The sequence below is a fragment of the Polypterus senegalus genome, chromosome 6 (genome assembly GCF_016835505.1).
Source record: "Polypterus senegalus isolate Bchr_013 chromosome 6, ASM1683550v1, whole genome shotgun sequence".
NCBI classification, from domain to species: Eukaryota; Metazoa; Chordata; class Cladistia; order Polypteriformes; family Polypteridae; genus Polypterus; species Polypterus senegalus.
The window spans coordinates 136,116,994-136,189,082 of NC_053159.1; the positions used below are offsets into that span (position 1 = coordinate 136,116,994).

The 72,089-nt window shown below is 41.4% G+C and overlaps 1 protein-coding gene across 1 annotated transcript; it reads right to left on the reverse strand.

The window, feature by feature from the left end:
* Positions 1 to 13,458: 13,458 nt before the first annotated feature.
* On the reverse strand, positions 13,459 to 14,637 carry LOC120531671 (class A basic helix-loop-helix protein 9-like). Its single transcript, XM_039757286.1, has one exon. The coding sequence runs from the start codon at positions 14,528 to 14,530 to the stop codon at positions 13,691 to 13,693; it is 840 nt and encodes a 279-aa protein (XP_039613220.1). The 5' UTR covers positions 14,531 to 14,637; the 3' UTR covers positions 13,459 to 13,690.
* Between the last annotated feature and the right edge of the window lie 57,452 nt (positions 14,638 to 72,089).

The following is a 72,089-nucleotide window of genomic DNA, read 5'->3' on the forward strand; positions in this document are numbered from 1 at the left end:
AAAACATCTTGTATCACCCCAGTCCCAAATGTATCATGTCCTAGTGAGCTGAATGACTTCCGGATTGTTGCTCTGACATCACATGTGATGAAGACCATGGAGCGGCTGCTGCTTCACAACCTGAGGCCACAGGTCCGCCACGCCCTCGACCCTCTGCAGTTCATATACCAGGAGAAGGTGGGAGCGGAGGATGCCATCATCTATATGCTACTCCGATCCCTCTCCCACTTGGACAGAGGCAGTGGTCAGCAACACAGGAGTGCCGCAGGGGACTGTACTTTCCAATTCGATTCGGAGTCCTGCCATGTGCAAAAGTTCGCTGATGACACTGCTATTGTGGGCTGCATCAGGAGTGGGCAGGATGAGGAGTATAGGAAGCTAATCAAAGACTTTGTTAAATGGTACGACTCAAACCACTTACACCTGAACACCAGTAAGACCAAGGAACTGGTGGTGGATTTTAGGAGGCCCAGGCCCCTCATGGACCCCGTGATCATTAGAGGAGACTGTGTGCAGAGGGTACAGACCTAAATACCTGGGAGTGCAGCTGGATGATACATTGGACTGGACTGCCAATACTGATGTTCGGTGTAAGAAAGGTCAGAGCTGAATATACTTCCTTAGAAGACTGGCGTCCTTCAACATCTGCAATAAGATGCTGCAGATGTTCTACCAGACGGTTGTGGCGAATGCCCTCTTCTACGCGGTGGTGTGCTGGGGAGACAGCATAAAGAAGAAGGACGCCTCACACCTGGACAAACTTGTGAGGAAGGCAGGCTCTATTGTAGGAATGAAGCTGGACAGTTTGACATCTGTGGCAGAGCGACGGGTGCTGAGCAGGGTCCTATCAATCAAGGAGAATCCACTGCATTCACTGAACAGGATCATCTCCAGACAGAGGAGCAGCTTCACTGACAGACTGAGGAGATCGTTCCTCCCCCACACTATGTGACCCTTCAATTCCACCCGGGGGGGGTAAACGTTAATATTATTCAAAGTTATTGTCTGCTTTTACATGCATTTTTATTACTCTTTAATTTAATACTGTTTTTTGTATCAGTATGCTGCTGCTGGATTATGTGAATTTCCCCTTGGGATTAATAAAGTATCTATCTATCTATCTATGTATCTATCTATCTATCTATCTATCTATCTATCTATCTATCTATCTATCTATCTATCTTTTCCTTCAAACTGAATCTCATAAGCATCTCAGCACTTCCAAATAACTTTGTTAGTTGACTGTCTATCCCTTGTCAAAAAATTAGTTATAGACTGTCTTCTTGTGATCAAAAATATATGCGATTTTTACCCACATAAGTGACATTGCATTGCCATTCTAGGAATTAAATTGTCAAACCTCACACATTGGGGAAAGACCAGAACAGGTGGGACTTGTGGCACGAATGTTAAAGTGATATCAGGCATCTTATAGGGAGGCTTTGAATTTGTGATTGTGCTTCACCTTTAGCCTTCTCCCTGTGTCTTCCTTTACCAAGACCTGTGAACCCCTTCCTATGCTTGTGTGTGACATGGAATAGTTAATAAAATGTTTATAGACTGTTAATCGATGCTGTATAAAAGATAACTAAACTAAAATGTGACCAAGATATACAGTATTTGTTAGGACAACCTGTTCAGTCTCATCCTGATATTTAGAGGGCTCTTCCTCTTCTCACTCAGTACTATTTTTAGGGTATTTATGAACATATGTTGGTGATTACTGTCTGTCTTGAGTTTGAAACTTATGTTTTTTTCTTCAACACTGTAAAGATATTTTTTCAGGTTATTTGGCAAATCTATATTCACAAGCAGTGATTATGTGCGGGTGGGTGTTTGTGCAAATGCAACTGTGCCCTGTTGTGATGAACCAGTGATTTGTGTAAAATTTAAATTCCCTCAGTAATATCATACGATTAAATTTAATTCTAAAAAGGTAGATGTATTCAGTGAAACCTTCATTGCGTTTAATGTATAATATGCCGCTTAAGCGTTGTCACAGGCGGCTGGGGTGGAGCCCAGCCGGGACGCCCGAGGGGACCGGAGGAGAGCTGGTGCCTCCTCCCGACCACGAGGGGGCGACCGCCTTGGTTTTGTTGGTGGCCTCGGTTAGGGGGCTTGGAAGCCCAACCCTGTGGGGGCCCGTGGCCAACGCCAGGCAGCGCCCCGGTGCCTGAAGAACCCTGGAGCCCAGCACTTCCACCACACCAGAAAGTGCTGGGGGGAAGACGACAGGAGACACCCGGAGGGCTTCCGGGTGCGCAGCCAGGACTTCCGCTACACAGGGGTGTGTCCAAGGAGGAGTGCCGGGAAACACCTGGAGCCCATCCGGGGTGGAATAAAAGGTGCCGCCTCCCTGCATTCGAGAGTGGAAGTCGGGTGGAAGAGGGCAGAGCTGGAGAGAGGACTGGAGGCGGCCAGAAGAAGGGCAAGAAAGACAGTGAGAGGCCCGGACTTTGGGGGAATTGGTGCTGGTGGCACTGGGACGTGCACTGAACTGTTTGTAAATATTGTATATAGTTGGGTGAATAAATGGGTGTGGTGGGTGATAAACCATTGTCCGTCTGTCTGTGTCCGGGTCCCGTTCCACAGCGTCTAAACTTGCAAAGGTTCTGTTACGTATGGATACAGACCAAACATTCTGTACAGTGAAATGCAGAAGTCTGTATACTTCACTATATAATTTCAGATTTAGACATAATATTTGTGTGTTGATCAAGTTACTGTACTCTAACTCTGAAGCCTCTGTTCAGATAAATTTTATAAATTCTAACTACTACACAACAGAGCATGGAACCAGACAGGGTCATCAACCATCACCAATGCTTTTTGCACTTGCTATTGAACTGTATCTTCAACAAAAGCAAGAAATAAAAGACATTATAATGTAAAGAACAATATAAAATGTGTCTCTTTATGTGGATGATGTGATTCTCAATATTATAGATCCAAATTCATCATTGTCAATTGTACTCAATCTACAGGGTGAATTTTGCAGGACCTCTGATTTCAAAATTAAATTGAAAAACAGCATGCTCTTTCCAGTCAACCCACTCACACACCATATTATATTAGAGTGCTTTCTGTTGATTATCTCAGAATGGTTTAGTTATTTGGGAGTCACACCGAAATGTACAAATCTTTACAAATTATGTTTCAGCAATAGGATGGACAGCATCAAAAAGGATGAAATAAGAGGTCAATCCTTCAGTTTTCCTCTAGATGGTAGAATTAATATTGTTAAAATGAATGTATTTCTGACACATATATTTCTCTTTTCGAGTATTATGATATACATTAATAAATCTTTCCTCAGAAAGCTTTGCTTAGTTGTCAATTCACTTATGTAGAGATCACTAAAGGCCACATATTTAAAAGACACTGAAAGAAGAGGGCTCTTTCGCATTACCTGACTAAAAACATTCCCATTTTGTGAATATTTCTACTTGTAAGAAGGAAGAAGAAGGTAAAGGAAATGCATCTGCCTGTTCAACCCTGGAAAGAAAGACTTGCTGGGATTCCTCTCTACATGCTTTGCTATGGGCTGCAGTCATTGATAATAGTCAATAATATATTACTAATCTAATGTTCCAGCACTTGCTTAGAATATAAAACCAACATATGAAACATTTTAAGGCAGCAATATTGTTCTCTTCAGTTCAACTACAGGATAAATTTAAATTTAAACTCTTACAAAGTATTTAACAGATGAAAGTCATTAGGTATTTGGACTTTCAGAGATATTAATATAGACAATATGTTCTCAATGTTTTGTCAATAATCTCTTAAATATGGAATTCCTTCAACACATGTCTCTGTAGGCAGGGAATGCAATACAGTTATTCATAATATACAGTATGTTCAACAGTATGTGCAAAACACACCTTACTTCATGTTTGACTTGTGCATCATACACATCTTTCCAGACAAAAATGAACAAAAATATCAGGGACTGTACCTCAGTTGTGAACGATGCATGAGTCTAGCACCAGTCTTGCAAGGTCCTATGGATTGGCACTGTCCAAAATTAGGACCTTTTGAGGGAAAATATTTGCTCAGCCATCACTAGTAGAAAACTTACGGCAAAACAGGAATAGATTATTGACATTAATAAAAGGAAATGTGTCTGAGTGTGTGTCTGTGGGTCCCCCTGCGGCTACGTTATATGCTATGACATAGCAGTGCTAATGTTTGTGAGGAGCGATCTGTTGGAATGAAAAATGCAATGCACTGTAATACTACAATAATTTGAGATGTTCCATCTGTTGAAATGAAAAATGTAGCACTGGTGCCTCTCAGTAAGAAGACCTGGGTTCACTTCCCGGGTCCACCCTGTGTGGAGTTTGCATGTTCTCCCTGTATCTGCGTGGGCTTCCTCTGGGTACTCTGGTTTCCTCCAACAGTCTAAAGACAAGCAAGTTAGATGCATTGGCAATCCTAAATTGTCTCTAGTGTGTGCTTGGTGTGTGTGTGCGTGCCCTGCGGTGGGCTGGTGCCCAGCCCAGGGTTTGTTTCCTGCCTTGCACCCTATGTTGGCTAGGACTGGCTCCAGCAGACCCCTGTGAGTCTGTAGTTAGGATATAGTGGGTTGGATGATGGATGGATGGATTTTATTGCAGCTATCTTTACAAAATTCATTCTAATAGATTGTGCACTGCAAACTTTAATGCTGAATATGCTGAGGTCTGCGTTTATTTCTTAGATTTTATCCATCTTAGACTTGTAGCACAGTTAGTATAGCAACACACTCACTATATTACTTTGTTAGTGGATTGACTGATTTTGCTTAATTGGAAGACTTTGAATGCACCCTACAGACCTCAGTGGGAAAGTTGTGTCTTGTAGTAGTGGTAGTAAGAGTAGTATTGTCAGATGTAAAGTGAAATTCGTACTTGCCATAATTGTTCAGAATGAGGCAAGAATCTATTATGTTCTTCTAAAATAAATGTACCTCCAGTACTTTAATCTGTGTGAGGAACTATATGAAAATAAGCTCACTGGGTAAGGAAGAGGTTTTTTTATATTGTGATGCTTTTACTTTTAAACTTAATTTAAAAAGAGACAAGTAAAGACCTCTTTTTGATTATACAGGGTGACACACAAAAACAGGTACTTTTAAAAAACCCAATAAAAATAGAAGAAATCCAACAAAAAAATTTTATTGACAGTAATTGAACCACTACAACTTGCCTTTTAAGAGACAGTAATCCAAATTATCAATGTCTGAAAATTACGTCCTGTAGATGGCGTCCTCTTGTACGTATGCATTCTTCCAATCTGCTGTTGAGGTTCCCCATTGATTGCTGCAACATCTCAGCTGGGATACCACGAATTTTGTCTTGAATTCTTTGTTTCAATTCATTCAGTGTCCTTGGCCGAGTCGTGTAGACCTGACTCTTAAGGTATCCCCACAAGAAAAAATCACGAATGGACAAATGCGGTGATCTTGAGTGCCAGGGAATATCACAGAATCTTGAGATGACACGGTTACCGAACAATTCTCGCACAGCTGCCATTGATTGCCTTGCAATTGATTACTAAATTACTAAATGGCGAGATTGTTTACAGCTCAAGGTCCCTGTTCCGCAGTGCTGCCAACTGTACATGGCTGTTACTACACATTTCAAAAGTTCCCGTTTTCCTGTGTCACCCTGTAGTGACATATGGCTATTTTATTGTGGATTTTATGAGTGACTAACATTTTCCTTTAATATGTTAGGCTCATGAGTAAGTATATAGTTTCCATTATTAGTGTAATGGATAAATATTAATGTTCACTGTTTTACAATCTAGACAGACCCAGATGTGTAGTTTTAGTATCTGGGACTTAGGACTGAACATCTACTTTTTGTAAATTAGAAATTCAGATTTATTTTCTTTTGTGTATAAAGGTAAGGACCAAATGTTAGTTTTCATAAAATTTGGGTTTGATGAATGCATGTATGTATGTATGTATAACCCATATTATCCAATGGGTTGAAAGTTCATTTCCTCATTTTCTATACATTGAGGCACAAAATTAAACAAGATTGTTTTTTTGTAAATTCAGGTTTTGAGCAGCTGTGAAATTAAGCCAAAATATCCACTAGCAATGCCTTGTTCAGTAAATTAAAGTAAATGGAATTTGCAGCATGTAAGGTCATTTGCACATATAGGAAACTCGCCGTCACTGTGTTAAAGTTTGGCCATTTTCACCACAGGTCTGAGCACATTGTTGATTCTGTTAGTGGAACAAGCCATTTCATAATTAAGTTCTAACAATAAGTGGGAATTTCTTTTCTGAAAAGAGCCTATATTCATGTTTATGTTAGCTATGACTATTTACTTTCAATTTTAAGGTTACATATTAATATCTATTCTCACTGTTGCTGTCCCAGGATTTCCAGAGGACTTTTTCCTGACCCAGGAAGTAGTTATGAGACTCACCCAAGACTTAGCCTTGACTTTGTCTTAAAAGCACTTTCCACTCTAAATTCCAGTCAGCTTGAACTCAGGAGGAGAGTTGAAGTAGGAGCTCAGCTGGCAGGAGATAAAAAGGGTAGTGGTTGGAGAGACAGGTGAAGGAAATGAAAGAGGGCGGCTTAGTGAAATATGGAGGTGGAAAGTAGACCAGAGCATTGACCGTGAGTACTAGAAAGTCCAGAGAGGCATTTAAATCTGTTGTTTTCACATTACTTCATTCGTGGTTTCACTTCCTTCAATGATTTATTCTTTTTTATATTCAACTTACCAAACTTTCAACTCAGTTAACGGAGGGGTTAGCATGGCACATGCTAGTGACTTTATTCATGCAATAGGAAGGCTAATAATAGAAGATTATGTTATGCAGTACAATGTGTAACGTACAAGTCAAAGAAGGTTATGCTTAAGCATCATAATTCATTAGTGAGGCCTTACCTGGAGTAACGTGTACAGTTTTGAACTCCATCTTACAAAAAAAAGACATAGTAGCGTCAGAGAAAGTCCAGAGAAAAGCAACAAGGCTGATTTCTTTTCAGTTTAAGCAAATAGAGATTAAATGTTGAGGAGATTGAAGTTTTTACATTTATAAAATGGATTAGTATTAGTTTAAAAAGAAAATGAGGATTTAGTTGGAAGTTTGTTAAGGGTAAAATTTTCCAAAAACATTGCATTCACTAAGGGAACTACAGACACCACATGGAATAAATTACCAAGCAGTGCAGTAGACAGTTGGAATTTAGGGATCTTCAAAACTAGACATGATGTTATTCTGGAGAAATTAAGTGGATAAAATTGGCAGGCTTTTTTGGACTGAACGGCCTGTTCTTGTCAAAATTTTTGTAATGTTCTAATTACAAAGATGGACCCTATTTATTTATACTTAAAATATAAAGATGTATTAAAAAAAATACTTTCTTTCATATGTATATGTGAATCACTCAATAGAGGGTAAGTAAGGAAATAACAAACTGGGGCAAATCATGCATTCATTTTCTCTTCTTTCCTCCTTTTAAACAATCACCCTCAGTCTGTCACTGTCTTACCCATTTCTGGTCCACTTCTTTCCTTTTAGTGAGAGGTCATCTTGCTCCACTCTTAGCCCTAATGTCATTTGAGGCTAGTGACTTGTGAATCTACATATAGAAATTATTAGGTCAACCCTACAATAGGCAAGGAACTTCAGTCTTTAACAGGCTGGTTGCCGGCAGCTGTCTCCATACATTTGAATTTCAACTGATTAATTGTATTCTCCGAGTTTATTACCTTTGTGGTTCTCTGAGTTAATTAATACTGGAGCAATGGCCAAAATCAGCATCAAGTGTTTCTCAAGTGATCAGAATTTTCACAGAAAGGCTCAACAGTAACACTGGAGGGGTCTTGAGGACCTTTTTGATTCACAGTCTAAATGCAGTAACAATGTAGATGCCCACATTTAGGGCACAGTTAAGTAGACCCCTTTAGTTTGTTTCAGACAGTAATACTTCACTGTGTTGAATGCCCTCTGCTACCCCCCCGTCCTTAGCCACATCTAATAGCTGATAACAAGTGTAGTGTGAAGCAGTCATAGTTAATTATTATTACATCACCTTAACAAATACTTCATTGTGGTATGCAGACATATGTGAATTTTTTCTATAATATTTACAGCAACTTTAGATTTGATTTGCGTTTATTCAGAAGTTCAGAAGTATTTCAGCTTGTACTGAGAATATTAGATGTTACTGTATGTGTTGTGAGACAAGGCCCTTTAGAAAGGTTAACATCCAGATACAGCAGACAGTCAAGCACAAAATATTTTATATAAGTAAGAATTTGCCAGGTTACTTAGAGATAAAGAAGAAAGGGCATCTGGGATAAGACTATCAACTGTTGGACTGTTATTTGTTAATAATTTTTGAGGAAGATGTAGAGGGAGTAGCTGACATGTCCTGCTGAATGCTTATTTGCTGACTATCTGTCACCATAGTTTGATTGATTTATACAGTAAGTGTTATTCTATTGGAATTCATTTTGCCATCCAGCTTTTAAACTTTTTCTCTGCACCAAGCCAACTGAACAACCTGACGCTCATTTCACTGTGATGATGTACTGATGACTGTGTCTTAATGCAGTTTGTTTCGAAAAGGTTCAATCAGCATTAAAAGTGAAGACAAGTCCTATTTTTCTGCAATCTCTGTGGGTTGTTTCTATTTTGAAGTGCATGTGTGTTTGTAGACCTACCTGCTTTTCAGACACATGTGCCCCTTCTGCAAAACAGAAACCAGCTTTTCACAGGCATTTTTGGATTTCTTCTGTTTTCTTGTTGTTTGCCGGGCTATTGCTTTGAAAAATATCCATCCTTCCATTTTCACATGACCTTAAGAAGTTGATTCCATATTTGGACAATGTTTCAAAAAAATTCCAAATAATGTCTGCCTATGAATGAAATTAGCCAAGACCTCTGCCAGTAGCATGGGGCAAAAGGCAGGTCTAATCTTGGATGTGACGCCAGTTTATCATAGGACATCATCATCATCATCATCTAATGTACAAATCTAGACTCACTCACAAGGGGCAAATTTAGAGAAGTCAATCAACTCAACACACGTGCCTCTGAGAAAGTCGCAAGAGACTGCAGTACTGTACTTTGAAGAAATCCAAATGGATACGGGAAGAGCATGGGAACTCTACACAGACACTGAATCGGTCAAAGTTCACATTTATTTTAAGAGACAAGCCTTAGGTCACAAAGTCCAGTCGTTATCTGTTTTTGGAAGTGACATACTTTTATATGAAAGTTACTTTCCTAGAGCTACTTAAGGGTTAGGACTTGCAAGGCAAGTGAAGTCTTTGCTGGCAATTAGCATTTCTATTGTGAGCTTATTCATAGTGTGTCATCTTGCTTTTTGTTAGGTACCTTGTGAAGGGGAGGGTTGTGGTAGAAGATGAAGAACCAAAGCATACTGCAATGTGAGACCCTTAAAGATGTCAGGTATCAGTGCAAGTTAAATAAAAGGAGAGTGGCACTGAGGTGTCAATATTTAACAGATTTTGAGTACCATTACTCACCACTCTTTATTTCAAACAGCAAAAACATAAATTGCTTCAGGAGCATCACTTTTGTGTCCATTGAGCATCTGAAAGATTTCAAGGTGTTGTTCCAAACAAGATTTAAAAGACCCCAAGCAAACAAACTCAGACTTCTTGAAAAGTTGGAGACTCCAACTATGTGCCTTTCTGATCATAAAGTAGAGAAAAGCCAAGCAAAATGACCCCTTTAATTGGCTAACTAAAAGGATTACAATATGCAAGCTTTCGAGGCAAACTCAGGTCCCTTCTTCAGGCAAGATGTAATCATAAAGTTAAAATTCTACAAGCCTGCACAGGGGGTCAGATTTCCTTTTAGGGTGTCTGCTTTATCAGTTTTAGTCAAAAGTACGCTTCTTCAGATATGAGACGCTACCATAAGATTTCATTCAGACTTCACTGTGTACCACAGCTTGGATGCAAAGTTTTAAGTGCAGAAACAGGAACAATCTCTAAGGTGTTCTGGGTAGTATTGTGGGGAAGAGTGAGTGAAAGGACTGGAATTTGAAATGGGCGCCATTTGGAATCAAATCTTTCATCTATTGAACTACACTTTTTTTATCTGAAGGGCATAAAGAGAGAAATAAGAAGTAAGTTAGAAAACGGCACTGAAAAGAACCTCAGTTAGTGTGATCAGAAAAAGGGCAGCAAGTGTACTGTGACAAGTATGGAGGCAGGCCTGAAAGTACTGTGTCAAGACTGCAAATCCAGCTATTGGTTCAACTTTGTATGAAAGTTGAATTGATTTTTTTTGCTGTTTACAAGTATGGTAGTTCAATGGTGGGCACCGCTCATAGCTCAAATCTCATGTGTTTTAATTCCAGTTCAGCTACAATATTTGTGTGCTCTCCCTGTTTGTTTGTTTGTTTGTGGGGGTTTTCCATTGTGTGCTGTCATGTTCCTCCCCATTATAAAAGATCTAAATTGGCTCTGTATGAGTAAGTGTAGGGGTGTGTGTGAAAGTGTGCTCAGCAATGGCTTCCTGGATAAGTGGATTATAGAAGCTTGATGGTCAATATTATTATTATATTCTAATTCAAGGAGTTGTCTACTTGTTTATTGTATTAGGGAGTATTGTTTTACTCCAAAGAAAATGTAGATCCTGAACAGGTAAAAAGTTATTTAAATACAGTAGTTCAATGTACAGTCATGGTGACCTTTCTGTCTGTTTTGAAAGGGTTCAATAAGTAAGAATTGACCACTCAAATTCATGAAGGACTCCCAGTTCATTACAACGCTGAGTAGGAAAGGGTGGAGTTAGGAAATGGACAAATAAATCAATCAATTTATTCAAAAAATAGTACAGTATTTTCCCCAATTTAGATGTAACCATTGAACTAGAAGTTGAAATGGAATCCTCTGGGATATATGATCTGTTATTGCCTACAGTAAGAGTCTGGGACATTGTGGCTAGAATGCATAAGACCAGCAGGCATCAGTGTATTGTTTCAGCTACAAACACCACTGTTGGCTCATAACAGATAAGATATAATGAATTAGTCATTTAGTAACGGCACTTTTATTGCTATGTCACCATTTTGGTTTATTCTTAATAGTTATTGCCATGTAAGATACACATATTTAATATATATATATATTTGTGAATAAGCTAATAATCTATAGCATAATGCTGCTGAATAAAACAAAAATGTAATTTATGTATCATTTAGGAAGGGCACTTTATTTGCTACTGTATTGTCACCATTTTGGTTTATTCTTAATTATTTTTGCAATATAAGGTGCACACATATATAATATATCTAATAATCTATATATCTCAATAATCTATTCTATAGAATATTCTTTAGTTTTCTGAAACCCATCTGTTCATCCATTTTTTCATCACTCTTAAAACAGTTCAGGATTTTAGGGGAGCAAAGATTCTCCGGGCAGACTCAGGCATATAGCATAAACTAACATGACCTACTGACACACATTCACACTCGGGCCAGGCGAGGGTCTCTAATCGAATTCATCTACATGTCTTTGGGATTTGGGAGGGAAGAGTGGTACAAGAAGAAAAATCCCATAGTGACAGAGGGAGAACATACAAATACTTTCACTGACTAGGGTAGGGATTTAAACTCTGCTTCATTGGTTTAGCCACTGCACCACTGTGCCACCTTTCAGAATAAAATAATGGACAAATAAATACAGTAGATAATGACAAGCCCGAGCACCAAAATTACACTAGCCAGCAAAAAGTGAGTTTAAGAAATGATCATAAAAATAATAATAATGTATTTTCTTGCATTCATGTTCACAGTATATTGTTTTGTTTATTTCGTGAAACCCTTTGTTCCAGAGGTTGGAGGAAACTGCAACATTACCCAAAATGCACACCATCGCATGGCACACTCACACTCATTCATACCGTTTCACAGTGGCCAGTTATCCTAAGCTGTATATATTGATGATGTGGGAGGAAAATCAGAGTACCCAGAAATATCTCCGCATGACACAGAGAAAATGTGCCAACTTCACAGACCCTGGCCTCTGGTCAGTAATCGGTAATAGCTTACAAAAACTGCAAGACGTTTTCAGTTTAATTTTAATGTAATGACTAATACAGACATGCAAGTGAGACTTTTCACTATATTCTGTACATTTGACAATACTACTGCAACCTCAACTACTGCTACAATTACTTGGACCACCATCATGCCACTACATTGGAGCCCAAGATAAAAAATCGTTTGGTCCACTCATGCTGATCAGTGCTCTCCCCAAAGAAATTGGTATCACAGGGAAGCAGCTCCCAGCAGCCCAGGACCTGAATAGATTTTATAGTATTTACTTACTGTATTGCATGCCCTTCCCTTCTGTCTAAATGAAGTGAACTGGCTTAATGAAGCAATGGGGATCAGTGGCCAGTTGGTGACAGTTGTTGATATCTGCTCATGTTGGCAGCATGGGGGCACAGAGGTTTTTGAACTCAGGTGGCATCATACCTCTTGCTTATTGTACCTTGTCAGAATAAGATGCAGAAGAAAGGACTGGGCTTAGAAATACATAAACATCTGTTACTGGGCTTAGAATCTCTGTGCCCTCCTTACCAATTACCTTAACATATTTTTTTATGAATTGGCCAAACCCAGCTCCTGTTTTCATCTTTTCAGTGATAATGACACACAGTGCTAGCAAATTGTAGAATGTGAATGCGATCATATAATATGCAATTACATGCCTTTTTGACCCCATTCTGTCACAAAGCCGATGGTCTGGTAATGAGTTATTTCTGTTCTGGATTTTGGACTGGAGACTGCATCGTTCATTCATCTTCATTCATTATCTTGAAGAGACATGTACAAGATTTCTTAACAGCACAGTGAAGGAATCTTGACAGCCAGGACATTCCTGACATACACTCTCTGGCACAAGTGAGTTTAATAAAAGGCACATTTTACCATTTAATCATGAATATATCACAGCCCTTAATCAGGTCTGCCTGCGGCACAGGAGCTGAGAGCAGGTGAGTGACAGCCATGGGAAAGTGAGGAAATGGAAAGTTCTGCTCACCGTTTGGAGTTTGCCCCCATACAAACAGACTAGACAAAGCTGGACCACTCTCACCAGTATTAAATAATGTTTGACATAAAGCAGTACACCACACATCTAAGCAGAGTCAATGCAAAACAGAACACAACATTAGTAATCAAGACTTTCTTTCTTGCCTGCAAAAGACCCCAGCCTTCATTGGACCAACTCAGTGCTCATCCTAAGCTGAATGTGTACTTTGTGCATGTCTAGTTTTCCCAGCATCTAATTATGTCAACCACTAATTAGCTGAGCCTTTTTGGTATCCCCTATGCTCTCCCTTAATACCAACCTAGTGCCCACCAGCTCCTTCAGGCTCACCCAGCTACTGACTATGTCAGATGAAGGGCTCCACTCCATTCAGTTCAGTATAAATCCGGACAAAAAATGAAAAGCTTTTAAAAATAAGTCTCACATTTATTCAGCAAAACATTTCTACTTACAATCATCGATTTAAAATTAATGCTTTTGTAAAACAAAAAAAAATGCTCTCATGGGGCAACGTCTTTTATTCTGGCAACTGTACTCACATTGGCCAGTCTCAACCATGTAGCGGATTGTTCTGATTCAGGTCAGCCTGAGTTGTGACAAGCCCAAGTTCACAGAATGCACCTGGCCACAGATCTCAGTGCATGGATAAGGACTGTTGGTAGCCAGTACCTTGTAAATAACCGAGCTGCCAGGAAAATGACACAGCTGTTGAAGAGTCCGCATAGTTATCCACATTGTTCTGGTGGCAAGATGTGCGCACTGCATACTGATAGGCAGCGTTACCCCCTCCGCCGTAATATGGGGAGCTTTGGGTGTCTTCTTTTGATGTGCCGTAATGTCCCTGGTGAAAGTAAAATTGAGTCTCTGGAATGTATTTGGAATAGACTGGCACAGGAGAGCAGGTGGGGGTGAAGTGGGCAGCTGTCTCGGCATACACTGGCTCAGTGGCAGTTTGTAGGCTGTGGGCAGGATGCCTGTGGCTCTCAGGCACTACCTGAAAAGACTGTGGACTTCCCGTTTTGGCGTTTTCCACTTGTGGCTCTTCAAACTGACCGTGGCATTCATTGTGGTTGCAGACGAGCCTCTGGACAGGATTGGTACGCAGAAAAAGTGAGAGCGAAGATATCCGGTTGATGGCCCGTCTGAGGGTGGCGATTTTTGACAGTCTTTTGCCATTGAGATCATGCTTCAGAGCCATTCGCAGAGCATTAAAAGCTTGGTTGTAATCCAAGATCCTCTTCCTTTCCCTCACATTGGCTGCCACCCTCCTGGCTTTGGACCGGACAGGCCTGGCTCTTTTCTTGAAGCGGATCTCATCCACGTCTCCAGAGCTGGCCGAGCTCTCGCTGCCCTGTGAGGAGCCCGCTCTTCTCTTGCTTTCTTCTGACATTGAGCTGGTTTCAGCTTCCTCCTCGGAGAACTCTGATTCAGTGAAGCTGGCTGCACTGCTCATCATCTGATCTGACTTGGACATGATGTCAGGATTGCTCAAGCTCCTCAGGACTAGAGCTGAGATGGCAGAGACTGACTGCAGACTGAATTCTTGTATGCAGCTACTGTTCCTTTTAAAAGCTTGAGAAGCTTCTGAGGCCAGCCTTTCCAAACCTGCATGCTCCCTCCCTTCCTGTTACCTGTGAAGGCAGCACAGTTTATTTATCGCTGCCTCCCAGGCAAATACGGGTTAACAGGTTAACTCTTTAGGCACACCCTGTACTGGAAAGAATGTGAGTGTTATGAGCAAAAAGCTTTTAGTCAAAACACAGAGTGGATGTGAGAGGGGGCTAATAAGAGCTGAAGAATGTCCTTAAAAATTAAGTTACCAAAAATTAAGCATGAAAAATGTCCAGTCATAAAATGCAGAGAGATGCGGTTATAAAACCCAGTCTGGTATTCGAAATGAGTTGAAATGGCCGTAAATGTGTAATGCAAGCAAAATATGAGCAATCATTTCTTTCAGATTCATAGAAAAGAAATAAGAATTTAACATTTGTTCTGCAACTCTTCATCCATCCAACCATCAATCCATGCATCGGCTCATTAACAGATCCCATCCATCCATTTCCAGAACCCATTCATCCATCTATTTTTTTAATTCAATTCAGGGCTTTGGAAATGCTGGCAACTGTCCTGGAAGTACAGGAATCAAGAATGGAACACGCATACTTGTGCCATCCATGTCCTGATTAGATCTTAAGAAATGTTTATTGGTTCGATATTTTAGGGTTATTTCTAACTGCTGTAACTTGTGCACATTCTTGGTCATAGATCCTTGGTAGCTGTATACAGATGTAGCATATTTAATCGCCAGCTTCACAACTTCTGTTCAGGAAACACAAGACCTGACCAGTCATGAGTCCTGCAATTTTGAATCTCACACATAGGTTACAAAGGATCGAATAATAATCTTTAGTCTGCTAAGGATCACTTCAAGAGAAAAATATTAGCCCTGAGACGGGAAACAAGCAGCCCAGCTGCACCAGCTGTAAAAAAGAAACATTTTCAATTCAGTCTTTGTAAATTCAGACTTGGTAACATTGCTTACTATTTTTGATATCAACTCTTAGGGTTTGTAGTTAGTGTTCTTTTCATTTTAGTATCGCCATTGATTGTTTACCACGCATAACACGTTGTCTAACATGCCCTAATAATGTAGCCATTACGCAGGGCCATTTCTAGCCTTTTTGGGTCCTAAAAAAGCACCAGTTTCCAGGCCTCCATTTCTGTTCACAATGTTCTTTCTGTGAATTGGGGCCTCACTGGTTGCAGGGTCCCAATTTACTACTTAGCTCACTTGTGTGAAGAATCGGTCCTACCTGTTTGATCACAGTGACTAAGCAGAGCATCCTTTCTTTTTTCCTTCACGTTTTGTAGAACTGTTGTATGTCAGAGCAGTGTAAACACAGGTGTAAAATATGGGTGTGCATTGTCATGCTGGAGTTTTGGAAAGTGAATCTGAATTTATTGCAAAAATGTATGAATCATTATAGGCCAGACAACACCCAAACCCGTTTCATAATGTTTCTCAGGCAATCTGGTCATCCTACTCATTCAGTGACACTTTATAGACACCAGTTAACCCAGCAGATGTTTTTGGGATATGTGATGAAAACTGAAATGTGTGAGGAAAAATCCAAAAAGACATTGGGGGAAATATGTACAACTTCACACAGTAGACTAGGAAGAAATCGGTTGTAAGTCCATCCATCTGTCCATTATACAACCTGCTATATCCTAACTACAGGGTCACGGGGGTCTGCTGGAGCCAATCCCAGACAACACAGGGCACAAGGCAGGAAACAAACCCGGGTGTCAGGGCGTCAGCCCACTGCAGGGTGCGCATACACACACACACACACACACCAAGCACACACTAGGGACAATTTTGAATCGGCAATGCACCTAACCTGCATGCCTTTGGACTGGGGGGGGAAACCAGAGCACTCGGAGGAAACCCACGCAGACATGGGGAGAACATGCAAATGCCACACAAGGAGGACCCAGGAAGCAAACCTGGGTCTCCTAACTGCGAGGCAGCAGAGCTACCCACTACGTCACCATGCCACCCCAGTTGTAAGACCTTTTTGTAAATGCACAAAATAATAAAAAGGCTTTGGAACAAAGTAAAATTAAACCATGTTGAGCAGCATTTCATAGTTCATTATATTTTAAAACATGCCAAAATGGTTTAGGAAAATAGACATTTTAAATGTAAATATTACCATTTTAAAATGAAAGCAAATATGTTTCAGGCAATATATATGACAAGCCTCTTTTTGATGTTCTTAGTTCTTATTATGTATGATTAATTTTATAAGGAAGTTATGCGATAATAGATGTGCATTGCGTTAATTAAAGCTGCCTAAGAAATTAACTGTATTCAAATTTTATGAACAGGAAACATGTATGTAAATTTATGAAAATGAACAAATCGTTTTCAACAGCAGGATGTGAAGAAGTGACTCGCCCAGAAGGTGAGGCTGAAAACTAACATACCTGGTGAAAGAAAAGAAAAAAAAGCACACAGCACCATGCACGTGAAAGAGAGAGACGGTAAATGAAACTATCCATGGGGCTGGCTAAAATAGGGCAGTGAACCAAGGTTGTGCACTCAGTGATGGTGTACTGGGGCTTTAGGGGCAGCTGTGACTGTTCTGGCATATTTTAAACCACAAGTGGTCTCATAATTTTATCAATTGGGCATTCAGGGTGGTGCACAGTAGGCAGTGGATTGGGGGCCTCTATGGAGGCCGAGAGAAGTGCCCCAAACAGATGAAAATAAGAATTCCTAGAAAAAATGTGCCACACTACTTGCTTATTAATAAAATATCAAGTACCAAAGGGTTGGGGGAGAGATCCTGCCCCAAGTGGAGGAGTTTAAGTATCTTGGGGTCTTGTTCACGAGTGAGGGAAGAATGGAGCGTGAGATCGACAGGCGGATCGGTGAGGCATCCGCAGTGATGCGGGCACTGCATCGGTCTGTCGTGGTGAAAAAGGAGCTGAGCCGTAAGGCAAAGCTCTCAATTTACCAGTCGGTTTACGTTCCTACCCTCACCTATGGTCATGAGCTATGGGTAGTGACCGAAAGAACGAGATCGCGAATACAAGCGGCTGAAATGAGTTTCCTCCGCAGGGTGTCTGGGCTTTCCCTTAAAGATAGGGTGAGAAGCTCAGTCATCCGGGAGGGGCTCAGAGTAGAGCCGCTGCTCCTCCGCATCGAGAGGAGTCAGATGAGGTGGCTTGGGCATCTGATCAGGATGCCTCCTGGACGCCTCCCTGGTGAGGTGTTCTGGGCACGTCCAACCGGGAGGAGGCCCCGGGGAAGACCCAGGACATGCTGCAGGGACTATGTCTCCCGGCTGGCCTGGGAACGCCTTGGGATTCTCCCGGAAGAGCTGGAAGAAGTGGCCGGGGAGAGGGAAGTCTGGGCTTCTCTGCTTAAGCTGCTGCCCCCGCGACCCGACCTCGGATAAGCGGAAGAGGATGGATGGATGGATGGAGGGAGTACCAAAGGTGGAGAAACATAATTGGCAGCTGGAAATTATTCCAGCTTACCTGCAGCATTGTTTCAAAGTGAATTCAAACAGAATCTCAGTAGTGAACTCCAGGTCAGGTTTATAATGGCCTCACACTGAAGGAGCTAACTGAACTCCATGCTGGGAGGAAAAAGACAAGAGTCCTTTGGCAAGATGTTGTGCTGAACAAGCATTGAATACAAAGAAGAGTGTGAAGATACAGGGATAAAGAGAAACACAGAAACAGAGCCAGAGTAGCAAGCAGACCAGTTGTCACCTCATTTAAACAGGGACTACACAACTATTACAGTATTCTCAGAGGGTCCTAAAGGGTGTTTCTCATTTTATCATGTATTAATGCAAAATAAACGGCAAGTACTGTGTGTCTTTGAGTGGATTTCAGGTTTGAGTATAAAGATCAGCACCAGTGGTCTTCCAAGTTCCCTTCCTTTTAGAAATCATCAGAATTGATCATTTTTCCTTGTCATCTTTCATGGCTTTATACTCTCCAACTTCATCATAGCACTATGCTTTTTATTGACAATGTTCTGTGTTGTACCTCAAACCACCACATCTCAATTAATATCCCAAAATGCTCTCGTGTCTTAGGCATTTAGAGATTCACAAGGATAAATCAAAATAAGAAGACTAATATATTTGACATACACTTGCATACAGTTGCATCATTTTCCTTAATAAATAAATGACCAAGTATAATATTTTTTCTCAATTGTTTAACTTGATTCTCTTTATCTACTTTTAGGACTTGAGTGAAAACCTCATGATGTTTTAGGTCATATTATGCAGAAATATAGAAAATTCTAAAGGGTTCACAAACTTTCAAGCACCACTGTACATACTGTATAAAAATGAAAGCATGAATAAACTGATACATTTTTATAGTCCTTCAGCTTTAAATTGTAGAAACATGGAAAATGAGGAGGCTTAATTCAAAGTAATACAAATATGGATATTTTGAAATGGAGCAAAAGAAAACGGTATTGTATAATTTGATCAGAGTAATCAGAATCACTTTATTGCTAGCGTGTGGAACATTCCAGAATTGACATTGGTTAGGTGCAAAACACGAGATGCAAGACATTACCAACTGAAGACAATACAATATCAACCTGTCATTAACCTGACACTGTGCAAACCACTATACAAATATAACAGTTACTTGAACAAAACATTTACAAACTTCAATAGTTAAGGCAAATAGGTAGAAAAACTACACAAAATAATATAGATATCAAAATCATTCAAGTTGAGCAAGTATAAAGTATTTACAAATAAACAAACAGCACAGTTACCAGTTATTCTGTATGTTATATGTAAGTTTATTTATGATCTGAATAGTTTGAGGAAAGAATCTGCAGAAATGGTGTGTAGTTCAGGTTGCAATAGACCTGTACCTCCTCTGCGATGGCAATTGAAAGAACAGATGGCTGCTGAGGAGGGCAAAGTCAGCTGCAATCTTTCCTGCTCTCTTTTTTGCTCTGGCGATAATAATAATAATAATAATGTGGTTGATGAAATCCTGTGAAATTGTTTACACTGACCATGGCCAAATGTCCATTCATCAGGGACCAACTGCTCCTTCACTATACAGTTAGGTCCATGAATATTTGGACAGAGAAACTTTTTTCTAATTTTGGTTCTGTACATTACCACAATGAATTTTAAATGAAACAACTCAGATGCAGTTGAAGTGCAGACTTTCACCTTTAATTCAGTGGGTTGAACAAAACAATTGCACAGAAATGTGAGGCAACTAAAGCATTTTTTTAACACAATCGCTTCATTTCAGGGACTCAAAAGTAACTGGACAGTTGACTCAAAGGCTATTTCATGGGCAGGTGTGGGCAAGTCCGTCGTTATGTCATTATCAATTAAACAGATAAAAGGCCTGGAGTTGATTTGAGGTGTGGTGCCTGCATGTGGAAGATTTTGCTGTGAACAGACAACATGCGGTCAAAGGAGCTCTCCATGCAGGTGAAAGAAGCCATCCTTAAGCTGCGAAAACAGAAAAAACCCATCTGAGAAATTGCTACAATATTACGAGTGGCAAAATCTACATTTTGGTACATCCTGAGAAAGAAAGCAAGCACTGGTGAACACAGCATCGCAAAAAGACCTAGACATCCACGGAAGACAACAGTGTTGAAAGATCGCAGAATCATTTCCATGGTGAAGAGAAACTCCGTCACAACAGCCAAACAAGTGAACAACACTCTCCAGGGGGTAGGCGTATCGATATCCAAGTCTAACATAAAGAGAAGACTGCATGAAAGTAAATACAGAGGGTGCACTGCAAGGTGCAATCCACTCATAAGCCTCAGGAATAGAAAGGCTAGATTGGACTTTGCTAAAGAACATCTAAAAAAGCCAGCACAGTTCTGGAAAAACATTCTTTGGACAGATGAAACCTAGATCAACCTCTACCAGAATGATGGCAAGAAAAATGTATGGAGAAGGCATGGAACAGCTCATTATCCAAAGCATACCACATCACCTGTAAAACACGGTAGAGGCAGTGTGATGGCTTGGGCGTGCATGGCTGCCAGTGGCACTGGGACACTAGTGTTTATTGATGATGTGACACAGGACAGAACCAGCCGAATGAATTCTGAGGTGTTCAGAGACATACTGTCTGCTCAAATCCAGCTAAACGCAGTCAAATTCATTGGGCAGAGTTTCATGATACAGATGGACAATGACCCAAAACATAACAGCCAAAGCAACCCATGAGTTTATTAAAGCAAAGAAGTGGAAAATTCTTGAATGGCCAAGTCAGTCACCTGATGTTAACCCAACTGAGCATGCATTTCACTTGTTGAAGACTAAACTTCAGACAGAAAGGCCCACAAACAAACAGCAACTGAAAGCCACTGCAGTAAAGGCCTGGCAGAGCATTAAAAAGGAGGAAACCCAGCATCTGGTGATGTCCATGAGTTCAAGACTTCAGGCTGTCATTGCCAGCAAAGTAGTATAGAAATTAACATTTTATTTCCAGTTATTTAATTTGTCCAATTACTTTTGAGCCCCTGAAATGAAGGGATTGTGTTAAAAAATGCTTTAGTTGCCTCACATTTTAATGCAATCTTTTTGTTCAACGCACTGAATTAAAACAGAAAGTCTGCACATCAACTGCATCTGAGTTGTTTCATTTAAAATTCTTTGTGATAATGTACAGAACCAAAATTAGAAAAAAGTTGTCTTTGTCCAAATATTTATGGACCTAACTGTACATGTACTCAGTGTACTCAGCTGTTTGTTTTTTATATGCACATAAAACTGTAAATTCTGCTATTTTGTCTGATATCTCTGTGTAATTACTAGGTCATATAGGCATGGATTTTTTACATACAATACAATTCAATACATATTATTTTTATACAGCACAAAATCACACAGGCCTTGCCTTTTGACAGCCCCTCAGGCTTGACTCTCTAAGGTGACAAGAAAAAACTCCCAAAAAAAACCTTATAGGGAAACAATGGAAAAAAACCTAGGGAAAGGCCGTTCAAAGAGAGCCAGGTAGGTTGGGCATGCAATGGGTAAATACAACACAATACACAGAACAGAACACAAGTAATCCTCAATACAGTACTGCAATAGAAATATTACAAGTGACGAGCAAAATTCAATAGTAGATGATATTATGTGATATGATTCAGATTTGTTCAGAGTCCTGGAGACCTCGGCCATCAAGCTGCCTCCCCCTATTGGCCATTCCACAGTTGAGTCAGCTCTAAGCCAGCCAATCCAATAAAAGGACCCCTCTTCCTGATGATTCCTGCAATCCTCCATCAGAGATTACTTTTTCTTAGGTAGGCAAAACAACTTGGCAGGTTGGCAGTGGTACCAAGTGCCACATTTGAGTACCGAAAAGAGAAACTGAACAGGTAAGAGTTAGTAAAAATTGCGACTATCATATAACTTATGTTTTAGTGCTATTGACTGACAACAGTGATGCACCATGTACAGCTAATCAGCAGCTTTAGTCAGGATATGCTAAACTAAAATAGTGAGTCTTTTGAAAGCTGAGATTGAAGGGGCATCTCTTATAGTAGCAGGCAGGCCATTGCACAGTTTAGAGGACTTGTAACTAAAAACACAACCTCCCACCGTTATTTTATTAATCCTTATATATGTAACCTTTGCCATTTTGCCTTAAAATTACTCAGTTTGCTTTGTTTTCCTTGAAGAATTATCTGTGCAATCTTATGACCAGCTTTACTAGGTCATATAGACTCTGTCTGTGTAATTATTTTGTTCCAATATGTTTGTTTGGTTCTTTAAATCTTGGCTTATGGTTATATTTTGTGATAATCACAGCTGTTTTCTAAATACAGTATATCTATCCCTTTACCTTTTGTTTTGAACATATAACATTTATCTTGTTTCCTGCTTATCCTCTGTGTCCTTGCTGAGTAAGTAAAAATCCTTCGACTGAGTTTTCATCATTCAGAATAGCATTTGGGCAAATATCATTTAGAGTGGTGTACTCCTGGCACCGAACAAACACAAGCTGGACAGACGCTGCCCTGAACCTGCAGTGTACACTTTCTCATATAACATTCATTGATGCAGTTTACCAGTTTAATTTCAATAAGATTGAATATGAGTTGGGTGTTTACAGTAGTGGGCCCTGCAGTGACTTGGCACTCTTTAAAATGTTTTCTTCTTGCTGCCTCAGGAGTTGCTGGGTTAGACTGCAGCCCATCACATCCCATAACTGGACTAAGCAGGTCTGAGAATGTTCTGTTATTTTCTCTTCTGGTGCATCTGTCTCTGTTAGTCTGCAGTATGTTGGCACACTTTCAGAATACAGCCTCCACTGAATAGTGCTATTCTACTCTCTTCTTCTTTGCTTATAACTAAGAATACAAGTGACATGCTTTTAACTTGCCAATTTAGTCATTATAGTCAATAACGATGACATTTTAAAAATTCTCTTTTAATGTGTAGTTCAACATAAAAGCTTTGGCATATTAGCTGTGGTTATGTCTTACCTTACATGGTTTCACAGTAGTTCAGTTTTGATGCTGCCAACTAAACCTTAAACTAAATTTAAATTTTATATTTTTGCAGCTAAGTAACTTGTTTAAATCGCTAAACACATCTGCAAATAAAAACAGCAGCCACCAAAATCAGTGGTGTAATATTATGTGTGACTGTTTAGTCATATCAAATTGAAGCCTTTAACGTGTTTAGAGTGAAGCAAGTTTGGAGTATCTGCTGCCTCACAGTTTTTGTCATACACACGTGAATATTTCCTCCCACATTCTTCTTCTTAATCATACAGTTGCCAGTCAAATTCTATCTCATATGGGTTTAATGTGCTGTTTGAAGAGTTCCAGTTAGATCTTTGAGGACAAAAACTGCATAGAAACTGTTCAGAGTAAGGCATTGAATGATCTTTTACTAGCTGCTGGCTCTGGCCATTTACATATTGTCTTGTACGGCCAGGGGCCCTGCCCGGCCGGGGTGTCAACTGGATGGAAAGACCGGGGCAGAGAGCGGGCTCAAGGCATTATCTTCCCCAGGGCACTAAAGGACAGCCCCCCCAGTTGCTGTGACACCACGGATTCCCACAGGACACACTGGGAGTTGGAGTTCGCTGAAGTTCTGGCAGCTGCCAAAGGGAGCTGCAGAGCCCTACTTTGACTTTCACCACTCCTGGGTGTGATCCCAACTCTCTTTAATGAGCCACCTTGAGGACTCGCTGGTGCAGCTTTAAATGGAGCCATTTGCCACTACTCCAGGAGCCAGTGTCTGCAGAGAAAAAGAAAGAGATGAAGCTTGAAGAGAGAGAAGAGAAAGGAGGAAGAAAAGCAAAGAAAGTGCTGTGAGCTGTACTTGTTGCACTGTTCTGCTGTGGGAAACGGTAGGGAAGCCTTTCCCACTTAATAAAAGTATGCTGTACTTGGAACTTGGGCCTGGTGTCTGTCTGTGTCAGGTGTAGGCAGGTGAAGCGTGCTTCTTGACCGAACAGCTGCTTTTGATACAGTTAGTCACAATATACATTTAAAACAATTGAGGACATTTGGAAGAATTATTGTAATATCAATTTCCTCATTTAAGCCTTGTCTATTCTACCTTTAAGTTTATCTCCTTTACCACTTTTTTAGGTGTGCCATGGGGACATGTGTTAGGTCTGTTATTGTTTAATATTTACTGTATATGCTTCCCTAATTGCAAGCTGTAAGAAACACACATGTATAATACAACTAGAAATTTTACAATATATAAAAATGCTAGCTACTTTAAACACACATTAAAACAAAGCAATTTTCAACTGATTGTCTTGAAAGGGTCCTAACACTATAGTCCATTAATGTTATTATCACAATATGGCCAACTGATGAGAAATTAATGATATTAGAAATAACATAGTATATCTCCCCAACACTAAGGATCCTCCTAAACCCCAGCATCCTGTTATAAACAAATTAAACTTTTTCACTAGGATAGATTTACCTGATTTAAAGAAAATAATCTCTCAATTAAAACCCTCCACCTGCGTCCTTGACCCGATACCAACAAGGTTTTTCAAAGAAGTATCAGGCGTGCTAATTGATAATGTTCTGGACATAGTAAATTCGTCACTAGATACGGGGTCTTCCCAGACTGTCTTAAGACTGCTGCAGTTAAACCCCTACTTAAGAAACATAATCTCGACCCCTCAGCTCTTGAAAATTTTAGACCCATCTCTAACCTGCCTTTCTTAAGTAAAGTTCTGGAGAAGGCAGTCATTATGCAGTTAAATGACCACCTAAATAAACATGCTATTCTTGATAAATTTCAGTCGGGTTTTAGAACAAATCACAGCACAGAAACTGCACTCGTTAAAGTAGTAAATGACTTGCGGGTAAATGCAGACAGAGGCCATTTATCTGTTCTCATCCTCTTAGATCTGAGTGCTGCATTTGACACCATTGATCACAACATTCTTAGAAATCGCCTTAGTCAATGGGTGGGCCTCTCTGGCACGGTCCTAAATTGGTTTGAATCCTACCTGACAGGGAGAAAATATTTTGTTAGTTGTGGGAATTACAACTCGAAGACACATGATATCCGATATGGTGTTCCACAAGGCTCTATCCTGGGTCCGCTGCTCTTCTCAATCTACATGCTTCCATTAGGTCAGATTATCTCAGGGCACAACGTGAGCTACCACAGATATGCTGATAACACATAGCTGTACTTATCAATAGCACCTGATGACCCTGATTTTATTGATTCACTAACAGAATGTCTGACTAGTATCTCAGAATGGATGAATAGTAATTTTCTCAAGTTAAATAAAGAAAAAACTGAAATTTTAGTGATCAGCAATAATGGATACAATGAGGCTATTAGAAATAAACTGGATACATTAGGATTAAAAGTCAAGACGGAGGTAAAAAGCTTAGGGGTGATTGTTGACTGTAATCTGAATTTTAAATCACATATTAATCAGATCATTAGGACAGCATTTTTCACTTAAGAAACATAAGTAAAGTTAGACCGCTTATATCACTGAAAGATGCTGAGAAATTAGTTCACGCGTTTGTTTTCAGTCGACTAGATTACTGTAATGCACTCCTCTCAGGACTAACCAATAAAGATATAAATCGTTTGCAACTAGTGCAGAATGCAGCTGCTAGAATCCTAACTAGGAAAAGAAAATCCGAACACATTTCTCCAGTTTTAATGTCACTACACTGGTTACCTGTGTCATTCAGAATTGACTTTAAAATTCTGCTTATGGTTTATAAAGCCTTAAATAATCTCGCCCCATCTTATATATCGGAATGTCTGACACCTTATATTCCAAATCGTAACCTTAGATCCTCAAATGAGTGTCTCCTTAAAATTCCAAGAACAAAACTTAAAAGAAGTGGTGAGGCGGCCTTCTGCTGCTATGCACCTAAAATCTGGAATAGCCTGCCAATAGGAATTCGCCAGGCTGATACAGTAGAGCACTTTAAAACACTGCTGAAAACATATTACTTTAACATGGCCTTTTTATACCTTCAATTTAACTTAATTTAACTTAATCCTGATACTCTATATGTTCAATCTCCTCAAAATAACTATTCATGGTGGCTCTAAAATCGGTACTGACCCCTACTCTCTTTTCTGTTTCTTTTTCCGGTCTCTTTGTGGTGGTGGCCTGCACCACCACCACCTACTCAAAGCTTCATGATGCTCTAACAATGATGGACGGATTAAAAGGCAGAAGTCTACGTGACCATCATCATCATCAAGCCCTTCCGTGAGGATCCTAAATCCAAAGAGGACTGTTTCATTTATGTTAGGTAGAATGCCCAGAGGGGACTGGGTGGTCTCATGATCTGGAATCCCTACAGATTTTATTTTTTCTCCAGTTTTCTGGAGTTTTTTTGTTTTTTCTGTCCCCCCTGGCCATTGAACCTTACTCTTATTCAATGTTAATGTTGATTTATTTTGTTTTATAATTGTGTCTTTCATTTTTCTATTCTTTAATATGTAAAGCACTTTGGGCTACTGTTTGTATGAAAATGTGCTATATAAATAAATGTTGTTGTTGTTGTTGTTGAAAGGTAGAAGAAAACAAAAACACCAGTTGGCAGCATCCCATCTAGGGGGTCCACAGTTAGTGATAACACAAAGTCAAAAGATACAGTCGCGGTTCAGAAGACCTAGACCAACTGACTGCCCAATCCCCAAACACTCCGTTAGTATACTCTGATCAGCCACAACATTAAAACCACTGAATGATTAAGTGTATAACATTGATTACCTTGTTACAATGACACCTGTCAAGGGGTGAGATATACTAGGCAGCAAGTGAACAGTCAGTTCTTGAAGGTGATGTGTTGGAAAATTGTGCAAGCGTAAGAACCTAAGCAACTCTGACAAAGGCCAAATTTTGATTGTTAGATGACTGGGTCAAAGCATCTCCAAAATGTTAGGTCTTGTGTGGTGTTCCTAGTATGCATTGGTTAGTACCTACCAAAAATAGTCCAAGGAAGGACAACCTGTGAACTAGCAACAGGGTCATGGGTGCCCAAGGCTTACAGATGCACATGGGGAGCGAAGGCTGGCCCATGTGGTCCAATCCCACAGAAGAGCTACTGTAGCTCAAATTGCAGAATAGCATAATGGTGGCCATCAAACTAAGGTGTTAAAACACACAGTGCATCACAGCTTGCTGCATATGGGTCTGCATAGCCACATACTGGTCAGAGTGTCCATGTTGAACCCAGTCCACCACCAAAAGAACCTACAATGGGCATGTAAGTGTCAGTTCTGGAACTATAGAAGGTGGGCTGGTTGGATAAACCACATTTTCTTTAAGATCAAGTAGATGTCCAAGTGCATGTGAGTCATTCACCAGGGAAAGAGATGGCAGCAGGATACACTATGGAAAGAAAGCAAGCCAGCAAAGGCAGTGTGAAAAACTGGGCAATGTTCTTCTGGAAAACCATGGGTCCTGGCATGCATGTGGAAGTTACTTTGACACATACCACCTGCCTAAAGACTGTTGCAAACCACGTATACCCCTTTATGACTTCAGTATTCTCTGATGGCAGTGGCCTCTTTCCGCAGGATAATGCTTCCTGTCACACTGCAAAAATTGTTCAGGAATGGCTGGAGGAACATGACAAAGACTTCAAGGTGTTGACTTAGCCTCCAAATTCCCCAGTTCTCAGTCTGATCAAGTAACTGTTGGAAAAACAAGTGTAATCCATGATGGCCCTACCTTACAACTTAGAGGACTTAAAGGATCTGGTGCTAGTGTCTTGGTGCCAATTACCACAGCACACCTTCAGAGGTCTTGTGGGGTCCATGCCTTGACAGATCGGAGCTGGTTTGGCAGCAGGAGGTTGGCCTACACAATATTAGGCATTTAGTTTTAATGTTGTGACTGATTGATGTACTGTAACTTTATGCTGGGCCATCTAATAACAAAATCTTTCCACCCTTGTATTCTAATGTTCCCAGTATCTCTGGTGCCATCCCCATGGGCAGGAAAGCAGTTCTGACATAAACTAGTGACACCATGTGTCACAACATGATACAGAGAAGAGAAACAGAATGGAAGATGGTTAGTACTACTTCATAATATTGATATACTTATATTTTTGTACAAGTGACTAACAAATAGAGATGCAATAAGTGCAACTAATCTACAGCTAACATGCTTATTTTATTAATCCTTGGGATCGTAAGTAGACAGAGCATCTTGAAATCGTATTGTACACCCTGGTTTTCATGTAATGATAGGTTCAGATAGGTAAGTGGGACCTAAGGCAGGGGTCCTCAATGACGGTCCTGGAGAGCCGCAGTGGCTGCAGGTTTTTGCTCCAACCCAGTTGCTTAATAAAAAACACTTATTGCTAAAGTAACACTTCTGCTTCACTTTAGTGATTTTGAGCACGTATTGCTTAATTAAACAGCTATTTTAATTGCTCCTTATTATCAATAACATGCAAATGACAAGAGAGCAGCATTTCTCCATTTAGCTTATTTACATTTACACCTTTGTGTATTTATCTGCACTATTGGGTTTAATTAAATACTTGGAAGAAAAATGAAGAGAAAAAAGTGAAGGACTGAGAATTACTCGTCCATTTTAGCCTTCAAATCATTTGCATGATAGAAAGGGAAAGAAAATCTAGGATATGAGAATGACCTGACATAGCAGAGTTAATTTAATTTCATAGCTTGTTAGTGCTTTATTGGCAAGAATTGCTTTCTAATTAAGCAACCAGGTCAGAACAAAAACCTGCAGCCACTGCGGCTCTCCAGGACTGGGATTGAGGACCCCTGACCTAAGGCATTCTTACATGTAAGAAGTGAGATTTTTTTAATTCAGCCTTAACCTTAACTGGAAGCCAGTATTAGGACTTAAAGACAGAGGTTATGTGGAGCTACTTCCTTGCTCTTAAAATCATTTTTGCAGTAGCATTGTGAACTAACTGGAAGTTGCATTTAGAACAGTTTGACCAGTCTGTGAATAACGCATTGCAGTAGTCCATTCTACTTGAAAGAACTGCATAAATTAATTAAAATTGTCTTGATTTTCCTTTTTTTTCAAAGATGCTAAAAACAAATTGTCGATAATGTTCTAATGAGTGCTATAATGGACACAACAGTGTCAAAGACAATGACTACATTGTGTGCCAATTCATTAAAACTAATGGATAAATCTACTGAGTTTACAAAATGAGAGAATGCCCCCCAATAAATAACATTTGCATTCTGCTGTATTCAGAGACAAGTAATTATCTTCCATCCACTTCTTTATTCACTGACACAACTAATTACAGACCAAATAGGATGAAATGCTGCTTGTTCTGAACAAAAATTAAACAATAGCTGAGTATCACCTGTACACACATTGAAAGTGAATTATAGTTCCCAGTAGAAGCATGTAAAGTGAAAACAGTAAATATAGGACACCATGTTTAACTTATGAAGGTGATGATGTACTGTGCAATCTAAAATTAATTTGATAAATAAGAACTTAACTATGCAATGACAGCGCCTGAGAGCCCCACGTCATTTTCCAGGGCACATAACAAGATAGATTGTTCGATTGTGTCCTGAACTCCAATGACTAGCATTTCCTTCATTAGAAGATATTGAAATGTGATTTATAACTAAACTTAATGCCATTCCTGTACTGTGACTGATATGAAAGCCAGACAGGAACATCTCAGGTAAATTGTAATGTGTAAGGTGAGGCTGAGGCTGCCTAGTGACTATTTTTTAAGTACTTTAGAAAGAAAAGGTAAATTTTAAATCTAATTATTAAACATATGTGGGTTTCGCTCTGATTTTTTAACAATGGTCTTAAAACAAGCACCTTTGGAGTATTCAAAACTATGCGACCCAGTAACGATCTACTGATAATTTTGAAAATGGGTACTGCCACAACTGCAATTGAGATTTTCACTATTTTTGTAGGGTTATTGGGTCTAAACAACAAGTGTTAGGTTTCATTTCAGAAATTGAAGTTAGATGATGTAGGCAAGTACAGACAGGGATTACTTTTCCATTGTTATGCAGATGATACACACATTTTTAAACAAACCAAACCTTCCCATACTGTATATTACCTCCTAATAATCTGATCTGTGGTGAAAATTAAATTACCATAGATGGTATTAAATTTTTTTAAAACTGGGATGCCATTCCAAGAATTCTAAGTGACTCTAAAAGTTTTACTCTATGTCATCTAAGTTCATGTGGTCTCATTTATAAATCTTTGCATGATTTGAACATGAAAATATGCGTAAAGCAAAAAAAAGGAAAATGCGCACAGCAAAAAAAAATCTGACTTATAAAACCGATATAAGCACAGTTGTATGCACTTTACCCTTATACATCACACTCATCTTGTAAATGTGCATACGTGAACGCACCTCAAACCCCATCCAGTTGCCACCCTGAAATAACCAAGCTGAACAACAATGTTCATATGTACTGTAATCACTATTCTGCCAACCTTTGTTGGCTGGTACAGCAGCTTCCAACCTGACACATCCAGATACCTCCACCTGTATTTGAGGAGTCTTATGGTGCACGCCACAACTGTGCACGCCAAGAGCATGTGTGCCATTGTTGCACCTCTCTTCTGTGCTCTGAGGGCAGGCGCAGAGTGCGAGCATCTGAGCAGGTATCCACTATCACGTGGCACATGTGATAATATTTTTGCTATTAGAATGATTAATGAAAATCTGAGGGTTCAGATAGGTTACTTAGCATTAAGCCAACTATAACAAATTGCACCATCAGCGATTTGTTTGCCAACACTGCTTTGCCTCAAAATAAATGAATCTCGGGTTGACTTCTCATCTTGGCATCACATAGGACTTGTGCGTTAATGGAATGTCATTGCTTACAGTTAACAAAGTAGCTTCATTCTCACTTGGTGCCCTTATTGCAATATGTGTGGAGCTAATTTCCCCGATTACATTAGGAAAACTGGACACTGCTGCCAACTGCCTTTTTATGTTGACATGACACCATACAGAAATTGAATGTAGGGTCTTGTCAGTCGGTTAATGGTTTTAGCATGGAGGACATGATGGAGCTGAATCTTGGCTGAGATTTTGATGACCTGTCAGCCAGTTCTCTCTGATAGGTACCTATTGCCAGAAAATTAATCATAGTTAAATCCTGCATATGAAACACTATAGCCTGATTTAGTCAGTCTGTCTTTGCAATGCCAACTCAGCACATAGTTCCAAGAGAATACCTCTTGGGAGCCTAATTCAACTCATTATCACCATGTGCAAAAAAATCTTGTGCATAAAAGCTTGTTCCCTTCATAGATGACCATTTGCATAGTCTCTAAACAGTACCAAACAAGCCATATTTCAAACCATTAGGCAATAAATAGGCTGTAAGGCATGAGATTTATAATTTTCACCTGTGGTTTTACTTAATGGAATCATTGGCAGCAAGTCATTGAACTGGTTTCTAATCCTGAGAAGTGACAACTGGTACACTATATAAACTAATGGAAAACCAAGAGTTCTTCAGTGTAAATGTGCAGTATTAACCATATTAAAATGGAACTATAATAGAGTCTGTATGTCATATTCATACCTTTTGAAGTTTAATTTTTGTCACATTCAAGCACATTATAACAACAGCTCTGTGATATGAATTGTAAGGGTGGTCATCATTTAGCTGCTTTGGCCGCACTTCCCTGCATTATCAATGTTGTCATCATTTCCCACTTTCTCCAAAGTTATGTACACATGGGTCAGAGTGGCTATAAATATACGTAATTTCTCCCATCAAGTTTTCTTTTATAAATCCCCACTTTTTTGTGGAAAGTTATGTACACATATTTTGAGCCTGGTTTGTACATACGCAAGTTTTATAACTCTGACCATATGTCCACCTCTGCAGAAGTAAGAAATCATGTTGTTATCTTAGATTCCACACTTTTATTTGAATTGCATGTTAAGAACATTACTAAGACATCTTTCTTTCATTTAAGAAAACATTTCCAAGCTCTTTAAGTTTTTGATGTACAGTGTGGCTGTCTTTGTTACATCTTGTCTGGCTACTGTAATGCTGTTCTGTATGGTGCTTCTTGCCAGGGACTTGGGAGACTGCAGTATGTACAGACCTGCCAGAATTCTCTCCCATACTAAGCTCTTGAAACATGTTACTCCTTTAGTTCAACCACTTCCTTTCAAGCATTGTCTTAACTGTTATCATTTTTATATTTGTTTTCAAGGCTCTATGACATAAATTTAATGGTACTTTTATGTTGTTTATATTTGTATGTTTGTATATTTATTTGTAAAATTTGTGCATGTTTATGTACAGTATATACATACACTAAGCAGGGGTACCCAGCACTGCCCAGAGTGGTGATGGCAACTAAATTTCAGAATGAAAAATAGCCTGTGGTGTTCTCTTGCAAAAATGGGGAATCTGTGCAAAATGTGGTGGAGATAGGCTGAACAGTGTGGACTTGCATAACAAGCAAACACTCATACAAATACACTTTCAGCTTTATATATTCAGCAAAAAAAGAAACGTCCTCTGACTTTCAACTGTTTTTACTTTCAGTAAACTTAATGTGTAAATATTTGTATGAACACTAAAAGAGTCAACACCATAAGACATAAACTAAAAATGTTTCACAATGTGTCCCTGAATGAAGGGAGACTCAAAATCAAAAGTACCAGTCAGTATCTGGTGTGGCCACCAGCTGCTTGAAGTACTGCAGTGCATCTCCTCCTCATGGACTGGACCAGATTTGTCAGTTCTTGCTGTGAGATGTTACCCCACTCTTCCACCAAGGCACCTGCAAGTTCCTGGACATTTCTGGGGGAATGGCCCTAGCCCTCACCCTGCGATCCAACAGGTCCCAGACGTGCTCAATGGGATTGAGATCCGGGCTCTTCCACTGCGAGGATGATCAGCTGTCCTTCCTGTCTCCCTGTAGCGCTGTCTTAGGCGTCTCACAGTGCGGACATGGCAATTTATTGCCCTAGCCACATCAGCCTCCCTGCAGCATGCCTAATGCACATTCACGCAGATGAGCAGGAACCCTGGGCATCTTTCTTTGGGTGTTTTTCACAGTCGGTAGACAAGTCTCTTTAGTGTCCTGCGTTTTTAGAACTGTGACCTTAAATGCCTACTTTCTGTAAGCTGTTAAGGTCTTAACGACCATTCCACAGGTGCATGTTAATTAATTGATTATGGTTAATTGAACATGCATGGAAAACATTGTTTAAACCCTTTACAATGAAGATCTGTAAAGTTATTTGGATTTTTAAAACATTATTGTTGAAATACACAGTCCTGGAAAAGAGACGTTTCTTTTTTTGCTGAGTATATATACAGTAGATGTGTGTGTGTTGTAAACGATGACTCGAGACAGTATAAAGTGTTGGGGTTTCCGGCCCCGTATATTCTATAACAAAGGAAAAAATTGCAGGTCAAAATCATAAACAGTTTATAACAGTTCATAACGACGCCGAGTCCTGGCGTCGCGCCATTTTTGGGGAGGAGCCGGAAGTGGAGGGATGCTGGGAAGGTCCGTGAGGGAGGATGGGAAGGATGGCGTCAGGGCAAGATGGCGGAGGAAGGCGGAAGTGCCGCACTGCGGTCAAACCCGACTACGGAGGAGGGAGGTCTTTTTTCCTAGAAGGAAGCAGAGGGAGAAAGTTAATACCCCGCCATTCCCTGCGGCGAATGTTTTCCCAGATGCGTTTTGAATCCGTCCGCGGTCTCCTACTCGCGCGTGCGTGACGATCCCCCTTAGCCCAGGACCGTCAGGTGGGCGGACCTAACCGAGAGGTCGTGAATACGGGAGAGGGCATCGGCGTTGGCCTGAAGGGTACCCGCCGATAAGTGACAGTGAACTTATACGGCTGTAGGTCCAGAAACCACCTAGTGACTCGCGGGTTCGACTCTTTGTGTAGGGACATCCACTGAAGCGCAGCGTGATCTGTCACCAGAGTGAATTCGCGACCCAGTAGGTAATACGGAGGTGGGTCACTGCCCACTTAATGGCCAAGGCCTCCCTCTCCACCGCCGCATACCGAGTCTCCCGGTCCATCAGTTTCCGGCTAAGGTACATCACAGGGTGTTCAACACCATCAGCGCTTTGGCTCAGCACGGCACCCAGGCCTGTGTCCGGCGTCGGTCTGGAGGATAAGCGGGGCCCAAAATCAGGCGTCCGCAATACGGTGCCGGCGTTAGGGCCCTTTTCAAGTCACTGAGCAGCGTGTTCTGCCTTGTCGGTCCACACTACGTTTAGGGGAGCGCCTCTCTTTGTCAGGTTGGTCAAGGGTGCTGCTCTTTCGGAGAAGCGGGGAACAAACCGGCGGTAGTACCCAGCAAGCCCCAAGAAAGCCTGCACCTGCTTCTTGGTATTCGGACGGGGCCATTCTAAGATGTCTTTCACTTTGGAGCCCTGTGGCGCACCGTCCTTGTCCCACCAGGTAGCCTAAATACTTGGCCTCCTTTAAGCCAAAGAAACATTTTCGGGGTTTATGCGGAGGCGGCTTTAGCCAGTGTTCTGAGGACAGCTGCAACCTGCAATAGATGCTCCTCCCAGGTGCGGAATAGATGACGGCGTCATCCAGGTAGGCGGCACTATAGGACTGGTGGGGCTTCAACACTCTGTCCACCAGGCGTTGGAAGGTGGCGGTGCCCGTGCAGCCCAAATGGGAGGACCTTGTATTGCCAGTGCCGCTAGGGGTGCTAAAGGCTGTTTTTCTTTTGCGGATGCCGTTAAGGGAATTTGCCAATACCCTTTGTCATGTCAAGGGTGGTCAAATACCGAGCCGTGCCCAGCCGTTCCAGAAGGTCGTCAATGCGGGGCATCGGGTAGGCATCGAACTTGGAGACCTGATTCAGACGTCTAAAGTCGTTACAGAACCTCCAGGAGCCGTCCGGCTTGGATACGAGGACAACAGGGCTGGACCAGGGACTATGGCTCTCCTCAATTATGTCCATGTCCAACATACGTTGCACCTCCAGTTCAACCTCTGCGCGTTTTGCCTCCGGGAGCCTATAGGGCCTCTCCCGGACGATTACCCCGGGGTCCGTAACTATATCGTGGGCAATCAGCGAGGTCCGGCCGGGTGATTCAACACCACTTGAGGGGATGGCTCGGAGTGTTTGGATTAACTCCTGCGCTGCTTGGGTGTCAGCTCTTCGCCGAGGTTGAGGGCAGTCGAGCTTGAGAAAGGGAGAGTGACCTATGGGAGCGGGCAGCTCCTCCCTATCCTTCCAAGGTTTCAACAGGTTAATATGATAGATCCTCTCACTTTCGATCGACGATTGGGCTGTTTCACCAAATAGTCGGCGAGTCCTTTTCTCCTTAACCTCGTAAGGCCCTTGCCAGTGGCGAGCAGCTTAGAGTGGGAGGTAGGGATGAGCACCATAACCCGGTCCCCTGGGCGGAACTCCCTGAGGGCGGAGTTGCGGTTGTAACACGGGCCTGCGCTGCTTGCGCCGAGTCACGTGTTCTTTTAGGAGGGGCCTGATTTTTGTGAGTCGATCGGCGCAGTTGCGCGCGTACTCTAAAATATTGGAGGAGGAAGGGCCTCAGCCTCCCAGCCCTCTTTTAGGATGTCGAGGATTCCTCTGGGTTGCCGTCCATACAACAATTCAAGCGGGAGAAGCCCGTAGAGGCCTGAGGTACCTCCCGATAGGCAAAAAGCACGGCGGGAGGAGCTGATCCCAGTTCCTGCCGTCCGCGCTGACCACCTTGCGGAGCATCTGTTTAAGCGTCTGATTAAATCGTTCCACCAACCCGTCCGTTTGCGGGTGATAGACAGGCGCTTTCAGGTGCTTTATCTGCAGTAATTTGGCTACCTCCTGAGCGTATCCGAAGTGAAGGCGTACCCTGGTCGTGAGGACTTCTTTGGGTATGCCTACTCGGGAAAACACGTTAACTAATTCCCGTGCGATGCTTTTAGAATTAGCGGAGCACAGGGGAACCGCCTCTGGGTACCGGGTAGCATAATCCACCATGACTAGGATATACTTGTGGCCACGGTTGAGGGCTCTAAGGGGCCTACCAAGTCGACCCCTATTCTTTCAAAGGGAACATCGATGAGGGGTATAGGGACGAGGGAGCACGGTCCTTTCTAGGAATCTGGCGGATCTGGCAGTCGGACATGACTGACAGAAGCGCCGGACCTCCTCATTGATCCCGGCCAGTAAAATCGGAGCTTAATCCTCTCTAGTGTTTTTCGGCCCGAGGTGGGCCTAAGAGGTGGCGTCGCCAACTTCGCATACCTCCCGCCGGAAGGCCGCGGAATTAGCAGCAACTTCCGCACCTCGCCCTCATGGGTTGCCACTCGGTACAACAGATCGTTCTCAAGGACAAAGAAGGGCTCACGCGGTGTGGAACCATCCGCTTGTGTGCTGTTAGGCAGAACGACAGCATTCCGGGCGGCGCGGGAGTCATCATTCCACTGCTCCCTCTTAAAGGAGGCAGGCGTGGACGGAATTGATGGTCCAGCCCTCCGAGAGGGTCTTGTGGCCTGGGCCCGGGAAGAGTTCCATGGCTAGTCCCTTCCCCGGCGGAATCTTCCGGGTTGGGGTCCGTAGCCACGGAAAGGTCCCCCGAGGCACCAGCGCCATTAGGGCCTGCCCTTGTGCACGGCGTGGAGACCGCGGGAGGGTGCCACTGCCCCTCATAACAAGATCCAACAAGGCCCGGGAGGCGGTGGGGTCTTACCGCTGATTCTTTTGACCAGTCTTGTCCCAAAATCACTGGGAAGGGGTTCGGTAGCACTGCGACCGTCATTTGAGTGGGTTCCCCTCCAGGTGAGATAACAGCGGCGGAGCGATATGACCTAGTCCCCCATGCACACAAGTGACCAACAAGCGTTGACTTATCCACTGTCGCGGCAAGACAAAGCGGCGAGCTACAATGGTAATGTTGCTGCCGGAATCAAACAAAGCTACCACGGCGTGCCCATTTAACAACACCACTCCCGTGTTCGGACTCGCCAAGGGATGCGGCGGGGTACAGTACCTCTCCGACGACGTCCAGGTGCAATCCATGGGCTCTGGAGAGATGTTGTGGGGGCAGGTTGGCAGCAGGTGGCCGGTCTCGCCACACTTGTAACAGCGCGGCGGACCCGGCTTCTCTCTGGTTTTCGGTGGGGCTTCCGCAGCACGAGAGGGGCTCGGGGTGGCCGCCCGTCCCTGTTGGTTCCAGCGAGGAGGCCTTTCTGACCCGACGAGTCGGAGGACCGCCAGTTGACGCGCCAGGACCTCCAGGAGGCCTGGCATATCCTTGTAAGCGTGTCCCCGGACCTGCTGGGCGAGGGAACTGGGTAACGAGTTGACCAGGCCTTCACAGGCCACCTGCTCCACCACTCTCCGAGCTTGGGGTCCTTCTGGCGTAGCCAGCGCCCCATCTTACCCCAGAACTCGAGCGCCTGGGCGCGGGCAGGCTTTCGGGGTCAAAGACCCAGTTCCGCCATTCAGCCGCCTGCTGGCCCGGGGTGATGCCGTAGCGTGCCAGTATTTCCGGTTTGAGGAGGTCGTGGTGGCGGCCTCCTCCTCAGGAGGTCATAATAGGCCCAGGCGGTCCCTTCAGATAGAGGCGCCAATATGGGCGCCCACTCGCCCGCGCCACTCGTTCCGGGTGGCCGTCCGTTCAAAAACACCCAGGTAGGCCTCGACGTCCTCAGAAGCACCCATCGGGACCAAAGGAGGAGGCGCCTGCTTGGGTGGGTCTGGCCTTACACGCTGGGCCTCTGTCAGCCGGGCCTTCGTGGCTTCCAGCTCCATGGTAGTGGCGGCTTACGCCTGCTGCAGAGCCTGGAGTCGGGCGTCAATGTTTTGCAGCACGGTGTTTAGGTCCTGTCCCTCCGTCATTTTTCCGGGATCTCCAAATCCTGCCGGCTACGCCAGATGTAAACGATGACTCGAGACAGTATAAAGTGTTGGGGTTTCCGGCCCCGTATATTCTATAACAAAGGAAAAAATTGCAGGTCAAAATCATAAACAGTTTATAACAGTTCATAACGCGACGCCGAGTCCTGGCGTCGCGGCCATTATTGGGGAGGAGCGGAAGTGGAGGGATGCTGGGAAGGTCCGTGAGGGAGGATGGGAAGGATGGCGTCAGGGCAAGATGGCGGAGGAAGGGCGGAAGTGCCGCACTGCGGTCAAACCCGACTACGGAGGAGGGAGGTCTTTTCCTAGAAGGAAGCAGAGGGAGAAAGTTAATACCCGCCATTCCCTGCCGGCGAATGTTTTCCCAGACGTTTTCGAATCCGTCCGCGGTCTCCTACTCGCGCGTGCGTGACAGTGTTTATATATACAAGGGACATTCATAAGGTTTCCACACTTTTTTTTTTTAACTCTATTTATTAAAACTTTCAAAACCAAATTAAATCACTTTTCTACATACTGTAGTTACCTTCCTTTGTGGTGCAATTATCCCAGCTTCGTACCGCCATCACCATTCCCAATGAAAATACGAAAGTGTGGAAACCTTTGAACATCCCTCATATATATATATATATATATATATTTATATATATATATATATATGAGGGATGTTCAAAGGTTTCCACAGATCCACAGTTCCAGTTCCACAGATTATATATATATATATATATATATATATATATATATATATATATAATAAAAAAATCTTAGGAGAGAAAGACTAGGGAGACGAGATGTGATCTTCACGTGAAGATCACGGAAGACACTTAAAAGACCCACGAGACAAAAAAGATTGGCCACAGAGCGTCTCGTGGGGACCTTAAACATGACACTTTGTGCCAAGAGATTGACCCAGGACCGTCTCGCGGGGATGTAGAACATGAGATTCTTGCAAGACACGCCCCACTTACTACCAGTATAAAATAAGACCACGGGCAGCAAAACACTCAGTCGTGTAAAGGCTTTGAGCACACACAGATCCAGGGCTCGCTCTCTGCGCATATAAAGCGTATACAGTAATGACAATACGCTATAGATGAAACATAGACGACTAAGCAAAGAAGAAAGCAAGGTGGAGAAAAGAGACCCAAAAGCATTGGAGAGAAAAAAGAGCAAAAAAGAAAAAGAATAATCTAGGTGCAAATTCAGAAAATAAGGAAAGTAATAATCAGCCCGGAACAAGTGGAACTGAAAAAAAAGCACCCACTAGTGTCTACCTGGGGGTTTCCAACCAGGATCCCGAGCAGTTTTGTCATGTGGTTGGTGTGGCAATGCACTTTATCAGTGCATGTTCTTCAACTTGACCTGACCTGCCCTGCCTATGGCAATTACACTCTCTTGTCTGTAGTTTATGTTAGTTTATTTTATTCAAATATACAGTGTTCTTGGAAACTGTGAAAGGCTCTTTAAAATAAAATGTATTATTATTATTTTTTATTATTATTGCTATTACTTTTTTAAGATATACAGGTTAGCTTATGTAGTGATTTTAAATTGGCCAAATAGGAATAAGTGTGAGTGTGGGTGAGAATGTGCTCTATAATAGATTGGTGCTCTCCACCAGGTTGGGTATTGATAGTGATGAGCAAAATAGTTTTCATTTATATACAATTTCGCAACAGTAATGTTAAAATTTGTTTTGCAAGTGATTTTTCAATTCACTAAAATTCACTAAAAATAGATTTTTTAGAACTTTTAAACAATGTTGGGGTGTGGAAATCAAGGAATGCTGATCCCTAAAACCTTGTTTAAACTTACATGTTTACTTGTGTACCAAAAAAACACATTTTCCAAATTACTGTGTTTTCTCCACAGGGAAATCTCACTACATGGGAAGCCGTTATCTAAGAACTACCCTTTCTTGTTTCTTGATTACTGCAGAAGAAGTCGAGAATATGTATTCTCCAAGTGCTGTGGAGTTTTAAGTTTCTTATCAGTCTCTGATGCATCTTTAGGATTGTGATTGCCAAGACTGCCAGCATAACTAGCAAACTAGGGATTGTACTATCAGAACATGTCAGGTAACACAAGAAATGTTTTTGCATGACAGGAAATGAGTAAGATTTTTATTTTTTATTTCAATAGAGTAGGTCTTTATTTAAATAGTAAGTGACAGATGGATGAGGAATTACAGAATGTAAACACTTCCATATGTTATGATTTGAGTTTATTTTTCACTTTTTTTTGGTTTTCTGAGGCTAAAAAATTTATCTTGGGGTCATTTTGGGGGCTCTATAGGGTGGTTTAGATCTAATTATACAATTTTCATTACGCTATAACTTATTAAGTTTATTACATAGAAAATCACCCGAGAAGTGTGCGACCTGAAGACATGAAGAATCGTCTACGCACCGAACTGGAATTGTCCCCACATAAATCAAAGTTATCCAGACGATCTGGATCTGCATAATTAGATCTGGACCACCCTGTAAATACCCAAGGAATCCAGGTCTGCAGTCAGAATATTACTTGGTAGTGATGTTTTAATTATTTTTTTTCATCTTGTACAGTCCAGTTTTGCTTTGATATTGGGTGCTCCTATTTTGTGGCTCTCCCTGTATCTGAGATTGGATCAAACCAAGCAACTTATTGCAATTGATATTCTGATTACCCATTATTGATACAAAGCTCTGATATTTGCTTTACGATTTGGTTTTGAAAACTCTCCTTTTACCATCTGCTTTTGACCTTTGCTTGCTTTTTTAGCTCAGTTCTTTCCCTTGATCCTCAGGCTCACCTGGTGTTTTATTATGTCCTCCTCAGCCATCTGACCATTCCATAAAACTTATCTTTAGAGACCTAATTATTCTTTTTATCTATTTCTGATGTTTTGTTTCATTTTTTCTTTCTCATCTTGCAAAGCACTTTGAGCTACACCCTTTTTATGAAAATGTGCCACACAAAATAAAAGTTGATGGTGTTATTGTGGTTGTGTCAATGGCACAATATTCACTGGAAGTGAAACACTGAGTTTTGCTGCTATTTAATTTCGCACAAAATGTTTAACTGCAATTTCAATTTCTTACGAATCGTTGACTGCCCTGTGGCCCTAAGGATGTGGCGTCAGTTCCCCACATATCACACTTACACATGCAGACACTCACATGGGCCAAAATTAGAGTCTCCAGTTGATGTTACGTGCACAGCTTTGGAATGGTGGAGAAAAATGAAAGTAGTTAGAGAAAATGATAATACTTCAGTTTAGGTATTGCTAAAATGTATCTATTACTCATTTATGCTACAACACCATCACAAAGGCCTCTTTTGGTGTTAATGACACTTACAAAGCTTCAGTAAAACGGTTATTCATCCCTGTACATTGTACCATTTGATATGCAGTTAAAATCGTTTAGTCTTACAAGTTTTACATTGAAGTACGCAATGTCACCTAAGACACTTCTGGCTTTTCCAACATGAAACTATTTAAGTAGGCCACTTTACTGATGCTTTGTAAGTGTCATTAACACCAAAAGAGGCCTTTGTTATGGTGTTGCAGCATAAATGAGTAATAGATACATTTTTGCAATACCTAAACTGAAGTATTACCATTTTCTCTACCTACAAAAAAGTAAATGACGAATAGAAACATTTTTACAGTACCTAAAGTGTTATCAAGAACATTCTACGTAGACATGGGAAGAACTTCACTGAGACAGTGACCAACCACCTAGGTGGGATTTAATGATGCTGACAGGTAGTAGCCATTTCAATGCAAGTGTAACATTATATTGTTTTGGTGTGCTTAAAGAGACACGTTCAGAATTGTATTTATATATATACATTGTATTTACAGATACTTAAACCTTTATTCTTTTGTTCTTTCTTTCTTAGGAATGTTATACTCATTCTCTGGATTAAAGTTTAAAGGTTTTAATCAAAATCACGTTAATTCAACTTTTTGCTTAATCTGGCCTCTTGGTTTTCTGTTTTTTAAATTGAAAGAATGCACAAACGCTCACCAGTTCTGAGTTTTTTGAATTTTGCAAACACGTGATGTGATTTCCCAGATGCTTACACAAGGATTGCCTGGGGTTTGTTCCTGCCTTGTGCCCTGTGTTGGCTGGGATTGGCTCCGGCAGACCCCCGTGACCCTGTATTTGGATTCAGCGGGTTAGAAAATGGATGGATGGATGGATGGCTGGGTTAGGGTGACCCTGTGTTAGGTAATAGCGGGTTGGAGAATTACTGACTGACTGACTGCACGTACAATACCTTTGGTGGCTGATAATGGAATTACAAGTCTTTGGCACCAGATGAGGAGACAATGTAGGTGGTGTTCATGACAGTGTGATTAAGTGTTTTGCAGAGAACTACATCAAAAGTAGCAAAGCACCAACACAAACCAAAGACATATCTAAAGATGTTTCTTCTGAAAAACAGACAAGAAGCCAAATTCAGGAAGATCTCAACCAGAAGCTTTCTCAATGAAACAAAACAGTATCAATCCACCTAATCCAATGCAGGGTCAAGGGGAGTCAGATTGTGGCCTAGCAGCATAGGCATGAAAGCATGTTGCTCAGGGTTCCAGTCCAATGCAAGGTCCGCTCTACACTTACCAATGCAGGGCCAATTAATTTAACATGGGATGTAGGAGGAAAGTCAAAAAGCCAGAAATAAACTCATACAGATATGAGAAGTATGTGCAAACTGCAACAACTATGGACAAGCATCAAATCCAGGAAACCAGAACAATGAAGCAGCAGTGTTAATGACTACAATACCATAATGCCTTTAATCAGCAGACTTCCCTGAGGCTCATGAAGTATACTTCAATATTGACAAAGTATCTAAACAAATGGATCATAAATATAATTCTTTCTTTCTTTCATTATTTCTTCACCATTAACATGAAGCTTTTTGGTTTTGACTGACAGTTCACTTTAAGCCTCAATACACTGCCAAGCGATCATGTCAGTTTTGTGGCTCATTACCCAGCAGGTAAGTTAATAAAGAAGAGGTTTTAATGCATGAGTTCCTTTTAAAAGCCTACCAAAAATATAATGTTCTGGTGTCTGTGAAAAATTGGTCCAGTAGCTTCTTGACAAATTGTGGGCTTATCTGATAAGCAACATTTTATTTCTTGTACAAAAAACTTATCTGAGCAATCTAATCTGGCAGATTTCTCAATGACGGCAATTAGCAGTGGCCTGTTTGCCCGTTATTTCATTCCCTTTCCCCTTTGAAGGGCACTTTAATTGGAGTGTCTGAACAGCTACACAAGTATAAATCAATGGTGGTAGGCCTCAGGGGCTTGTAGTTGCAGGACAGAACTTCAAAGGTAAGGAAAACTAGAGAAATATTTTACAATTATCACCTGCAATGGCTGTTGACTTAAGTGATCACCAAGGCTCTTCTTCTTCTTCTTTTTTTTTTTTTTTGTTTGGAATGTCAGTCTCATAGAAGCGGAACTATTTGTCCAAATTAATAGATTACTAAGTCAGACCGAATAGACTGAGGCTTTTGGGGTTATGATTTACTGTAACGAGGATTCCTGTCACGAAGGTGCCACTTAACTTTTTAAGATCTGTCATTTTCTTACCCTTGAAAATTCTTTTAAAAAGGTGGAAGGATTTTGCTCACTCTTCAGCCTTTCCCCTTAGCATTATTCAGCTTTGTCTTATACTTTAGTAGCATTTTGACAATAATTTCAAATGTTAAAACTAACTAAAAACTGATCCATGCATTGTTTTCAGACTGTCAAAAGAGCTTGAGTGCCACATCTACAAAAAAAAAATACATTTTTAACTGTCATAAAGAGCTTTACATTCATAACATAACAATTCAGGGCCATGGGAATAGCATTGGGTGCAAGACAGGAAACATCACTGGACAAGTCCATCCCAAGGCACAGTCACAGTCATGCAGATGTGTTTAAGTATTTTGTTCTGTTTTAATCTATGGTCCCTAATTCATTCTGGTGCTTCCTTAACCTTTACCTCACCTTTACAAATGTGTCTTACATTGAACTAGCATCATATTTGTATTGTAATAAAAAAAATATCCAGATTAAGTTAATTAACTACCACTTAAAAATAATAAATACAAGTCTATTCATAAATGATTCCTCTTTTTATCTCTGAAAGGAACCCAGATTTAGACGAAGCTCCTTTGGTATGTGGCATCCTTGTAAGTTTGGTGAAATTTTTGCCTTTTTTCACAGAATCGGTGGTATAAAAGGGTTCCATACTGACCCAATGAAAGATTGAATGCAAAACAAATTCTGTAAATTCTTGTTTCAGTCAATCAGTCATTTGCAAACCCACTTCGTCTTGAACGGGGTAGTGAGGGTCAGCTAGCACAGGGCGTAAGGCAGGGACACACCCTGGACAGGGCACAAATCCATCTAAGTGCAAAAACATACACACACACTAGGGCCAATTTAAGAAATGCCAATTTACTTAACCTGCATGTCTTTGGACTGTGGGAGGAACACCCAGAGGAAACTCAGCAGATACAGGGAGAACATGCAAAGCTCCAAGCAAAACACAAACCCTTGTCTCCTTCCTACAAGGGAGCAGCGCTACCACCCTGCCACTGTGCCACCTTGTTTGTTTCAGTTGTAGATAATTTAAATAGTTATTAGTAGATGTCAGTTGATAAATGACATTTTTATTTTGTCTTACTAAACCTGTATCCAAATTAATGGACTTCATTTCTGTAGGGCAGATTCTAGTTTGATATGACACATTATATTTGCATACCATTTTTGGCTTTGGTGACACAGTGAATTGACATCTTAACAGGTCGGCATCAAAAATACAAAACACATTCTTTCATTCTCTTGAAACTCGTCTGTTCAGATCACACCAACAGCTTCCCATACTGAAATACTGCAAGCTGTAAAGGCAGAAATACAGTGGTGTGAAAAACTATTTGCCCCCTTCCTGATTTCTTATTCTTTTGCATGTTTGTCACACAAAATGCTTCTGATCATCAAACACATTTAACCATTAGTCAAATATAACACAAGTAAACACAAAATGCAGTTTTTAAATGTTGTTTTTTATTATTTAGGGAGGAAAAAAAAATCCAAACCTACATGGCCCTGTGTGAAAAAGTAATTGCCTCCTGAACCTAATAACTGGTTGGGCCACCCTTAGCAGCAATAACTGCAATCAAGCGTTTGCGATAACTTGCAATGAGTCTTTTACAGCGCTCTGGAGGAATTTTGGCCCACTCATCTTTGCAGAATTGTTGTAATTCAGCTTTATTTGAGGGTTTTCTAGCATGAACTGTCTTTTTAAGGTCATGCCATAGCATCTCAATTGGATTCAGGTCAGGACTTTGACTAGGCCACTCCAAAGTCTTCATTTTGTTTTTCTTCAGCCATTCAGAGGTGGATTTGCTGGTGTGTTTTGGGTCATTGTCCTGTTGCAGCACCCAAGATCGCTTCTGCTTGAGTTGACGAACAGATGGCCGGACATTCTCCTTCAGGATTTTTTGGTAGACAGTAGAATTCATGGTTCCATCTATCATAGCAAGCCTTCCAGGTCCTGAAGCAGCCAAACAACCCCAGACCATCACACTACCACCACCATATTTTACTGTTGGTATGATGTTCTTTTTCTGAAATGCTGTGTTCCTTTTACGCCAGATGTAATGGGACCTTTGCCTTCCAAAAAGTTCAACTTTTGTCTCATCAGTCCACAAGGTATTTTCCCAAAAGTCTTGGCAATCATTGAGATGTTTCTTAGCAAAATTGAGACAAGCCCTATTGTTCTTTTTGCTTAACAGTGGTTTGCGTCTTGGAAATCTGCCATGCAGGCCGTTTTGCCCAGTCTCTTTCTTATGGTGGAGTCGTGAACACTGACCTTAATTGAGGCAAGTGAGGCCTGCAGTTCTTTAGATGTTGTCCTGGGGTCTTTTGTGACCTCTCGGATGAGTCGTCTCTGTGCTCTTGGGGTAATTTTGGTCGGCCGGCCACTCCTGGGAAGGTTCACCACTGTTCCATGTTTTTGCCATTTGTGGATATTGGCTCAAAGTCCCAAAGCTTTAGAAATGGCTTTATAACCTTTACAAGACTGACAGATCTCAATTACTTCTGTTCTCATTAGTTCCTGAATATTTTTGAATCTTAGCATGATGTCTAGCTTTTGAGGTGCTTTTGGTCTACTTCTCTGTGTCAGGCAGCTCCTATTTAAGTGATTTCTTGATTGAAACAGGTGTGGCAGTAATCAGGCCTGGGGTGGGGCTACGGAAATTGAACTCAGGTGTGATACACCACAGTTAGGTTATTTTTTAACAAGGGGGCAATTACTTTTTCACACAGGGCCATGTAGGTTTGGATTTTTTTTCTCCCTAAATAATAAAAACCATCATTTAAAACTGCATTTTGTGTTTACTTGTATTATATTTGACTAATGGTTAAATGTGTTTGATGATCAGAAACATTTTGTGTGACAAACATGCAAAAGAATAAGAAATCAGGAAGGGGGCAAATAGTTTTTCACACCACTGTAAATGGAAACCAGAGCATAACACAAACAAGGATACAACAGTCTACATATTGTTCAAACAATTAATAAAATTGAGAAATGACCACAACGTTTGTCGCGTAAAGCGCATTACAGTTGAATTTATCTTTGTTTTGAGTCTGTATTGTTTGTTTAGCAGACAGAATTGGGCTTCTCAATTATAGAATTGTAATAAATAATATAGAATTATAATTAATATTCCACAAATATGGTGTTTTTCTTGCATTAACATTTATAACCAAGTTGTCTAGAGGATTGTTCAGGCAGAAGTCTATGCTGGTGGAAGTCAAAGCTACAACCATATTATTTAATTTTTTTTTTTTTTTTAGGGGTGATTATCACTAGTATAATGAAATATAAGTTAATTAAACAATATCTGACTGAATCAGTACCAAGCATTGATTGTCACTTCACTGTTTATTCAGTCTGAAAGTGAAACCAAACTAACTTCACAATACTCACTGAGATTCCATTCCCAATATCACTAACACTTGCAATTGGACCAATTCACGAGTTCCTCCAACTGATACTTATTCTTTATATAGTCCTCCTCACTGAAGTTGGGCACACAGATTGCAAATACATACAATGCCACCTAAAAATTAAAAAACATACAACATTTAGAGATGTAAGGACATAAGTATTGCAATAAACATTCTTAAAGACTTTCATTAATGTGAATGAAGTCAGGCTAACAGAAGGCTCTGTTATGATAAGGCATGGTGGTAACTGAGGAGGGGAAAGTAAAAACTTCACTTAATAGTGTTCCTAGAGAAAATTAAAAGCTCAAACAGTCCTTTGTAATAAGCCAAGGAGACCAGCAGAGTTTGAGTGACCTAGCCCAAATGACTGTCCTTCAATATCCAGACAACCTGCAAAATGAGATGGCACATGTAGAGCTCCTGGATATGATGATTTATAGTTGAATGAGTCACTTCTGTTTCCCAAGACCTCTAACATTACATTTTAAGGATTTCTCCAATTACTCCTCATTCACCATGGCATGCCATTGACTTAATATATAAATTCTACAGCCGGAGTGCAGATAATTTTTGACTCACCCTCGTATAAAATATGTATAATGTAATTATGAGCCTTAGTTTGACTCAATAAGAACCCAGCCACAGGGGATGCACAAGCCAGTGTGTTTCTTTGTGCCAGTCCCAAGCCCGGATGAATGGGGAGGGTTACGTCAGGAAGGGCATCCGGTGTAAAATTTTGCCAAATCAGTATGCGGACAAAAATACAAATTTCCATACCGAATCGAGCCCCGGGCTAACAACGACTGCCACCAGTACTGTTAGCCAACACGATGCTGGCGGAAATTGGGCTACTGTTGGCCGAAGAAGAAGCAGGAGAAGAAGAGGGGAGAGACATGTCCGGAGGCAGGAGGAGAGGAAGAAAGTAAAGAGAGTGGAACTGAGGGTAGGAACTTTGAATGTTGGCAGTATGACTGGTAAGGGTAGAGAGTAAGCAGATATGATGGAAAGAAGAAAGATTGATATATTGTGTGTACATGAGACTAAATGGAAGGGGAAGGCCAGGTGGATCAGAGGTGGGTTCAAATTGTTCTATCATGGTGTGGATGGGAGGAGAAATGGGGTAGGGGTTATTCTAAAGGAACAGTATGTCAAGAGTGTTTGGAGATTAAAAGAGTGTCAGACAGAGTGATGATTATGAAGCTGGAAACTGGAGGTGTGATGATGAATGTTGTTAATGCAAATGCCCTGCAAGATGGGTGTGTGATGGATGTGAAAGAAGATTTTTGGAGTGAGTTGGATGAAGTGATGAACAGTGTACCCCAAGGGACAGAAAGTGGTGATTGGAGCAGATTTCAATGGGCATGTTGGTGAAGGGAACAGTGGAGACGAGGAGGTGATGGGTAGGTATGGTGTCAAGAAGAGGAATGAAGAAGGTCAGATGATAGTGGATTTTGCCAAAAGGATGGAGATGACTGTGGTGAATACATATTCTAAGAAGAGGGAGGGACATAGGGTGATGTAACAAGGTGAATTATGAGACATTCAGTTATTCCAGTAAAGCTGAAACCATGAATGAACAGTACTAGTTATATCCAGTGAAGACAGACATTCCAATAATAATGTGGGAGAAATAATGTCAAATGCCAACCTAAGATCTAGAAGGATTAGAATACGGAGTAATTTGGAATCAAAAGCCTGAACAAGATCATTTGTTACTCTAACTAAAGCTGTTTATGTTGCTACGTTTACAACCCAAATGGGGCTGAATAGGTTCAAAATATTTATTAATGTTTAAATGGTCTTGTTGTTAGGAAGCAACAACACATTCTAAAATTTTGCCAAGAAAGGGAAGATGGAAATAAAGCAATAATTGTTGAAATTGTTGGAATTACCACCAACATTATTGATAACGTGGGTGATAGCAACCATTTTAAGACAAACAGGGACTTAACAAGAAGAAAGGGAAGAATTAATAACAGCAGTCAAAAGATGAACGAGAAGCAGTAAAGAATCTTTAACTAAGACAATGGGAATATGGTCCAGCTAGCATGTAAAGGAATTACATTTACAGATCATCTCTGATATGTAAATATCATTAACAACAACAATATATTTCCTCATACAAGGAATGTCTGAAAGGGTTTAAACACACCCTGGTTTTTGACTGACCCCCAGAGTTGGTTCTGTAAAAACAGAAGAAAAAACTCTCAAAAAAAATAAAAAAGGCAATTCAGAGAGAAACCCCCTTCCAAGAAGGTCGGGCGTGCAATTGATGTCAAAAAAGCAGGTAAATACAACACATAAAACAGAACACAAGCGATCCTCTTCACAGAGCTAGATGGCCAATCCATCATTGCCACCTCAGAAATACAACACAACAACACAAACTACTTTGCTCTTGCACAGCTCTCCTCACCAAGTGCAGACGCAGAGCATTACAACAGGTCTCAAGGCAAAATGCAAGAATAACTAATAGTAATTTAGTAATTAACAGCATCAACCGTTGGGTTGACCAGCCTTTCACCCTTTAGCCTGGTCACTCAAGTAGCATTTTTAATGTAATGATAATATGTAATTGCTGGTTCTTTTAATAAAAAATGAAACATGTTCTTGATATTTATAGGCCAACTGACGTGTTATCGTGTGTAAAATCCCCTTCCAAGCTGTATTTTTGAGTTAACTGACATTGCCATCCATTCACAAAATTTTAAGCTTAAGTCATTTTTCAACATGTGGAGGAAAGGGTGGGAAAATCACAAGAGTCATCCTGGATGCCTAAGGTTGAAGTTGCGAGCTGAGACATCTGACCCACATCTTTTTCCCTTGCCTATTTCTTCAGTTTTTTTTTTGTTGTTTTTTTTTTACACTGTTATTATAGGTTAGGATTACTGCTTGGAGGAACTTTGTAAAAATTTACAACCTCACTCCAAAGAACATGACTTCCAGCTATCTGACAACAACCCCACAATTCACTGAGCTGATTGGAGGCCATCATTTAGTAATCAGTGCTGTAATCATTTCCATTGTTGTCCTATAATGCAGAAGAAAGCACATGAAGGGCATTGGCAGCCAGCAGAACAGCAGGCAGTTGTACCCAAATAAACTGGATAATTACCCCCCAGCCAGCCACGGGGCAGTAGTGGCTGTAACCCCATAAGCGTCATGTCCTGCCATTTGGCAAAGACCACGCTCTCTTACTGCTTGAAAAGAATTCTTTCTGCTAATTACTCGGCAAGTCTCAGGTAATAATTAAAGTGTTTTGCAGAGGAAGGAATGAAGCAACTGACCTATCAAGCATTATCTATTATTAGACTTTGGCATTCTTTCAAATCCAAACTCTACCTTAATCATTATTATTAAAGTTATTAAAATGTGAATAGAATTGGAAAAACCCTCAATAATGCCTTAAACTGCCCCGGAAAAATATATTCAATAAAATGCAAAGGTTTAACAGAATGATGGCATGATTCCAGCAAAGAGAAATGAAACTAGAGGGCGAGGTCTCAATTAGCTAAAACATGAAAGCATTTTATGCTTTATCTTGACATGGGGTGGTAAAAGTTTATTTGTCTACTGGGGTTAGTTGGGTTTAGGGATGAAGTTTGACTCTATGGTGCTGATAACTACACTGTGAATTAAGCATTGGTTTAGGGGGGCAAGTGTAATCTGAGAAGCAATTGTGGTACACTCCTGTCACTCCCTGCATGGCCATGTGGGCCAGTAATAGAATTTGGGGTCACCCGTTTTAGCACAAGCTGGTTGATTCTGAGAAACTTCAAATCAAGCTGATCTCTAAATTATATTATGCTTTGAACATGAGAATATTTAATGAAAGATTAATGAGAGAATTATTTTCTAAATCATTAGAGTGGTAGAGGTTAAAGAAGTAAGCTGGAAATCAAAACTAAAAACAAGCAAGGATAGTATCATTGTATGCCCTTTTCTTAAAAAGAGCACGACAAAAATCATGGTTAAGAGAACTTGGAAATCTTAAATGCTTTAAACAAAACACAGATTTCAATATTTGTTTGTGCATGAGGCTGTTCTTTATTTTTAAGATAATGCTAGGAGAAAAGAGCCTCTGCTACAGCTCACCTTTCAATATCCTGATGTTCATTTATTTAGCATTATTTTAGGGATTTGTATATAGCGATATGTCATGATGCCTTCCATTTCCAATCGTACACAATCAAATAATAAAATAAAAAAAAAGGATACAAATTTTCAAAACATCAAACTGAAAATTAATGAATGGCGATCATGACACATGCATATAATGGGTACCCACAATGGGCTGAGGCACTTTTACCAGAATGTGAACTTGGGGTTGCGCTAAACCCAGGGTGCTGAGGGCTAACCTTCCCAATTGTTTCTACTGCATGATGTTCAACACTTGCGAGTCTGCATACTGAGTGACTGCACGCTGATCTGAAAGTAGAATTAGCCTCATGCCAGGAAAGATACAGTATACAGTAATCCCTCACTATATCGCGCTTCGACTTTCGCTGCTTCACTCTATTGCGGATTTTATATGTAAGCATATCTAAATATATATTGCAGATTTTTTGGTGGTTCGCAGATTTCTGCGGACAATGGGTCTTTTTATTTCTGGTACATGCTTCCTCACTTGGTTTGCCCAGTTGATTTCATACAAGGGATGCTATTGGCGGATGGCTGAGAAGCTACTCAATCAGAGCATGTGGTTAAGTTCCTGTGTGCTGATTGGTTCAGAAACGGAGAGCAGCATTTGATTCCGCTTTGCGTTAGCCAGCACCTCTTCTTGCTCATTCAGCATCAATGTGTTTTGTTGTGTAAAGAGTTAACTTTTGTGCTCTTTTGTGCTTATCTTTGTGCGTAGTCAAGCCCTTCGTCATGTCTCCAAAACGATCTGCTCCTGCTACTGCTTCCAGGGCCGTGCCCAAGTGCCAACAGAAGATGCTAATGATTGCCAAAAAGGTAAAAGTTTTGAATATGTTGAAGGAAGGGAACAGCTATGCCACTGTAGGATGCCATTACGGCATCAATGAGTCCATGGTATTACATATTATTAAATAAAACTCCTCAATGATATACGATACATATGTTTGTGCGTAGTATACTGTATAAAAAGTGTGTTTAAATACATAATTTCAATGAATTGTACCTAATAATAAAGAGAATATAAAGGGTCTATGCTGTATAGCTGTGCAGGAAATGTTTATAATAGTGTGGGAGAGTTTATAAGGACTTAAATATATAAAAATAACCATATAATCATATGGTTTTTACTTTGCTGATTTTCACCTTTCACAGGGGATTCTGGAACGACGAGGGATCACTGTACACTTATGTCAGTGAAATGCCTGTGCCCACCTAAAGACAAGTGTTTTGAATCTGTTTGTAAGCAGATACTGTAGGTGGCACAGAAATACTGATTAGGTATGCCACAGCTTTTTCTGACAGGCTGATCACTTTGAATGCAGTAATTGCAATTTATTCTTATTAACTATTAAGAATGGAAAAAGATGATCTGCTGTGGCAACTCCTAATAGGAGCAGATGAATGAAGAAGAACAACTGCAATTTCTTTGCCCAGTAAAAACAACAATACACACAGTGAAGGCCACTTTTGAGTCAAACCTCTTCACTGCATGGCAGAACTGGAGTTTATGTGGGAATGGGCAAATGACAGCCACATTCCTATTGTGTTACACTGCTCGCCACACCCACTATTCCAAGTAAGTATGCCAGGGTGAGAAGGGGTGTGGTGTAGCAGGTTCAAGTAGCAAATTTTTTTCACTGTGTCCTAATGTGCATGGCAGTATTATTGCAGGAAAGGGAACTGTTTACAACAACAACAACATTTATTTATATAGCACATTTTCATTCAAATGATGTAGCTCAAAGTGCTTAACATAATGAAGAAAGAGAAAAAAAGACAAAATAAATAACAAAATATAACACTTATTAACATAGAGTAAAAGTAACGTCTGATGGCCAGGGAGGACAGAAGAAAACAAAAAACTCCAGACGGCTGGAGAAAACAAAAATAAAATCTGCAGGGGTTCCTAGGCCACGAGACCACCCAGCACCCCTCTAGACATTCTACCTAACATAAATGACCTCGCAATCAATCCTCGTGGCATTCAGGGCTCACATGAAACAACTTCATGATGACGGTCATATGGACTTCTGGCTTTTAATCCATCAATGTAGGGACATCATGGTGCTTTGATCAGGTGGTGGTGGCGCAGATCGCCACCACAGAAAACTTAAGATTTTACTTAAGAAAGGCAGATTAGAAATATTTCTAAAATTTTCAAAAGCAGAGGAGTCAAGATTATTTTTCTTCAGCAGGGGTTAAACTACAGCAGTGTTAAGGCAAACTGGGAAGACCCCCGCATCTAATGACAAGTTTACTACGTCAAGAATACTATCAATTAGCACACCAGATACTTCTTTGAAAAAACTTGTTGGTATTGGGTCAAAAACGCAGGTGGAGAGTCTTATTTTATATAATTCAGCAGAATATCTGTATAATAAATTGTTCTGCTATGCTGAACATGAAAGATCAAGAAAGTCCAGATATTTATTTGTAGTTTGGATTACTGGACAGGCCTGTCTACAGTGTCTAAGCTATGATTTCAGCATTAAGGGAGACTTAATGAAAGTTCCATGGAGATGTACTGTACTGTAGATGGAAAGGATTCATCTCCAGTGATGCGTTGTGGAGTCATGTTTTTATTAATATAGGCATCAAAGTGTAGTTCATCTCCTGATCTGATTGAAAGCACTACGTAAGCTGATGTAGCCCAAATATTCTCCTCACACCTTGGTTTCTGTAATAAAAATTATTTCTGTCACACAGTACTGCTGGAAAGCTGTCAACAAGCCCCACGCACACCCTCTGGTGCATACAGAAATACGTGCTCCCCTAGGTGATTCGATTTGTGTATGGAGACAGTTTTCGGAAAACCACAAAAACATGCTCTCTTTTGTGAGTAATAAATGATTTGTATGACATGGGTGACGTTTCCCACCCCTTTTTGTAGGAGACGTACAAGTAATTTGTAGGTTGCGTTAAATGCTGCTTTGTACATTCCTGAAGACACTTTTCTTCCAATAACTTTAAGTGAAGTGTCAGAGTCATGCCGTCACATTTAATTACATGTTTTTGACAAGCTATCCAGTGAAAACATATGCACGTTAAAAGTCTTGCAACCTTGCCAAAGAAAAAACATGCAAGGCCCATGTAACCTATTCACAAGCAGTTCAAGTTTACAGAAATAACCACTTGAAACGCCTGTCTAGCTACATGCCAAGCCCTTTATTTTCTCTGTCTTGAGACCAGTGTGTAAGACCAATGTTTCCCTAGAGGCTTCCAGATCATAAAAACATCTGCACCTTTGCAAAATGTATCCAGACTTACTAGCAATGGGTATTCTTACAGTGCCCAGACATGGTACCAACAGATGAAGCAGGTGCTCAGGCCAATATAGTTACAACGGGAACAAATTCTGAAAAGCAGAAAGATCAGCTAATCAAGCATACAGCAGCCATGGAGCTTCCCATCCATTTCAAAACTGGGCTAGAGCAGTGACTTCAAAAATAGATTTACATTCCCTAAAGACGTTTCAGTGCCTATAATGGAGCACTCTCTCTCAGGGCTACTATTCAGATGTAAAAATAAGAGTTCTTTAATTTGTTCAGATAGTAGTATAATTCTGAGGTCTTTTAAAAAAATCAAACTACAGCACACAAAGGCTGCAATTTATTCACTTTCAAATAAATATTCAAAATGAAAAAAACTAACAGAATAAGAGACCAGTGTACTGAACAGTGAACACTAACAGAACAAAACGCCAATGTGATTAGCCTGCAGGATACTAAATTCTGGCTGGTTCAACCACTGGCAAAATCAAGAGAACTAAGAGCATCAAGAACTGGTGTGAAAGACCTACAAGATATACCAACTATTATGACAAGACCACAATGTTTTAATTGTATACAAGATCAAGGGGCCAGTGTGGTAACAGAATACTGAAAAATGATTAGATTGAACACTAATGCAGCAAATCTGCAGAATGACAAGGCCTGGCTCAATCAGATACTTGTGTGGCAATTCATCAGGCAAGTGAAATCTGACAGGTCAAGTTTAACACGAAATGTACGCATTATAATGAAATTCTTATGTGCATGTCTCCTGCGGACTAATGACAATAGCACATAATCAATAACAGAAAGTAAATCCAACAACAGACAGTAGATAGGAGAACACCCATGCAGGTATCAGTTTGAGGTGCCTACTCAGTAGCCCTACAAGATAAAACAGCCCTGTACCTATGAGGGTGTATCATTTTCCGGAATGGAGGAAAAGGTAAAGAAACTATAGAGGATGACTGAGGTAGATTAAATAGTACTATGTGTCTTTTCAAGGCAGCATGTGTTATATATATCCTAAAGAGAAAATAAATGTGAGCCGGAAATATTCTGATTCTAAAACTGACAGGCACTAATACAAGAGAAATCAGTTCATAGAAAAGTGAAAACTGACACAGTCAGACATCTGAATGGTTTATTTTATGAGGAATTCACAAGTGGCAAGTAGAAAATTAGAAGTCATTGAAGTAACAGAATCAAACATTAGGACTATCAGGATGACTCGTCAATGTGGTGAAAACTGACAGCTTCAGGTGCCAGCGTGATGAGGCGGGGCAGCTTGGCGGTAAAATACTTGCAATGCTGTGGAGAACTGGAGTGCCCACTTCAAGGTTGGACTGCGATGTGCCACTACCCTCCAGTTCACACAGCCCAAATAGGGAACTCCCAGTACGGTACCAGCCCACTTCGAGCTGTGGGTACAATGCTAGCTGGGAGAGACGACATTGCTTGGTCAGTTTAAATGCTTACACAGCTTGTTCTTTTCTGTACAATGCTTAACATTTTTAGTTCATTGCATGGGCCATGTAAATGTTCAGCCTTTAAAAGGTAATGTTGTATATAATAAGTTAAAGTAAACCCTGTGTAAAAGCCAAATCTTTAAGTTATCATTAATGGCAAATTCCCGTTAGTTTGCTTAGTTTTGAACTTGAATATAATGTAGCCTTAACACAGATAATGGAAGATCAGTTTAACACCCCATAAGTTAAAGGTAATGGAAAGATCTTAAATTCAGTTCTGTGTGACAACAAAATAGCTCTTAGACTGAAGTTAGACAGCTAAAAAGTAACATGAACTGTTCATCAAATATGCATTGGGGCATAAAGCTTTCTTACGTTATGTAGGTAGGTCAAATGTCAGTCCTAATGTATGTGATAACAGAATGAAACCTTAACAAAGTTAACTTAGATACTTACCATATACAAGAAGCTCCCCTTTTCCTGTTCTCTATATGTATTATTAATGTTTTTTTTTTTTATTTTGTGTGAACTTTTTGCTTTCAATCTCACTAAAATCTTTAAAACGAAGACACTGGGACTGTGGAATATTTGGTACAATGAGTCATACTACTGCTAGAATGCCTTTCTGGTAGCTGCATTTGAACTATTTGGAAACCCACGGCAAACACAATTAAAGACTAATTCAGTTTATATTGTTTTAATTCTAAATCCTCCAAAACTTTGTAATTGATTACAGATTCAAGGCATTACATTCAGTTCTGAATGAAGTTACCTATTTTACAGGATCTGCTCCCATTCCCATTACTCCTACTAATTACGTGTTTGAACTCAAAAACAATACAGTTTCGTCTAAAATTGTGCTTTGGAATGAACATCAACAAAAGCTACATCACCAGGAAAAGCAAGGACTTATGGCAGAAATGTTTTACTCATGGGGAACTGTATGTAGGTAGCATGATCAAGAGTAGAGGGTAAGGTGGCACAGTGGTAGCATAGTTGCCTTGCAATAAGGGGACCAAGGTTCAAGTCCCCAGTCCTCCCTGAGTGAACTTTCCATGTTCTCCTCATGTCTGCATGAGTTCCCTCCAGGTAGTCCGGTTTCTCCCACAGGAGTCCAAAAACATGTGGATAAGATGGACTGGTAACACTAAATTGGCTGATGTGTGCGTATGTGTGGGTGTGCGTGTGTTCACCTTGTGATGAGCTAAAAAACAATGAAGTTCTATGCAACTTGTCCAGGGATTGTTCCTGCCTTGTGCCCTATGCTTGCTGGGTTAGGCTGCAGCATTCCTTCTGAGGATTAAGTGAGATTAGAAAATGGTATTGTATGTTCAATGGTAAGGAGTGCCAAAAAACTGATCATATTAGTCTGGGGGACAAATATTGTATATGGAAAAGTACTCAGTTACTTAGATTGTACTTCTGATACATCTGAATAACCTTTGGCACTGTAACCAAGGCCACTGTCTCTATTTCATAAGCATAATCTAAAATATGCACATTTTTCATGGATTAAATTTGTAGGATTAGTGCCATGGAAGGTTAGGTCTAAATAAAATCTACTGTGTTCTGGAAAAGCGTTTAATATACTATAATTAGACCACATCAGAATTAAAATGATTAAACATTTAGATCTGAGAGCATCAATCTGTAAGATCGCAAAGTGGAAGGCATTATGTTAATGGTCTGAACCCTGCTAGTTTTAACATTTTCTATCAACACATTTTATTGCTTATTTATCTTCATGAACTGAATTTCTTCCTTCTATAAGGAAGAGTTATTTCCTTATTGGGAAATAATAAGGGTTGTAATGTAGTTCTGTTGTTTCTATGATTACTTTAATGAATGTATAACTAAATGATAGAATAAAATATATCTCAGTTAGATTAAAGCAAAAACCTTGATGATGGCTGAAGAATTTCAAAAGACTCTGGCAAGTGCCAGTGATAAAACTGGGAAGCTGTATCGATCTCTTACTTACACAATCTGGCAACCCTATGCAATGCTTCCTCTGTAATATTATTTGTAGTAGCATTTTCAGTGCATGATGTTATATTCAATGTAATTTACTAAATTACGGTGACAAACCTTTTAAGAAATGTCCTAAAGCTGATTTGTTCTGAAACAAAAAAAACAAGATTTTTTTTTCAATTCTGAGTAGACAATTCAGTCCTTCAGGCTTGATTGATTAGCTGTTAGCTAAGTTGCTCTGAAATCTTATCGAGCTAATGTTTGAAATTTGTCAAGGTTTCAGCTTTGACAAAGTAGCTCTAGTTAGTTTTAGATTCACATGACCATGTGAGTGAAGAAGTACTGTACTTCCTGGATTGTGTGTTAAATGCACTTCACTGTAGTTTCCACCAGACACCCCAAGAGCACAAATCAATGTTTCATGGAAACAATTCTACTGGATCGACTCTGTTGATGCCTAATAGGAATTTAAAAATCTGAATTCGGTTACTATGCAGTCATCTCTGCAAAGAGGTTGGTTTCCCTTAGCCTGTCAATGTAGGCCATGCACTTTATTCCCAGTATGTGCTTGGTTGCTCTCTCTTCACTACTATGATTTGGGTTATTGTAAACATTTATCTTATTATTCTGACATTTTTTCAAGACATTTTATTTTCCATTATAGGTTATTTAGGGTGCTTACCCAATTTCAGATTTTCATTTTTTTTTAATTATTTTAAATTACGTTGCAACACATTCATAGTTTTCCTGAAGTAATTTTGTGTTTTTCATGGGCGCTGCCTTTTAATAGATTTTTTTGCATACAGCTGCTGTGGTGGATGCCACCAATAGATAACTGGAGGCAGTGATCTTGGATGTAACCAGTGTCACACATGTGCGAGTAGGAAGGAGCTGTATGGACTAAGGGAAGGTAATTCCATGCCTGGCCAGGGGGTGGCAGGGTGCACTAAAGCTTCTTCTGTTGCCTCTGCAGTCTAAACATGGGAAAGCCTGCCTGATTCACCCTTGATGACATCACTTTCCGGTTATGGTGCCCAGAAGGATGTCACTTCCGGTTTCCGGAGCCCTAAAGAATGTCACTTCCGGCGCCACCATGACACTTCCGGTTCTGGCCTTTAAAGCCGCCATATTTTTACTAAGACATCAGTTCAGTTGTGGACTCCAACTTATGCACATCAGTGCCATTTTCATACCCTTTTGCAGCCAGGGATATTATACGGGTGGCTGCCCCAAACCTTTTTTGAGTGTGTTTATTTCACACCAGGTAAACAGTATAAACATCATTACAACAACAACATTTATTTATATAGCACATTTTCATACAAAAAATGTAGCTCAAAGTGCTTTACAAAATGAAGAATAGAAAAATAGAAGACACAATAAAAAATAAAAATAAGTCAACATTAATTAACATAGAATAAGTAAGGTCCGATGGCCAGGGTGGACAAAAAAAAACAAAAAAAAAACTCCAGAGGCTGGAGAAAATAAATAAAATCTTTTGGGATTCCAGACCAAGAGACCACCCAGTCCCCTCTGGGCAATCTACCTAATATAAATCAAACAGTCCTCTTTGTATTTAGGGTTCTCATGGAAGGACCTGATGATGATAGTCACGTAGACTTCTGGCTTTCAGTCCATCAATGTTGGTGCATCATGATGCTTTGAGTAGGTGGTGGTGGCGCAGGCCTCCATCACAAAGAAACCGGAAAAAGAAACAGAAGAGAGAGTTGGGGTCAGTAAGGATTTTGGAGCCACTATGAATAGATATTATGATGAATTGAACATACAGAGTATCAGGATTAAGTTAAATTAAGTTAAAGTGAAGTTATAAAAAGGCCATGTTAAAGTAATGTGTTTTCAGCAGTGTTTTAAAGTGCTCTACTGTATTAGCCTGGCGAATTCTTATTGGCAAGCTATTCCAGATTTTAGGTGCATAGCAGCAGAAGGCCGCCTCACCACTTCTTTTAAGTTACCACACACATCGTGGTCATCTGAGATTACTGATTCTACAGAATACTTCCGTTTATGTTTCTTTGCTTAAGATGTTCCATTTTAAATCGTTCTTCTCTGTTTTCTCTACTACATTTTGGACGTAGCACTTTGTTCTCATTATTTGGTTTAATTCACTTCACCATTTCAACTTTGGTTTGTTTTTTGACTATGTTTCATCTAAATATATCCAGACTCCTTCCTGGTATACCTAAGTAGGACATTAACAAAGTTTAAATTTTTTTTTTTTTAGTTTTACATCTGTAGTCCAAGTGTGGACTCACTCATAACATAACATCATAGACTTTAAACAAAAATACTTTAATTTACCTGCATCGGTTTTTAACAATAAAAACTCATGTTTTATGTATGTGACCTTCTAATTGTTTCTGTAGATTGCCTGGACGTTGACACCATTGCATAAACATAAATCCCTACGTGTTTTCATAAGTTACTTCCTGTACGACAGCATTGCCCATCCTGTACTTATCATAATTAACTTGGGAGCCCAGAATTTTTTGAAGAGAAGGAGATAATAGACCAGGGATTGGAATTGACAAAAAGTGGTGATCCAAAAGAATGGTATTATGGAAGGCAAAAAGTTTAAATCTGAGAGATGAATTATCTAGTATCATATCAAAAAAGAAGGTAAAAATCTTAGTCAAAAGTGAGAGAAACACATCCTGGCTGTCTTTAGACCCTTTGCCTAAATAAAGCACTAGCCAATAGTAAGTAATTTGTTTAGAATTTATCCATAGACTTGGACAATAGGCTTACAGTGCCACCATCTATTATAGTGATCATGTGGAAGCAGCTATAACTGTTACTATATACAGCATGGCACACAGCCATGAAAAATAAAGTACAAAATAGTAATTCTCATAATGAACTCTAAAATTAAAATGGCAGTAAAATAATGTCACCATCATAATAATAAAATAAATCAATGATAAGAAACAAAGCAAATAATAATTTGTTCAATAAGACAAATTTGACAAAATACACAAAAATTAATTTAATTAATTTCATGGTAAATTAATAATAAATAACTAATGTTACTTTTGCGCATTCGTAATTGGTTGTACATGTCTACATTAAACTGCATATCCCCTAAGGGTTTACCTAACCCTGAAGGTTGTCCAGGTAGTCGTTCTGGCAAATGGTAATTAAGAAAATACAAGAAATAATGTTTCATGTATAGCAGAACCAATGTAGGTTATCAAACCAGATGTCCAGGTGAGCGTCTTCTGCTTGAGTTGTTCTGTGTGGTCAGGTGATGATCTTCATTGTTGACATGGTTTTATTCATTCTTTCTGGGATGAAGGGGTGTAGCCAAACATGGAATGGAAGTGAATCCAATCCTCCATACTAGAAAGGTTAGTGGAAAATATGTAAATAACTGTTTCACCCCATTTTCATTGAAACAGTGTGCTCATAAAGCAGACCCTGTGAGAAACTCACCATGCTTGTGTGTCTGACATCCTGTTTGTACTCTTTGTCTCTCACAATTAGCCAGCTTGCAATCTAATAAGATACCTTGAATGTCAATGGTTGTTAATTGGCTGAGAACCAAAATTAAAGGTTTTTCGAAAGTTTAATGAAATTCTGCCATTCATTTTACTTTTGTCCACTACTTCAGCATTCTATTCATGACCCATTCTATTGCTCAGTAATTCTGTATCTTAATAACTAATCTTCCACAAGCTGAGTTTTGGATCCAGCTTAGAGGTTCTCAGGATTTTTAAAGCTATATATCTGGCCAGGGCATCCCACTAATATAAACACAGAGCTGCGAAGTAGTGTATGATCTTGATTCTTGGTTACTGCTAACAGTAGACACGCAGCATGATTTTGGATAACAGTATCACTCAAAACAAATACTTAACTGCAGCAGACTAACGATGCCAAAGTGACCAAATGTTGTGTGATATCTCTAGCCCAGGGCCTTCAGCATTTGTTTCTAGATACATCCTCTGTAACAATTGAAATATAAGTCCCATGTTTATTTCAATCTTAAATTGTTAATTATTGAATTCTTACTAGGCACAGCTAAAGATGATACTTCGTTATCCCCTCCATCCCTTATTACTTTTGCTTTTGGGGTCTTTAGCAAGGTATTACAGTTTTTGTATAGGGCTTTTCTTATGTATACCAACTGTTTTTTTTTTTTTGTTAATAAAAATTAGAAAACCTTGTCATGCATGGGAGACAGCAAAAAGGACCAAAAAAAGGTCATTTCACGCCAACCAGGGGGTGGTGGGGGGCAGTAAACCTCTTTCTTTTATTCCAGCAGACCAAACACGGGAAATTCTGCCTGGAGCCAATGATGTTGCTTCCAGTTCTGGCCCTGATGACATTACTTCCTGTTCTGGCCACGATGACCTCACGTCCGCTAACCTGCATTAAATACCAGTTAACTTCCACTTGTGAACTCAGTTCTGTTTCGGACTCTGAACACAACTGTATTACCAATTTTCAGTTCTTTGCATCCTTATTCAAGTATACGGGTGGCTGCCTCAAACCTTTTCCTGTGTCAAGGCGTTTCCTTTCACAACCTAAAACTTCCATCTATCCAATCATCCATCTTCCTAACTTACTTACCCAGAGCAGGGTTGCAGGGGCGAAGAATTTCCATGCTTTTAATTTACAAAGATTATACAGTTACATATGAATTTGGATTAAAATAAGTTGAATAATAACTCACAAACTGTGTTCATAAGAATTACTTATGAGAGAAAACTGTCATATATGGTACACTATCCTGATTTCAGATTTTGCATGCCACCTCAGCTGACTCCAGGGGTTCAACCCTCTAATGCACAGGTGTTGAACTCCAGTCCTGGAGGGCCGCAGTGGCTGCAGGTTTTCATTCTAACCACCTTCTTCATTAGTGACCAGTTTCTGCTGCTAATTAATTTCTTTTGCCTTAGTTTTAATTAACTTGACTCTGGGTCCCTTAGTTGTCTCTTTTTCCTTAATTAGCAGCCAAACAATAATGAGACACAAAACAAGTCGCCACATGACCAGCTCACCTGTGCCCATCACAAAATATCTGAAAATAAAAAAAACATGAATGTCTTGGTAAGGTTAATCTCTCAGCTCACCAAAACATCTTGACGTTTTTTCTTAAAGAATAACAGAAAAATCAACAGTTTTGGAAATGTCTGCTGTGGCAGAATGAGAGCAGCAACAGGCCTTAGAATTAAATAACAGGTTTAATTAACAGCAAGAATCAGCTTCCCATTAAGAGATTGGTTAGAGTAAAACTGGTTGGAGTTTCAAATTCCAGTTTAGCTGGTCATCTGTTGGCATGTTTCACATCTCATTCCTGTTTGGCTTTCATTTAATGAAGAAAAGAATAAATTCAGGGGATTTAATCCACAAAAACAAGGCTATTAAAATGAAGGGAAAATAAGTTAATTAGCAGTGAAAACTGGTCACTGATTAGGAAAAGTGGGAGACTTGGGGGGGGTGGACAGGGGGTACAGAAGAGTAGAATGAGGCCAGGTGAGTGAAACAGGAGTAAAGTCTCACAGCAGCAGCAGCAGCACTGCGAAGTTGAATAGTAGAACTGAAGTGTAGCCAGTAATATATATACTAGGGAGCTTCATCTCCTGCTCGCTTCACTCGCCAACCCCCTAGCCTGTGCTACGCGCCAGCCACATTGTGTCTCTGCTGCTCGTATATGTGGATTTCACTTTTACCAAACAACAAATCGCTTAATTTTTCACTGATATGCCTCTTCATTAGGAAGAAACACTACTTTTCCCTGATGGCAACACGAATTAGACAATCTAAAAGTCTTCGACTTAAAGTTTAAAGCCGAACAATATCTACATACTTCTGTCATATGTCCATATATTCAATCTCTTTTTCCTGTTCCATTATTTCACCAAGTAATAATTTCCATTTGTTTGCACTGATGCAATCTTTACTATCAGTTTTTTGAGACTTTCGAATTTTAGTACTTTCATAATCTCTAACCTGCTCTGCATGTGTATTGCGACAATGTTTTTGAAACTCTTTACGACGTTCTACTTTGTCTTCTAATCTTGTCTTTTATTTCCGACCCCACATGGAGCTGAAAGCCCAGGAACTGTGTCTGACAACAGCATTCACATGAATGAGAAGTGAGTTGGCCGTGGGTGTGGCTGTCAATGTTTGAGAGGAGGGCGGGACTTGTCAAAATCTCTTGACAAACAGTCTCGTCTCGCAGGAGTTGAAATTATCTCTGAGAAAGTCTTGTCTCAGGATTTCCTTTTATTATATATACATATATATATACATATATTATATATATATATATACATATATATACTGTATATAAACACACACATATATATATATATTGTCATGCACGAGTGCTTGGGGAACAGCGGAGCGGTTGTTACGGAAAACGTACCGCGAGGGGTCTACGACAGGGTACTAACTTGTCTTTCTTTCCTTCTTCAGAAAGCCCGAGGCCTCACAGACATAAACAAACGCCATGACGGTTATAGGAAGCACGCACTTCCAGGTCTATTTAATCCCTCTGATGACCCCTTGATGACATCACAGTTCCCAGAATCCATCACGAATAAAAAGCCCATCCTTTCTCCCCTCATTTGTCTTTTTGCTTTCTTATGTTTTGTAAAGCGATTGACTGCTATACTTTGGTTACAGTATACGGGGCTAAACACCCCAAAACTTGCAAAACTTGTATTACAGTGGCGTAGTCAGCAGGATAACAAGGGTCCGAACTATGACAGAAGGACAGGACCTGAACGCGGTCCTCAACACTTTGGTTGCGGAACTCCAGGCCATCAAGGTGGACCAGGCCTCAACCTAGGCGGAGCTAGCGGAAACGAAGAGGTGGCTGGCGGCTGCGGAAACGGTAAGACCGGAGCATCCTCGGCCGTTGCATCCTCCCATACAACCTCTTTCCAGGGAGGACGACATAGAGTCGTACCTCTCCATATTCGAGTGGCCGCGGGCGGAGTGGGCGTCCATTCTGGCCCCATACCTAAAGGGGCCTGCGCAGCGAGCATATCATGACATCCCTGAGGAGGAGGCCACCCAATATGAACTCCTGAAGGCTGAAATCTATCAGCGATACGGGGTAACCTCCAGCCAACAGGCACGCGCTTGGCGTCACTGGCACTTTGACCCCGCACTACCAGCTCGAGCCCAGGCCTTCGAGTACTGGGGGAAGCTCGGACGCTGGCTACAGCCAGATAAAAATCAGGCTCGCCAGGTGGTGGAGCAAGTGGCGTGCGAGGGTCTGATTTACGTGATGCCGGACTATCTCGCTCAACCGGTCCGGAGGCACCCGTTCGCTGATATGAACGGCCTTCTGGAGGTTCTCGAGAGACAGCTGGTGGTGTCCCAACTCAGGAGGTCTGAGAGTCCAACGCGTGGGTCGCGGCAGGGATGGGCCAGCGTCCCTGAGCCCACTCGCCGCGCCACAGAGGCTCCGGTCAAGCCGAAGGAACGAAGGCTCGCGCTGCCGCGCTGTTTCAAGTGCAGCGAGCCGGGACATCTGCTGCCGGCTTGCCCGCTCAACCAGGAGCTGATGGACTGCAGCTGGGCGAAGGAAGAGAGGTACTGTGCACTGTCTAACCCCCTTGCGGTCACGAATATGGGAGTGGTGTTGTTAAACGGGCACTTGGTGGTGGCAATGTTTGATACCAGGAGTAACATAACCATTGTTGCTTGCCGCTATGTCCTACTGCGACAGTGGCTCCCTCACCATATGGGAGTAAGATGTGTGCATGGGAAGACCAGAACTTATAGGTCTGCGAGATGCTTCATTACTTGGGAAGGGGTTCTGAAACAGCTGGTGGTGGCTGTAATGCCGGAACCCCCCTTTCCGGTCATCTTGGGACGAGACTGGTCAGATATTAACAGCGGTAGGACCGTCACCACTCCACTTCCTAGGCTAGGTCTGCTCATGGAGGGTCAGGGGCCCCTCCCCGCTGTTCCCACACCGTGCACTTCGGTAACTATTGATGACGTAATTGGGTTTGGGGGAGTCCTCTTCGGGGGAGGACCTCGACCCGGAAGACGTCCCAAGTGGAGCTCCGGAGCCAGCAAGCGCTCCCACGGCCCCACTTACAGAGGTATTCGCTGGCTTGGACACCCAATACTGGTCCACGCCGGCTTCCTTTAAACGTGAACAATGGAACGATGATTCCTTGAGGTTTGCCAGGAATGCTATCATCTCCAGTGACGACATATCATCCATGGCCTCCACACCACACGGGCCCTACTTTGTACTCGAAAACAATTTGCTTTATCGGGTTGTCGAGCACGAAGGCGAGGTGCGGAAGTTGTTGCTAGTGCCGCGAACCTACCGGCGGGAGGTTTGTGAGCTAGCTCACGCCCATCTCCTAGGTGCCCACCTGGGAACCAAAAAAACATTGGAGAGAATAAAGCTCCGGTTTTATTGGCCCGGGATCAATGAGGAGGTCCGCCGTTTCTGTCAGTTACGCCAGATTCCCCGCAGGGACCATGCTCCTCTGATCCCGATCCCACTGATAGATATCCCTTTTGAGCGGATTGGTGTCAATCTGGTTGGCCCCCTGAAGCCTTCCGTGCATGGTCACAAATATATTTTGGTGATGGTCGACTACGCAACCCAATACCCCGAAGCAGTTCCCCTGCGCTCTGCTAATACTAAAAACATCGCACGGGAATTAGTAGCCCTGTTTTCCCGCGTGGGCATACCCAAAGAAGTCCTCACGAACCAGGGTACGCCCTTTACATTGGATACGTTCAGGGAGGTTGCCAAACTACTCCAGATTAAGCATCTCAAGGCATCCGTCTATCATCCCCAGACAGATGAACTAGTTGAGTGCTTCAATCAAACACTGAAGCAGATGCTCCGCAAGGTGGTCAGCGCAGACGGTAGGAACTGGGACCAACTTTTACTCCTCGTGCTGTTTGCCTTGTGAACGCTGGCCCGGACACAGACAGACGGACATCATAATTTGACCACACACCGTTTATTTACACTAATATTTACAAGTCTCTACCGTGCAATCACCCCCAATGCCTCCAGCACCGATCCACCAAAGTCCAGGTCACACAGTCCTTTTCTGGCCGCCTCCTGTCCTCTCGCCAGCTTCGTCTTCCTTCCTCCCGACTCTCGCGCCGACTGCTGGGAGGCGGCCCCTTTTATGGGAACCCGGATGGGCCCCAGCTGCTCCCTGGCACTCCTCCACAGACATGCCCTTGTGTGGCAGAAGTGCCGGCTGCGCACCTGGAAGCTGTCCAGGTGTCCCCTGTCGTCTTCCCCCCAGCACTTCCTGGTGTGGCGGAAGTGCTGGGCTCCAGGGCTGTTCAGACAGCGGGGCGCCACCTGGCGGTGGCCACGGGCTCCTACAGGGCTGGGCTTCCATGCCCCCTACCCGAGGCCACCAGCGTAACCAGGACGGACGCCCCCTCATGGTCTGGAGGAGGTACAAGCCCTCCTCTGGTCCTCCTGGGTGTCCCGGCCGGGCTCCCACCCCGGCGGGGTGCCACAGCCTATAGGGAGGTTCCACAAGCCTCCACAGGGTTTTCCCCCCTTTGAGTTGTTATATGGGCGAAAGCCCCGGGGCTTATTGGATGTACTTAAAGAAGGTTGGGAAGGGGAAGCGCTTCCCTCCACTAACCTCCTACAATATATCGCACAGTTACGCGATAGATTGACTAAGATCCGGCCCCTGCTTAAGGATCACATGTCTAGGGCTCAAGCAGCGCAGGTCCTGAACTACAACAGAAACACCTCCTTACGCGAGTTTCAGCCTGGAGACCGTGTGATGGTGCTCGTGCCCAGCTCCCACTCGAAACTTCTGGCTCATTGGCTAGGGCCATACGAAGTGAAGGAGAGAAAAGGACTCGTGGACTATTTGGTGAGCCAACCAAATCGTCAACCGAGTGAGAGAGTGTATCATGTCAACCTCCTGAAGCCGTGGCGAGACAGGGAGAATGCTCCGCCTCCCGGCCCCGCTCTCTCCCTTTACTCAGAAAAGACCCCGCTTCACTTCAGTTCTAATCTGTCCCCTTCCCAACGGCAGGAGCTCGAAAGAGCCATCCTGTCTGTCCCGGAGGTTGTCAGCGAGGCACCAGGCCGGTTGAGCATGACATTGTGACAGACCCGGGGGTGGTTGTCCGGGAACGACCCTACCACCTCCCAGAGGCAAAACGCGCTGAGGTGGAGCTAGAGGTCCAAAAGATGCTCAGCTTAGACATCATTGAGGAAAGCCATAGCCCCTGGTCAAGTCCTATCGTCCTCGTATCCAAGCCGGACGGGTCGTGGCGGTTCTGCAACGACTTCAGGCGTCTTAATCAGGTCTCGAAGTTTGATGCATATCCCATGCCCCGGGTGGATGAGCTCTTAGAGAGGCTGGGGACGGCCCTCTATCTGACCACTCTTGATATGACGAAGGGGTATTGGCAAATTCCCTTAACGGCATCCGCCAGAGAAAAAACTGCTTTTAGCACCCCTAGCGTTCACTGGCACTACAAGGTACTCCCATTCGGGCTGCACGGGGTGCCAGCGAACTTTCAACGTCTGGTGGATAAAGTGCTGCGACCCCACCAGTCCTATTGTGCTGCATACCTGGATGACATTGTTATCTATTCCAGCAAGTGGGAGGAACATGTTGTGCAGGTCTACACAGTACTCCTGACGCTAGCGAGAGCTGGGCTTTGCATCAACCCGCATAAATGCTATTTTGGGATGAGCGAAGCCTGTTATTTAGGCTACCTTGTGGGTGGAGGGCTGGTGAGACCACAGTGTACCAAAGTAAAAGACATCTTGGAATGGCCCCGTCCAATGGTCAAGAAACAAGTGCAGGCCTTCCTGGGGCTAGCGGGGTACTACCGCCGGTTTGTACCTCGCTTCTCCGAGAGAGCAGCACCCTTGACGAACTTGACAAAGAAGGGGACCCCTATACATGTGGTGTGGACTGAGGATACAGAGCGGGCATTCAGTGACTTGAAACGGGCCCTTACTTCGGCACCTGTGTTAAGGACACCTAACTTCTCGCTTCCTTTTATTCTCCAGACCGATGCTTCGGACACAGGTCTAGGTGCTGTGCTGAGCCAAAGCGTCGATGGTGCTGAACACCCTGTGATTTACCTGAGCTGGAAACTGTTGGACCGGGAGACAAGGTATGCGGCGGTGGAGCGGGAGGCCCTGGCCATCAAATGGGCGGTGACGCACCTGCAGTACTACCTGCTGGGTCGGGAATTTACCCTCGTGACAGACCATGCTGCCCTCCAGTGGATGGCTCTTCATCGGGATTCGAATCCCTGGGTCACCAGGTGGTTTTTGGACCTGCAGCCCTTTAAGTTCACCATCGTTTATCGCCGGGGCACCCTGCAGGCCAACGCTGATACACCCACTTGCGTGCACGACCTCACGGTTTGGGTAGTCCGCCCCGATGGGCCTGGGCTAACGGGGGGGTCCTGTCACGCACAAGTGCTTGGGGAACAGCGGAGCGACCCGGGTTGTTACGGAAAACGTACAGCGAGGGGTCTACGACAGGGTACTAACTTGTCTTTCTTTCCTTCTTCAGAAAGCCTGAGGCCTCACAGACATAAACAAACGCCATGACGGCTATAGGAAGCACACGCTTCCGGGTCTATTTAATCCCTCTGATGACCCCTTGATGACATGACAGTTCCCAGAATCCATCACGAATACCCAGCATCCTTCACATCAATCTCCGGTCCAACCTCATAAAAGGCCCGTCCTTTCTCCCCTCATTTGTCTTTTTGCTTTCTTATGTTTTGTAAAGCAACTGACTGCTATACTTTGGTTACAGTATACGGGGCTAAACACCTCAAAAGTGGCAACTTGTCTTGTATTACAATATATACAGTATATATATATATATATATATATATATATACACAGTATATATATATATATATATATATATATATATATATATATATATATATATATATATATATATATATATATATATATATATATATATATATATTTTGCTGTTCTCTCATGTATCACATGTCAGTAACTTGTGTACCACACAGGTTGAGACCCGCTCTAGTCTGTAACTACATTGACATGGGACAACTTAAATGCAACAACTAAAAAGAATTGTAAGTAATATTTATTTTAAAACAATGTGGGCTCATTTAAAGACAATCTTTGAAGGCCCTTTGTACACTTAACAATAAGGACCATATAAACCAATATAACTGGAATTAATTTTTTAAGACCTTACCAGGACTGCAGTGGCGTCCCAAGTGCTTCAACTCACCTTATGACCTCAAGCTCAAAGGGCCTCTTTGCAGAGGAAAATTATTAAACCCCAGCCTGAGAGTTTTTTCTGGTGCAATCAATGGATTACTTATAGTGTTAGAAATGCCCTACAAAAGTCCTTAGGCTGTATCAACAGAGTGTCTTCTGGCATCTCTTAGAGGCCCTACACTCACATGCCCCTACCCATGGCCATTTTGCAATACATCTATGATGACTCCAAAATTGCTTACTCTCCATAATTTGCACCACACATTATAAGTGGGAGTCCTTAGCTTCCAGTTGATGTTTTGGCTTTTTGTTATTACCCTGTGAAATCAGATAAAATGTCCACATCATTTTGATGTGTTAACAAGCCTGAATCTGCTCATATTTACAAATCTTCTAATTCCAAATAGCTCCTTATAAGGGAGCCCAGCCATAAAGTCTTTTTAGTGCAAGCCCATTGCTCATGTATCAGAACACAGGATATGTGATTTATGCACCTAAATATCAAAGGGAGGGCCAGTGGCTAACCTAACACAGGCTCCAGTGAGCCTAGGTTCAGTGCCTTAAATTGCAGAGGAGCTGACCTCATGTTAAGGTGTTATTAAATTACACTGTTTTCCCACCATAGGCACATTATGAATCCCCTCTTAGAGAAGAGTCTCTGAAGTTGTGCTCTTTTCTCGCATGTAGTTTCGGTTTTGACCCTCTTGATCTCTTGATCACGATTATTGTCTCTCATATTGGGCTTCAGTTCACTGATAGAATAGTGTCAAGTCTTGTACAGTGTCTTTTCTCTCTTTCTGACTTTACATAGTTATTTTATGTATTTTTCTAACACAAATGGAAATTGGACACTGTAGCCCTGAATGTTGTACGGACTGAAGGAAATTTGGGGTGCATTTTTACATTTTTGTGTGTAGCCTTTGCACTGGTGGATTTGTCTGCTATTTACTGCGATCTTTTTAACAAGTTGTCCCCAGACATGTATTCTCATTTGTGAATCACATCTGGCCCTGTGAGACTAGTATACAGTAAGCACACCACTGGCTGCCATGATAGCTATAACTCTGTGTGCACAGGTCTGTCAATGAGCTTTGCATATCTGGACACTGCCATTTTTCTCATTCTTCTTTGCGAAAAAATCTCTGTCAGGCTGCATTGGGAACATGAGTGAAGAGTTCTATTCAAGTCCAGCCACCAAGTCTCAATTGGAACAACATTAACATTACTAAATATCTTTATGGTTGGGGTTGTTGTCTTACTGGAATACAAATCATATCCCACAGGATTCTTGCAGACTGCATTAGGTTTTCTTTCAGGATTTCCCCATATTTTTGTGAAATTCATTTTTTCCCTCTACTCTCACAAGCCTTTCAGAGAAGTATCCCCACAGCATGGTGAGGACAGTGTGCATTTGATAATGTGTAGTATTGAAACATGGTGTTTAGGCTGGTAGTCAGAAAGCTCAATTTTGGCCTCATCAGATCACTGAACCTTCTCACATTTGACTTCAGAGTCTCCCATGTGTCTTCTGGCAAACTCTATCTTTTTAAACTGTGGCTTTCTCTCTATCCCTCTCCTATAAAGCTGTAACTGGTGAAGCATTCAGGCAACAGTTATTGTATACTCAGTCCACCCAATCCGATCAGCTGTAGCTTGTAACTCCTTTAGAGTTCTCATTGGTCTCCTCATTATCCTTCTTCTTGCCTAAGTTTTTGTGAGCAGCCTGATCTGGGCAGATTTATAGCTGTGCCCTGCTCCTGCCACTTCTTAATGACTAATTATCTAAATGATATTTAGTGACTTGGATATTTGCTTGTCTCCATCTCCTGACTTGTGCGGTTCAATCACCTGTTCACAGAGTTACTTGGGGTGTTATTTTTGCCTTCACTGTCTGACCCACCACAGCTGGGCCTTCCATATAAGGTGCATTTCATCTTCAATTTCTACTATAATCAACTGAACGCCTTGACTACGGTCAGGTCATCTCCATTGAACTAATGATGTGACTTGTAAAATCAATCGTCTGTGCCAACTATAATTGAAGTG

Excerpts from the sequence above, each read along its gene's own strand:
- LOC120531671 (XM_039757286.1), bottom strand. The coding sequence starts at position 14,530 with ATGTCCAAGTCAGATCAGATGATGAGCAGTGCAGCCAGCTTCACTGAA.